The sequence below is a fragment of the Lates calcarifer genome, linkage group LG11 (genome assembly GCF_001640805.2).
Source record: "Lates calcarifer isolate ASB-BC8 linkage group LG11, TLL_Latcal_v3, whole genome shotgun sequence".
Classification (NCBI taxonomy): domain Eukaryota; kingdom Metazoa; phylum Chordata; class Actinopteri; family Centropomidae; genus Lates; species Lates calcarifer.
Genome location: NC_066843.1, coordinates 9,871,383 through 9,943,471, shown reverse-complemented (window position 1 = coordinate 9,943,471; position 72,089 = coordinate 9,871,383). Strand labels below are relative to the sequence as shown.

At 43.1% G+C, this 72,089-nt stretch overlaps 1 long non-coding RNA gene across 1 annotated transcript; it reads left to right on the top strand.

The window, feature by feature from the left end:
• The first annotated feature begins 16,063 nt into the window (after positions 1–16,063).
• On the top strand, positions 16,064–66,377 carry LOC108886134 (uncharacterized). Its single transcript, XR_001961381.2, has 4 exons — positions 16,064–17,277; positions 50,248–50,311; positions 63,380–63,444; positions 65,495–66,377. It is a non-coding gene; the product is annotated as an uncharacterized LOC108886134 (long non-coding RNA).
• The last annotated feature ends 5,712 nt before the right edge of the window (positions 66,378–72,089 follow it).

Sequence of the window (72,089 nt, the reverse complement as noted above, 5' to 3'; positions counted from 1 at the left end):
CTCCAACTGGATTCCCGCTGCGTCTCAGCCAAACCAATGGTCCCTTTGTGCCCGTTGATCAGAGTTCCACTCTCCCCTACACACTGCCCTCTCTGTGCCCTGTAACCCAGGACCAGCTATCGTCTCTCTTCCTTGCTATGAGACTTTGTGGACTGCATCATCCCAATGACCACTTCAGCCAAATCTCCACTTCACTGTCCACCTCTGTTTGCAGGGTGGTTAATCTCATGGGAAAATGTTGAGATGTAGTGGTTTTGCAGTTGCTGCTTGAGCTACTGTAACTGACACACAGTCAGAAACATCGGAACCTAAGCAGGAGTCCAGTGGTGTAGCAAGTTAAACCATTAAGATTGGTGGTTGGTTGGGAGACTCCAGGAAAAACACAAGTCAAAGGGTCAACCACCTCAAGTGAATGTGTATAGATACATACCCATGTATACACTGTATGCAGAATGTTGCAGCCTTTTGCCACAAAGTTTACTATAAATACTGTACCATGTTGCTTCCATACATGTGACTGCAACATGTGTTGCATCCAAATACACACAGCCAGTTTGAGAAGATCTGCACATATTGAATCAGGGCTTATACAGAAATTTCTCTCATGAAATAATCTACTAGAATGTTAAGTGTGCATATCAGCTTAAATTGTATGGTGTGGTGAAAAGTACTGGTTTAAGTTCTAAATGCAGACACACAAAGGCGTGGCCATTTAGAACTTCATTCTTAGATTCTTGTCAAGACCGTAGGTCTTGCATTCAAGGATAAAGGAATTAAATTACAGATCACTGATTAGTTCAAGAAGAGAGTGAAGAGATTAGTTCAAGAGAAAGGGTAGATGGATGGGAGAGGCTAACTCGGTAATAGTCTGCACTCTCCAGGGTTGGCAGGGGAGGGGATGTGGAGGCTACAAAGAAAGTGTTCTTCAGTCTGTTAGATCAGGCTTTGGTGGCTGTATATCAAACAGACTGTGACCTGGGTGGGTTGGGTTCTTGCTGATGTTGGTAGTCCTCTTGTGTGGGTGGCTTGTATCCACTGTGTTCAGGTTGGGGAGCACAGTTCCCACAGTCCTGCATGACTAATCTAACATACCTCTGTTGGGACTCCAATAACCAGTCCGTCCAGTCATAAGGAAAAATAAGCTGAATACCAGTCTTCAAATTGACTTTGGAAACTGAGCCTTTCTAACCCAGCAGGTCAGTGAACAATCAAGAGATTTTTTTTTCACTAAGAGCTATGCTATAATAACTTGAGCTTTAGAGGAAACTTAGGGTTTAACAAAGGCTGACCAGTTCAGCAGAAATTAAGTTAAACACTGGCCTAAGTAGTAGCGAATTAGAAACATGTTTTTAACATTTCATTTCTTCGATTGCCCTCTCCTGTTCTTAATAACTGAAAATAATATTGACTAAATTGACTTATTAATAACCTTAATCTCTGTGGAGGTATTCCAAAACCTGGTTATAGTCATAAAACATAAATTAACGCTCAATTAGTGAGAGATGGATAAGCTATGGATGCAACCAAGGCCCACTTATCAAACTGAAGTAATCTTTTGTATTGACCTAGAATTGTTGTCTAAACCAGAATTGTCTCCCAAAGTTTCCTGCTAACCTCTACCCCAACCAAACAATCATTTATTTTGTCTGCCTTGACCTTCCATTTCATTTTTTTTTTCACTCTTCCTGGTATGATTTCTCACACCATCTACAAAGGTTAAAGGAAAAGTACAAGAAAAGCTGACCAACTGTCTCCTTTATCACAAAACCTTTTGATAACCACATAGCTGGGATCCTCATGGCTGCATTTCAGAAACCAGATTTTTAAATAAATTTTGTAATAATCTTGGAACAAAACAAATGTGGACTTCTAAAGCAATCCGCCCACAAGGTCCATGAAGCGGCTGCTATTGGGCTTTCAGTCATGATCTTGTCCGTGTTGGCTCAACTGCTGTTTTCAGTGTCAAGATTGAACCTTGAACCCACATGGATGAGAAGTTTTCAAAGTTCTCAGGAAAAAAAATGACAGTTCACAATTCCATGACAACTGGGCTTATATGATATGATCAGAACTCCCAGAAAATTTCTGGACTTTGTAGTGGGAATGTTTTGACAATGACATTCAAGATGACAGCTTGTGTGAGTCTTAGTTACACTGCCTCCAAATGTTTTCAGTATCTCTCTTGAAAAAGGGCGAAGTAATTGTTTCAACACCATGTCGCCCTTTCAGTTGCTCAGTGTCTCTTTGTCTCTATTCCTGTTGACTTTTCTGTCTTTTCTTGTTACCACTGAACCTTTTTTTCCCTTTTGTACGGGTCACCATAGCAGCATTTTTCACTGAATGATCTCATCCAGTCTGCGCAGCTTTAAATATGGTGTTCAGTGCTGATTCAAGGCAGTTCTGTGAAAGAATAATATTTATTCTCTTTAATCCCCCTCTCCACCTCTACACATTCCCCAGCCTACAGAACTGCAGGAGTTTGCCAACAATAGCACCCCTCCCTTCTTCCCTCTCTCTGCCTGCCGCCCACTCTGCTCGTGGTCCTGGTCGTGTCGGCAGAATGGGTGGCAGGTGTTTGGGTAAAATGCCATGGTAAAGGCATAGGAGGTATGTATAGAACTTGGGTCAGAAGGATGTAAATAGTATTGATGCACCTGGCTAGAAACATCTTTTTAGGCAGCTGCACTGTTGTCTTTTATATACAACCTATAGTTAGAGATTTCCACATTTTCCATGCACATTGATTGCAAGATATCGCAGCTGTGTATGTATGTATAGTATAGTCTGCCAGATAAAATGGTGCTGAAAGGTACTGTTGGGTTTGACTGTTTTGCTTAGCTAAATTAATTTCCTCCAGGTGCAGCAATGGAAATACTGAGGGGATTTAATGAGTGATATAGCATAGATTTGCTTTTTTTCCTCAGTTTTGTGATACTGAACTCCTAATGTAATGGGGGCAGTACAGAACATTGTTCAGCAGTCCAGGCAGCAGTTTTACTATTTTTACTCACTCTCATGGCTTTCATTTGTTTTTGACCACAGCAGACAAAGCTCTAAAAACCTGCTGTACACTACCCGCTCAGCACAAAACAGTAGACAGGCACAGTTTGTGACTAGCTGCTGAACATAGTGGAGCATTTAGAGCCAGACAGTTCCCTGAGGAGTTGGGACAAAGCCAACAACAGAGCTAAAACACAGGTGGTACAGGTGGTGGTTGTGTCTGCTGGATGTGTAAGTTCACCATATAAAAGGTACGTTGTTTTCACAACTTTTTGTTGCTGCCCCTAAGTGGCCCAAAAAATCAGTTTTTGCAGGTTTGAGGTACAATTAGTTCTGTACTCCAGTGATTTAGTAATGCAAAAACTTATGTTACGTTAAGCCAATAATAATTGCTGGTCTGAGACAGGACATGACTTCAGGGTCAAAGTCGACCATATTATGTCTACCACCACCTCCAAAACTTTGCTTTCCAGTTCACTACTCCCTGCATTGCCACAGAACATTGGTATTAGAGATAAATTATGTACGGCAGAACTGTCCAATATGAACGTTATTCCCAGAAAGGGTGAGCTTAACACAGCCCTCAGTTTTGATATTTCAACAGACTGTCTTGTGAAGTCATTTTCTGTGCTCAGAGAGATGTTCTCCGGATGAAAATGGTTTAAGGAATAACTTTCCCCTCATTCTTGTGGTCAGAATTGCCTGGCACCATGAAATGGAGCATTTTACCATGCATTATGATGGAGGAATCCAGCATGTCTTCAGAATGAAGTAAACAGCTCTGAAAAACAGACACTCACGTCTTCCCTCTAAATTTGAGGAATCTTTGATCCCGTTAGGCAAACTTTACTGAGGATCATTTTTCATCCATGATACAAAGACTCAAGTTTGTTAGGGACTCCAAAGTGAGTGAGGTCATTAGCTGTGTGGTCAGGGGAATGAAAGAGGAGCTCAGGGGAGAGTGAGTTCACCGTGACCTGTGCTTGCCCTGGAGCCCAGGACTTTGGGGTTTGGGGTTTTGGGCATGGGTACAGGGAGAGAGGTCAGCCCTGGCGGCATTGCGCTCTCTTCTGCTCTTGGCTTATTCATTGGACACTAGTTGTGGTCCAGGTTATTTTAACAACAGTTGATGCCTTTTTTGTCTTTGCCTCATCTCTCAGTCTCTGTTTTCCAGCCGCCCTTCTTAGTGTACACAAGGAACTCTGAGTACAGTACATCACACACTAAAAGAAGGAAAACAATATGACAGATGAGGATTCACAGCACTGTCTGTTCAGATGTCATTATGGGACAGGGAACAGAGGTAATGTCTAGACTGTAACTAAACAAAACCTGTGCAATTAGCCACCTCTTAGCCTTTCCAGGATTTGGCAGAGCTGTTGAGCATATAGACTTTGAACACAGATGGAAGAGTAGAATGAGGTTTTGTGAGCTAAGTGGCTGTCAGAACTGTCATGTGGACATTAGCTGGATTAGTGTGATGAAATTTAAGAAAGAGTGCATCCAGTCATTGTATTCGCAATGTTTTTACAACTATTATGAATGTTTCTGAGGAGTGCATTAATCTGTGTTTGGACTGCGCTCTTTTTGATGCACACACAGAGAGAAAACACTTGCAGAGTCACACACCCTGTCTTCATACCTTCTCCTATCACTCCCACTTCAACACAGCGGTTCCTCACCTTTGTCGCCCCTCCTCATCCCATTCTCTCCATCTTCCCTCTCCCACTCTATCCCTCTCTTCTTGCTCTCTGCTGCTGTAAAGCCTTTCCGTGACTAGCTGTCATTAATCTTCCCTCTCTAGGGGCAGGATCTTGACTGCGTGCCAGCAAGTGCTCATACAAAGCCAAGACAGCTATCCAAAAAAACAGAGCCGCTTTTCTTGTTTCCAGAGCACCACGTAGCTCACACTCGCTGCTGCAGCCCCGAGGGCAACGCTGCTACACACAACAAAAGAAATGACTCTGGATGCGACCTCGCACATCACACCTAGGCTAATATCCATACATTGAGATATACACATAGGTTTCATACGGGCCAACATGCATATCTATCTCTTTTTTTGCTTTCTCTCACTGAATCCATCTTTCTTCTTATGATGCATGCTTTATTTCTTTTTCCAAATACCCTAATTTTGATTTTTCCTTGAGTCTATATTGTAGCAAACTTTCTCACCAATACAGTCATCAGTGACTAGTTTAATTTCACTCATCATTTGCTGAGGTCTGAACAGCACCTGCAGCAGCTTCTGGGAGTGGAAAAAAGAATATAGTTACTACAAGTACATGAGTACAAGTACATGAGTCAGTCAACCACCATTTGAGTGTGATATTATCAAACCATACACACCTATGTAGCATAATAATACTGTTTACAAGAAGGAACACCTTAAGCAAAAATACCTGGAATTCTTTCTTTCTCAGGGCATGTGTTTCCACATAAATGTCATAAGATAAGCTCAGGTTTTTAGCTTCTTTTTTCAGTAACCAAAAGGTTGTTTATTTAGTTTCATTTGGTCAGTGTTGTGTGATACATTTGACTTTTTTGTATGTTATTGTTTGCATTCATATTTAAGGTCAAAATTGGTGTATCCACTTGTTTTTCTGCATTTGTCAAGTCGCCTGGATGACTCTTTGACCCAGAGAAACCAGGGGTCATCTGACTGTCACTGACTGGTGTTCAGCAGGTGAACCAGTCCTCCGCGTCATCCTCAGTGTGTTGGCAGCAGACTCTGGACTTTGTCGCAGGCAGAAATCACATGGGTGAGGGGGGTGAGGGGGTGGGGTGGGGGTGATGAGTAGTAATTTCAACAGTTACCCCCAATAAAACATGCAGCTCCTTTGCCATCATAAAGAGCTACTGTGAGGTTAACAGCCCATTGTTGGTGCTATAAATGTCAGTCAATTGAGCGAGAAGAGAAGGAGAGTGGAAACTCGGCCGTGTAGCAACACCTTTTGTTTGCGCCTCGTCTTCATGTGTGCGTGCATGTGTGTCTCAGGAGCTTAGTATTTCTTATGAATAGCCTGGATCTTTCTTTGTTATCTTATCATAAACCTTTTTCACAACCCGGACCCCCCCCACCCCTCCACCCCTGGTTTCTCCTTTCCTGTGAGAAGAGATACTGTGATCTGCACAATAAAGAGAACGAAGGGGCCACTACCAGTGGGTGTATTGCAATATCTTCTCTTAACAACAAGTGCCCCATTCAGCCCCCATAAGCCACTCCAAAACACACACATACTTTGCCCCCTCAAAACACATCATCCAACCTCTACAAACCACCACCACATACTACTTAACTTATCCACTTCCCTTTGCCCTCAGATCCTTTATAGCTCATTCACTTCAACATAGCCGGACCACCATGTTTTTCCTCAAGAGTCCCCCACCTCTTCAGTGATCCAACAACAGGAACCATGCATGGTTTGCACTTATGACTAAATAAACATAACATGATTTTAGTGTTGATATGGTTTCCACTCTATGGGTTTGCTTTTGCTCAAACCCACATCGTCCTGCTATATGGGTGCACAGTAATGCGCTATGGGTGTATTGCAGATGGTGTGAAATTTGTTGCAAATTCACAGTCACTTGCTTACACGTTTTAAATGAAATCAAATGAAAAATGAAAAAATGAAATCCATAGATAGGTCAATTACTAGCTATGCTTAAGGCAGTATTTCTCTTAAGGTGCGTTGCTTAGCACTAACCAACACACACACTCACACATTGAGAGGCTATGTATATGTATGTACAGCTTCATGACTGTGCTGAGGTCGATTTAGACAGCTGCTATTTGCTTTAAAAGTCAGATGTGTCATGCACTGTTCTGGTATTGTTTTTCCACTCTATCATTATTTAACAATAGTCACTTGTAGCCTTCTTTAAAAATCTGAGTGTCTGCTCCCAGCTTGTCAGTTTTCAAGATAAAGTTGCAGCACAAAATCAGCATGAGCCATGATAAAAGTTGACATTAAAGAACTTATTATTGTGCCAGTTGAGGAGCTCAATACTCGTATCATGTAGAGTTAGTAGTGATATTAATGTTAGACAGTCAAAAGGGGTTTAAACAGAGCTCGGAGTACTCTCTATCCGCCCAGGGGCAGGATGGATTTACATTCGGTTGTGGTTTCAGATGGGATTGTGATGATCCTTTCCTAATGTGTTCACTGGTGTGGATACAGTAAGTGTGTTCTATCATTCTGATTGCTCTGACTTCTTAAATACAAAGAGGAGATAAGCCCCATGTAATTACTTTTTTTTTTTTAGAAAAAGGGACATACAAATGAATACTCTCCAAATGTTCAAAGAAGTCTTCCCTCTGCGCTTCATGTCCTTTGCCTTGAAGCAACAACCCATCAGTCGTATTTCATCATGTTTGTCTTGAGGGGGGAACACATTAACCTGCCTCGGCTGTCACGCTAGCTTGCAGTTGAGTGAGTCAGCATCTGCAATAGAAGTTGGACCTCAGCATACCGATCTCACACATCAAAGGCGGTTAAAGTGACTCCATACGGTGAGCCTCAGTGGCGTGGTATTCACATATTCAGTAAAGCTTCCTGAGAAGTTCTTTTGAGCTGGTCCTCTGTTTGAACAATGTTAGAAGTGTCACCTCACTTTGTTGCCAGGTACCCAGAGGGGCAAGCATCACAATATAAGAGTCAACGCTAATCATACTGGAAAAAAGAAAAAACACTACTGTTCCTTTGAAGTGGTTGTTGGATGTGCTACCTGTGGGTGTTCCTTCATAGCATGGAAACAGAGAAAGGCAACACAAAAGATAATCCTCTATTAAGATGTCGTGCAGCTGCACAGTAAAAACTGATTAGCTTAATCATAGCAGTTGATGCATGCAAAGTGTAGCACAACTGTAACAAACTAAATGCCGACACCTGGGACCTTGTGGGATGGTAGAATACCTTTGTGATTTCTGATAGAGGTAAACTAGCCTAAAGGTGAGCTAATTAAGTATCTGGCTGAACTTTGTGTCTACTTGCTTTGTGGGAAATGTTTGGCTCGGAGTGTTTCCTGTTAATGATAGTTGTGACATGCTTGTTCCTCCAGAAATGTCACTGCATTCCCAGATTTTATATATTGCGACTTAGCTGGAAGAGCTACTATAAACATATTGAATGAGCTATGCATATAGAAGAGTCTTAGTGTAATTGTATTGAATAATAAAAAAAAAGTTTTTTTTGTTGTTCTAATAAGTAAATTGATATACGCTGAGGCACACATTGCTTCACAGGCAGTGTCCTGACTGCTCTGAAGAGGTGCGTGTGTGTAGGTCTGTGTTTTTGCATAAATATGCAAATAGATTGAAATACGTCAAACAATTCAAATAAAGGAAAGAAAAACAGCTTGCTGCTGATGAACCTCTTGTATTCATTTCAAAGCTGCTTTGTCAGTGCTGTTCTTTTCTCTGCTAGAGCGTGCCAGGAAGCAGCCATTGTATTCTAGCTCAACCCTGTCATTAGCTGGCTGGGGTGTGGGGAGTACTGTTTACAAACAGCTGCCTGACATGACCAGAGAGAAAGTGACACACGCGATGTACTACAGCATACCCCAAACTGGTCTGTCTCTGCCTGTGTGACTGGAATATGTCTTTCTATTGATAAAACATGACGTTTAAAGTGTCAAAACAAAGCCATTGTGCAGGAGTATTGGAGCAAACCGGTGACATCTGTGTTCTAAATCTGTAATGGTCATAGTAATTTGTGTTGCTTTTCAGTAAAGTATGAAAAACATCAGGCAACATTACACAAGCCTTCCAATTTCCAAAAAGGTATCTGTGTTTCTTTTTTTTTCTTCTTATGGATACATACTGTAATATTTAATTACCCACAAAAAGGAACAATAGTTCCTTTAGCAGCCATGTGGTACAAATTTACAGAGAAAACGTGTTTCGTCGTTACGTTGCCACGTTGTTGGTCCGTCTCCAAGCACACCTTGTGGTGTGAGGAAGGACAATACAGCTCTTTCACAGCTCTGACCCAACTGTCACACCTTATATCCAGGACATCCTTTGGCTTTGTGGACAAAGGCAATTGTTCCCAATGAGAGCAGAGATGAACTGAGCATGAAACAATAGACGCAGACGGGACACAGCAAGATTGAGTTTAAAGCTTAGAATGAATGGAAAAATATGGAAAATATGGCAAAGTTGAAATTACAGAAACTGCATTTGTGGTGTGTTATAAGCATTGGGTAGAAAATGAGAATTTCTCTTATCTTTATTTGGATCACAGTGTTTGTGCCTGCGCCCAGGGGTCCGATGACAAACAGCCGAGACTGTAAGAAGTATCCCTTTATTCTCCCACACCAATTGCTTCATATTCCCAATCAAACAGCCCCTTTGTCTCAGTGTTTCGTCCGAGCGCGGGGGAAACAGTGCGCTGCATTGACGAGACGCAGACAGATTATCTTGTTTGAATGGCTTTTCCAGAGCAGCAGCAAGGCCAGCACAACAATAGGTAACTTGTTGTAGGCACAACAAATCTAATATTCATTTAACATAGCCTTGTTGCAGGGCTACCCATGGGGGCTGCTCATGCTGGTACAGTAACTGTTTGTATTTGCATAATACACTTCACCTCACCAGGGCTACTAATTGGGCTGGTTGGAGAGAGCCAAAAGCCCCTGATGAAAGAGAGCAGCAGCCACAATTATCATAGGAGACACAATGATGTGGGGATTGAAATAATTTCTTTTATGCCTGTATGGGTCTCTTTTCCTCTCTGACAGTCTGACTTTTCCAGATAAAAAGAACAGGAAGGCCTTCAAGCTTTGAAAGGAATCTTCAGCTGGGGGGGAGGGAGATCACTTGGTAAAGGAACAATGCAGTATGTTTGGTAACAATGCAATCTAACTTCGTCTGAAATCTCCATGCCCTAACTTAACCCTTATGTGTGGGTTTGTCAATAAGCAGCACGTGAGTATGTGCGCAGACATACAAGTGTGGGCGGGTGTGTTTGATATTACTAACAAGTTAAAAAGATTCTTCTCTGCCCATACGTTCATTAGGGATGATTGAAGTCATATGTGCTGTTGGTAACATTGGCAGAGAGGTCCGTGTTTTTCTCTGCTTGGACATGATGGTCGCCCATGATGTGTCAGAACCAGTCAGACCTTCCCTCGGTCTCTGAGTTTGCTGTTGAGTGCAGCTTGAGGGATGTGCGTGACTGAGATTGGCATTTGTAGCAGAGCTGGAGTCCACAGACCAGATTTGGACTTGTTTTATTACCTTCCCTCAGTGTTCAACATCTGTTGGATCGCAATCGTTCACACGCACCAATAAATATTTTAGATGTTATTCACACATATTGTCTTTGTATAAGCTGTACTTAAAACCCAGTGGTTCAACGACACATGGATTACCAGAGAGAAAGTGTGTCAGTTTGTTTTTAAGTGTTTTTATTGTTGTGTGATATGAAGTCCATAAAAAAGCTGAATAAAGCCAACATTTTTCGCTAAAGAAAAAAATGGCCTTGCTTAGATTTCTCTCTCTTTTTTTTTTTTTTTTTTTTTTTAGGACTAAGATATATTAGTTCGCTTGTTACGTCATTTTGGTTACACAAGGGCAGTCCACTTAAGTGTTCCTGAAGTGTGCTGCTGTCAGGAACAGCTGGTTCCATAACAGAGGTCATTTTAAGTGAATAGATGGGCGTTTTAATAGCGCTGCTGATGTCTCATATCTGCTGTGAATTTTGGGTTAAGCTGCATTTTGTTGGTTCTTTGCTATGACATGACAAATCACAGGATTTATATTGATACAGACAAGTGTCCAGCATCTTTAAAGACCCAACTGTTTTACAAACAGTGCCAGCACATTGGAAGCTATAACAAACATCTAGGACATTAATAAAATTTGTTAAGACAGGTAGAGCCCAAAGTGTATAAGTCCCTGATGGTGAGCAAGTGTTTTCAGTCAGAAATTCTGCCAGTCATTCAGCAACACAGAGAGAGAGAGAGAGACTTCATAACCTCCATAGGAAACAGGTGCTGAGTCAGTGAGAAGAGGAATGTCAGAAGAATGGGGAGGGGAGGGTAGTGTGTCTGTGTGTGCTTGTGCGAGAGAGAGAGGTGTGTGGTGTGTGTGTGAGAGAGAGTGTGAGTAACGCTGAGTGGAAGCCAGGGAGCTGAGAAGAGAACAAGGGGAGGAGACTCTCCGGGGATTGCGTGCGGACATCAAATGTTTACCTGTAACAAAAAGAAAGGGGAAGGTGTAGAAGGGAAAAAAAGGAGAGGGAAAAAAAAAAGGCAGTGGTTTACAGGGGTGGGCGGGGACCCAAAGCCTAAAGCATGAGCTTCGCACGCAACTTAACAATACTACCTTTATGAAGACTGTATTGCGTTAGTCAGTGAGCACACACACACACACACACTCATATTCATGTAAGATACCACTGGTGTTACACATGCACCCACACACACACACACACACGTCAAGGAATTTAACAGGAATAGATAACTAAATGATGGCACTTACGCTGCATCTACCCATATAAGAGCTCACAAAAGAGGTGAAGAAAGGCTTCGTGACTCCCAGATAATGGGATCAAAGAGGCTTGGCCACACATTATACACCAAACGGGACCAAATAACCGACCCCATCTGCAGAACAGCTGGAGTTTCTGTTTGACAGAAGGGGTACTTGTGTCCATCTGAGCTCAACCCAGAACCAAAACGTTTTAAAGCAGATGTTCAGCATTCCCTCTCGTCCCCCGACCCTCTCTGCGGTCGCCCTGTTCATTTTTCATCATAATTGGCCAACAAATCAAGACAAAATGAGAGTCAGCCTTTGTTGTGGAAACCACAGAGAGTCCCAGTGATTTACCGACAGGCGGCCCCTCTCATGCTTTCTCTCACTCTGGGTCTCTGTCTGTCTGTTTCCAGCTATCTCTACATCTACGGTATCTTGGCTCTCCATCTCAAGGTTGCTTTATCTGTGCTGAGAACAAAAAGCCTTGAAAAATTTTGGGCTGGTGTACAACTGATACTAGAATACTTGACAACAGTCACATCATGGGTTTATATTTAGAGTGTTGGACTTTTACAGTAAAACATCTGAATCATCTCTTTGTAGGTGTGTATAGCTGTAGGGTGATATTATTCATGCTGATAAAAGCAGAAACTGGGCTTATTTAGACCAATATTTCCTACTTTGACTTTATATGAAGAGTATGGGATACCATATGTTTTACATTTCACTTAATGATGTGCATACGAAATGTTCTCAAGACAATTACGCATTTAACCAAATACAACCTTTCGCCTTTTGCCAGTATCTTCTGTTTGATTGGAGGTAAAATCTGTCCGTCACGGCTCTGATTGGCAGCTTGCGTGTAAAAGGCAGAGTTATTGGGATTTAGCCCGGGGCGCCTGCGGTCAGCACAATATGTGTACTATAAATAATTTGACTGTGTATGTCGTGTGATTGTGTGAGCAGGGAGAGAGCGAGCGAGAGAGAGAGCGAGCTACAAACACGCTGGGCTCAGGGTTTCCTCTCCTGTGAGCGTCTGCAGTCAGAGCTGCAGGTACAATGGGGAGCATTGTTCAGCTGGCAGGCCCCTGCGTGCCGGCTCCCCCTCCGTACCTGAGCACAGAGACAGGTGTATTTCTCCTAGTCACGCATAGCCCTGCCACACTCCCAGCTGCCTACACACTGCTTGTCTCTGAGATCACACACACACACACACACACACACACACACACACACCACCTAGAAAAGCATCCACAGACAAAAGCTGTATAAATACGTGCTGATTGCAGGTCCTCTTTTTTGTTGGTCCCTTAGCCTGACTTTTCCCTTGTTCTAGTTAAAATTTTAACCTTAAACCAACATTAATACAAGCCCTTTAACATTTATTTCCCTCACAACAAATTAAAAGATTACACACATGTACATCAACTAAATTTGTATGCCTGTGTATACAGCTGCGCACTTGCGGCACAGTACTTTCCTGTAGGGAATTCAGGTGTTTTTTGTTGATAGTTAGCGCTTTCAGATTTAAAGTTTACAAGGTTTGCTCTTCAACACAGAAACCCAATAAGCCAAGGCACCTGGTGAAAAATTCTCATGGTCACACTGTGGTAAGGCTTCAGGAAGGGTGTGTTTGTCCAAAGAAATTTCCCCTTTGCCCAGTGTGTGTGTTATGGAGAGGAAGAAGGAATGAGTCATGCAGATGTCAGTTGCACTGTAGAACCAGTCGCGGCCAAAAGTTCATTTAATTTCTCCTCAAGTGGGAAAACATGTTTGAGTAAACATTAGAACCCCTGTTACAGTTTGACATCTTAATGCAGGGTGAGAGAGAAAAAGGCCTGGAGGGAGTGAAGGATAAGGGGAGATGGTGATATGCTCAGGTTAAAGGAAATAATTTTACCAAAAATCTTGACAGTTAGCACCAATCAAATGTAAAAAATAACGTTTTAGGAGGGGGTGGTGGTGGTCATTGATTACGTGGTTTCCTTTGAAAGAGCCTCCCTTCCACACAGCTGACTCCCTGAGGTGCTGGAAGGAGTCCAGCACTATCAGTCTCATAGCACAAGAGGATTAGCTCTTTATCCTGGCTCATTCTAAAGAAAGGAGGTACACGCCACATTATGTCTTATTATATAGAGCAGGCACAAGCCATTTTTTTTAACCAGTTTTCACATGAGTAATCTGCACCCACGTCACTCTGAAACCTTGCTGTGACCCCAGTTTAGCTTCACTTTGCCCATTCCCACGCCTAGGCCAAGGAAAAAAAAAAAAAAACCCCGATGGAAGACTGCGTCTTGGCCGTATATGAAATTACATGAGCTGCCAACACTGAATCCAACCTAAGGTTTCCTGGCTGATATTTACCGAATTAATTCCCAGGCGGATGCACGAATAATAACACCCATGAAGAGCGAGAGAGTGGGAAAATAAGGAGGGGAAACCAAGTGTGGCAGGCTAGCAAGCCTGCGGTGGGGGCCATGCCAGTGAAAGGGCAAGCTGTTGTTGGGAAATACTTGTCATTTTCTCATCTACTCCTTGGTTTCCATGACGTCATGCCCCCCCACCACCTGCCTAATAATGTAGCTCACATCATACTATAACATGGGCTGAGTAGTTAAATAGTCACAGTAAGACCTGCATTATTGTAACCTCCTCTGTCTTGCAGTCTCATAGGCTCTTGCTGTCTATCCTGTCACTGGAGTTTGGGCACTCAGAGCCACATAAGGAAACATTTGTTCCCAGTCTAGTTGAATAGAGCCTTGTGTTGGAGGTAGTCAAAGAGATACAAGGGGATAGGACATCCAAACAGTCCAACACAAGAGCTCTGCTCTGAAGCCCCTCTCTGTCTGAGCCGGGCCCAGTAATGAATGTCCTCTAGTCTTAATCACTCTCAGAGCACACACTGGAGATATGACTAACTCCATTGTCCTCCTCTCTATGTTTTGTATGTTGAAAGCAGAAGTCGTAGAGGTCATCGCTCCCAGTAAATATTAGATTTGTTTCAGCTCTACCAGGTGATCGCTGCGCCGCTTGTGTGGGCTCTTTGCGCAGAGTAGTGTATTGAAAACTTTACAGTTGTGTGGCAGCGCTCTAAATGATTTGTTTATGCTGCTTAAAAAATACATTTAAAAAAATCTGAAGCTTCTATTCACTCAGTCCGCCTTGTTACCCCTGGATTCCTCTTTTTCCTCCCATCTGTGTGAGCAGCGTTCAGAAAGGTTTTGTGCTCTCTGGATATGATTATCCTTGTCACACCAATCTGGAAAACATTTGTGTGCACATTAGCGCATACCTACATACGCACTCTTGGCATGAATGGAAGCGTGGTGGAGGAGGATGCACGTAAGGGGGCACTTACATACACACATTGGCATGTCTGCAGATGCACATGCATTATGCAAATACACACAATGATAATTTATTTCATTTGGCTCTGCTCTGAGGCTGACTGATTGCTTACCATAGAAGCAGGAGGTACTGCTGGTTCTATTGTTAACAGTCATCACATAGTTTTAGATAAGAGATAATTACCTCTTAATTACCTCTACAAGCTAATTACTTCTGCTAATACTTTAATTCAGCCTTGATTAATGAATAATGAGCTAAGGGAGAACTTTTGTGCAAGAAGAGGTCAATGCAGTGAACCAGATAAAAATGTGTAACCTTCCTTTTCTTTCTTTTTTTTTTTCTTAAAAGGAAAAAAAGCCTTCACACAGCAGCGGTGGCTTAGGAATGTGAGACAGGAATGCTGTTGAGTTACTATAAAGGGGGTTTGATCACTGAAAACAATGTCTTTGTGTTTTCATCCCCAGCTCTAGTCACGCAATGCTGTGTGCGCAAACCTCCAGCAACTTTTCAACCCCGGCACACAAGAAAGCCATCAAGTACCTGCAATTGACAGAATCGCGTGCAATTCAGGTAGTCCTCGGATCGCACTGGAGCACAGCCAAATGGGGAGTAAAGGAAAAGGTGGAGTGGAACTTCACCTGCTTAAAAGGTAGCACACGCTGTGACTTGTGTTCAGAGACCAGTGACAATGGTGTGGTGGAGGGTAAAGCCATTTTAATTCAGTTTATCCAACATTTTATGCTGACATGCAATCTGATGATCTAAAGTCCCACATAGATGTAACATATAAGCTGATAAAATATAGTTTAATGCATGTAATAGGTTTTCTGAAGATACTAGATTTTGTATTGTTTACATAGTGATGGTCTCTTGTTTAGGTCAGATATTATCACAGATATCACATATCCTCTCAGCTTTATGATCACACAGTGGTTTGATCATAATGACCCTAACAAATGATTTTTTTTCTCATTAGTACACTTTTTTCAAATTATTACTAAATGCAGATATTCTCTTAAAACATGACAAGTCCATAAAGTTTTTTCTTCTGATATACATTTAATGATCGAAAATCTAATTTAACTCCCTTCTGTTCCAAGCCCAGTCTTCGAGTCTGTGCTCCGTTCCTTGGAATCCAGTCCTTGTTTTGAGGTTTAAGGGAAGCTACCATCCAAAGGAATACAAGCAAGCCTGGAGGTGGTTAGGACATGAAAGTGAGGTAAGAAAGACAAGAGATTCATTCATGGGAAGGTGATTCAAGGCACCGACATCGCTGTATCTCTGTGCAGCGACAGATGATCATTATTACTCACTCACACTGCTCACGCAGGGCTCACACGCAACCTGGGATCAAACTGACAGATGATGAGTGATTGAAACAAGATTATAACAGCTCGTATTCACGACATAATAACTTACTTTACTGTTAATACTACTACTACTCCTACTACTACTACTAATAATAATAATACAAGTTAGTAATGTTAGTAGCATTTTTAATGTTAAATCTAAGTTAGCTAAATGAATTATGCAGTACTTTCAGTTGTGCTTTAATGCCGCTGTATTAGGTTATAATATAATTCCATATATTGCTTAGTGTCGTGTTTTTTCTCTTTTTGTCATTTAAAAAAGTTCAAAATCAGACATCATTGTCCTGTTCTAAAATATTTGGCTGCAACAATAACAAACTCCACATCCCGTCGTGCCTTGCGCGTCTACGTCGGCCGAGCGCAGCATGTGCTGCACCGCTCTGCTCAAACTATGGCTTAGTGCTGCTCAGGCTCTTCACGGGAGCGCATCGTGTCAGCGGCAGAGAAACCCCTTGGAGGGACCAGGGACCATCACTGCACTGGACCGCAAAAAGGAACCGGTTACTTTTATTCCTTATTGGAAATAATCACACTGATCGATCGGCTTGATTTGCCACACCACAAATCACTTTACGCAAGGATTCTTTGGACGCGTTAAATGGATTAAACGCTAACATTACAGCACTGACACGCGTGGAGTTATTATTAGAATTATTGTTATTGTCGAAACTTGATCACAATGGCAACAGCTGATGGATTCAACAATTCGGCTGCGGATCCTGCTGTAGGATATAAGGAAATACTGTCTCTTACATGGGATGAACGGTGTCTGTTACTCCCGCTGCCTAAAGTCCTGTTGCTGCTGCTGCTGCTGCTGCTGCTGCTGGACAAGCCGTCTTTCGGACAGGCGAGTCTCTTGGGATATTTCACGCGTGTTCAAGAGTGGCCGGCGTTATAAATGGCCAACAGGAAGATATGCTTCTGGAAATGTGTTGTGGTCGATTTTTGGCACGTGGAAAGGAATATCCTGGAAAATAGATATACATACATATCATATCATACATATCTGGAAGCGATGCTCAGGAGATGTCCAGCAATTTGGATAATGACAGCACGCATCAACTCATCCACCAGCAGGTATGTGAGAAAACTAAATTACCTCCTTTTGCCTCTTGGCAGTGAAAAGTTAAGGGGTAGACTCAGTTTCTCTTAGGAAGTTATGTTGTCATTTTCGTAATTTAGGGGGAGGGTTGCCAAAACGTGCAGCTTAGTCAGTGCAAGTCAGTTTTTTTAAATTGCCGCAATGAAGAATATCATAATTTCACTAGCTATTATTTAACAAATACAATAAAATGTTTACCAGTGGCTGTTTTGACCAAAGGTTCTGTCCTTATCTCCCTACACACCCATTTGGCCTACATCTTCACTACCAAATTACACGTAATAGTCAAACCTCCCCCATGGGATTCCTTAGGAAAACTCTTACCAAGTTAGGGTCTGTGGTCTATGTCTGTGTAATAATCTGTGTTTGTGGTACAGATGGGCGTGTTTGATATGAAAAAGCCCTGTCAAACCTGCCCTGCTCCACATGTTTAGGTTCACCTGTTCACTGCTCCGTTATTCTCTGGGTTCATAATAGGTGCGCACCCCCCCAAAACTGACTTAAACTGATCTAGCAGTGTTTCATACTCATGAATTGAGCTCTGCCACCACCTGACATCCGCAGTCTAATCCCCCCAGTTTTGAATTCATAATCTGTCCATACACCTGCGCAGTGCCAGGTGTCCGCAGCCCAACCACAGAGCCGTGACCCTGTCGTAAGTTGTGAAAGACCAGGTGCAGCTGAATAAGAGAACACTGTGGATACAGTGTCCATAGAAAGCGACGTGTAGCCTAGTCCACCCACCTCTCCTACAGTGACTCCATTCAGGTGAGAGTAAATCCGTTTGCGCTCCACAGGGGAGGCCTGTCATTAGTGAAAGCTGCCATTACCTGACACTGGCATGTGTAAGAGATCAAATCTACACTGGGCAGGAAGATTTGGATTTAGTTTTTGATGCTTCATTTGGTGTGCAACCAACAGGTGAGGGTCATGTGAGAGAAGTGTTTGTACCTGTTCTGCGAGTTTCCATCTGTTAACTGTGACATAATGGCATTGCGTTCATAGTAGGCGTGCGTTCATGCAGGTTGTCAGATGAAGCTTCCACCTTCTCAGAGCGCCTTCCTCTTCCTTCACTCAACCCCATCCACTTCCTTAGCCATGAAGAATTCCATCTTTTGTCAGCGCAAGGGGGACAGAGCCCCACTATATGTCTGTATACAGCACAGAGCACAGACCGAGCACCTCCCCACCCCCACCCCACCCACTCCAACTCAGCAAACCCCTACCCCCCTCCTCACACCCCCTCCATTAAAAATCTTCTCCAAACAAGACCCCCTTTCTCCACTGAAGAGGGACCCTCTGTCTAATGCCAAGTGACTCTCATGGCCAGCATTGACGGTGGGACACTTGCTTCACAAAAGGAGCTGAAGTGTCAAATAAACTCGGTCAGAGCCCCCGACACACAAGAATTCCTTTATCTGGCACCCTGGGAGGCAGACAAAGACAGACTTTGTGTCAGTGAGCAGGCCTTGACTAAACACTGGGGCTTTTTTTCCCTTTAAACTCTTCTCACAACTTCTGCCTCTTCTTCCTCCTCCTCCTTTTGTCATTCGAACGGTGGAGCGGGAGCGTGTCTGTTGACGTGACCCCAGCTCGCCCAGCATCTGTCCTGCACATGGCCAACATCGACGACCCCCCCCCACCTCCCCGTGCTGCGTAAGCACCACACAAACGCAGATGCTGCCCGTGCACGCCCACTTGCGTACACCCCATGACTGTCTGTTAGACATCAAAAGCGGCCGTGACATTTCAGTGGATGTAACTCCTTTTTGATACTCTTTGTTTATGTCTCGGCCCATAGCTGAGAATAGTAAAGCAGGAATTTGCTTTCTCACAGGCCTGGATGTGCTGGCTGTGCTGTCACATGATATGCTTGTGGTGAACCGCAGTAGAGGGCCATATACACACCGGGGTCAGACTCACTTAACAACCCTGCATTTACTCCACTCAACATTTCCGAGGAACTTTCCCCATCGCTCAGAATTTTTTGCGTTCAGATTCAGTTGAATTGTCTGTTTCATGCTTAAGGTAATTTCAGACTTTCAGTTTTGTCAGTTTTTTGTAAGTTGTAGATATTTCTTAGATAATTGAAGTCAGTTTGGATTGCCTTATTAGGTCACCAATACAGGTAACAGACTAAACAGACTCACACTTTCTCCACAGTAGCAGTTATATTCAGTGATTCTATAGAACTCTATAGTCTATGCTGGGCAGGAATATTTGGATTTAGTTTTCAGTGCTTCATTTGAAACCTTGAAGTTAAAAACCTAGTCTGCATGAAAGTGACCCCAGTGCTGAAAAATGACCTCATACACCTCTGAGACAACGTTGGAGCAGGACCACTGACAGTTTTGTGGCCCAGACCTGTAACTGACCGGCTTTAGCGCTAGACGTGTGCATCAGGGCTACCCCCACCCCACCTCAGGCATGCTAACACAGGCCTGCCCAGAGAGGAATAGCCCCCAGCACAGTGGTTAATGTAAACAGATCGAGTTGCTGTGGCTGAGTGTGTTAATGGTGTGTTTATGAGCTTAAGTTGAGTGGTGATTTATCATTTCTAAACTCAGGCCTCACCTCTGGTCCTTGGCCTTGATCAAGCTCTGTATCTTGTGTGTTTGTATGTGACGTTGCGCGCAGGTGACAGCACTGACTGAGCTGCGTGACCTCCCGGTGAACCATGTCTCGATGTCACGATCATTTCCAACCGCCCAAGGGGGGAAATGGAAAGCAATAGGAACATTTATTATGCATTAATTACACCCTGTTTTTGTAGCCCTCAGCATTACCTCACCAGGTCTGCGGGGCACAAAGCTCAAATCGCAGGAAAATATCCTTCCATCACTAGTGTCCGATAACCTTTTAACGAGCTCCATGAGAAATATCAGGCTGTGAAAAAAGCCATTGTGTTTCCTTTCATATAGAGCACCATTTACACTCAGTTTGAGCGTGTGTGTTTAGAATGGGCTCTAAAGTTTGTCTGAACAGGAGAACTGTCATTTATTAGTAGTGCAAGGAACAATGGGGAGCTTGTCTCCGGGGGTGGTGGGGGCCAGAGGGGGGCCAGAGGGGGCCGGTGGAGCCATGGGAGGGTGGCCTGAGATTGGGCAGCAGCCTCTGACCAAGAACAAGCCCCTGTCTGATGGAAAGAACTGCTGACCCTTCCTGAGTAAAATGGCACCTTTGTTTCGAGGTGTATGTGTTTGTGCCTATGTGTGTTTATGTGTGTGTGAGAGAGGGAGAAGGAGAGAGGTTTTGAAAAGCTGTGAGCACTGTGTAAAGTGTTTTTTTTCCTCAGCACTTTGGTGATTTTCCCTCCATTTGTGATTTTCTCTTAGCTTCAAGTTTTGTGATAGATTCTCACAGTATTCAGTTGTTAGGAAAATGTGTGAGAAATGCTGCTGGCAAATCTATTTAATAGGCTAATATATAATTTTAAGAGTGGTCATCTTACCTAGCATCTGCCCAAAACAGGCAATTTTACAGATGAAATGCACAATGTTTTGAAGGTCCATTTTCATGCAGTCATTTTTATATCATTTACTCACAAAACATCTTTTCCCAGAGATGTTCAGCTCCCACCAAAGCATAGGTGAAAGTGCTTTTATTCATAAACGCATTAGCATGTTTATGATACTACACAATGATGATGCCACGACGCCAGACCACCTCTCGAGACTAATTAGCTGTTTTGTTTTTTCCTCTGGCCTGTTGCCACAGTCTGTATGGTGCTTTCTTCCTATAGGCCTATAAACAACTGCCCTCTCTCTGATGATGCTCATGAGTGTGAGAAATTGAAGGTAGGAGAGAGGAGGAGTAAATGCTGGTGGGTAATAGCAGCAGATTGCTGATTTCCGACAGGGAAACCGCAGCTTAGAGGTTTGTGTGTGTGTGTGTGTGTGTGTATGTGTATGTTGTGGGGTGGTGGAGTGTTATTCTGCTTTGGGAGTTATCAGGAAGTGGGAGGTTGACAGAGACAGACAGTCAGTGCTTGAGTGAGAGTGTGGCAGGGTGCTTTAGAGGAAGTGGCGAACATGAGTGGAGGATTCTCCAGAGTGATGCCTCTGGGTCTGACACTGTCATCTCTGATAAACCTCCCTCTGCACCTGGTGTTTAGACCTTTTCAACTTACCTTACTGCCACCGGGCCCGACGCTTCCCGCTGGGTGATTAAATATGCCACGCTTCCTCTTTAGACTTCTTTAGATCCTGCTATCCCTTCTGTCCTTGACCTCCTTGTGTAAGCACGGCCACACCGAACTCTGTGGGAATATAGAAGAAAGAGCGTAGGAGAGATGGAAAGGTGGAAGAGGGATGGGTGGAGGACAGAAAGAGTAAACAGCAAAATGCACACAGTGCAGCACAGGGGCATCTCTGTCAGCCCTGGACACAGACAGACAGCAGTCCATTCAGAAAGGCTACATGCACCACCCACCTCACTACAAGGACACTATGGCTCTGCAGAACGGTGGTGAATAAGAGATGCTAAGAATAGTCAAAAACTCGGCTAGTTAGGCTGGAATACATGCAGGTGAGGAAGCTGCTGTAAGTGTTTGCAGTGTAGAAGCGTACTTTGTACCACAGGATTTACTTCACATGCGCAATACAGAAAGAAGTGCATGAGATTTGTGTCAGTTTTTTGCCATCCTTCTCCCTGTTTTAGAGTGTAGTGTGTGTTTACTTTGTGTGCATATCAAGCAGACAGGTGTCTATCCTAGGGTGGATCTTCAGATGTCTTCTTGACCTGCCTTGCACGCACAAAATCAAAATCATCTGCAGTGCTTTGAATACCAGACATTCCTCCTTCTGTTTTCTCTCAAACTGACCTCACTTGTTCTTTTCATGCTCTCGTTTTTGGAGGGAAAATTCCTCCTTTTGTGTGCCGCTTGCACAAATGTCACATTCCACTGAACCTGTGACCGCGCTGGGCCTTTACTTTGGTGGGTGTGGGTCACCATGGCAGCATCAACTGCATTTCAACGAGTCACACCTACACAAGTGAGCCATCCTCATTCAGGAGTTGGGTCTTTTTTTTTTTTTTTTCATGCAATCCACTCTTTCACTCCTCTTCCCTTTTCTTTCGTCCTCAGTGGGGAGGATAAAGGATACATTTTCAGTGTGAAGAGGAGCGTGAAATTTCCTGTGTGACCTCCCCGGGACACAGCAGACCACCAGGCTCCTCAGTCGACTGTGTGTGTGTGTGTGTGTCTGTCCAATCCTGTGCTTGTGTAGATGTGTGACGCTGACAGCTTTTAGTGCATGTCTGTTTTTATTTGGTTTGTGTAAAGAAGATTGAATAAGGCCGAGTTACACTCCTTTCCACATAAAAGGTCCAATTAAGGTGGATTGTTGAATTTCCTGACATTTAGTGCACACAAATTATCATGTCACATGAAGCTATAGGCTGGGTGATTGGGAGACAGATGCTCCTATGTTTGAGACTATCCTAGTAGGCCTGCCTGCTAGGCGGTCAAGCTAGTGAGTGTGTGAGCCCTAAGCTTCTGACAGACATGCTGTGGAAGTAAAAGAATTGGCTGTCAGTGTCCCTGACCAGAGGCTCAGATAAGCACAGAGTGCCAAAGTGCTGTAATGACCAGCTAAAATGACTGGAGGCTGTCCAGACGTCGGGCTGTCATCACAGGGCATCACTCATTCAACAGGCTGCGGAAAAGAGACACAGTCATGTGTCTCATTGGGGTGTTGCTGATTGGATTTTGTGTTATCTATGAGAGGATTAAAACATCATGTCTGACTGATTGTATATTTTGTCTATATAAAACCTTAATTTAGCAGAAAATGGCATTCAGAAACAGTGGCAATGTTGTGGTTGATTTTAGAAATGTGCATTTCTTTGACTCTGCTGCACCCTTGTGGACAACATATGCAACAACAGAATATTAGTTTACCGGGCTGTAGTTCCTCCTTTGGCCACTTGGTGTTAATTTAAAACTTCACAGTTAGGACATGGAGGATTTTTTCAGTGTGCTTTTTTTGTGGTTAAAAAAATTACTACCTGACTGTTAACAAACTCTGGTATGCTTATATGCCCAATCATCTGAATGTAATAAAGAAAATAGAAGCTCTGCTAAGATTTTCTATTCTATAACAAAATTTACATTATGATTTTCTAATAATATTGATTATTAAATTCATCATACAAACAGACAACTGTTACTCAGCTGCTATTCCGTGTGTCTGGTGCTATTTTTACTTTTCTGTACAGCCAAATGAATTAGACCATATTCAGATTCAGAACACATTCCACATTAAAATCAAAATTGCTTGTGCCTAGTGCTTGTGGAAAAAAAAGATCATTAATTATACTCAGTGGTGTGTCAGTAGCCATCTCCATATAAACCTTTACCAACTAATACCAACAAACTACAAATTCTATTGATCAGAAAACTACTGGACCTGTCCACAGTGCATTCAACCTTAAAATATGAACTACAGAGTTTGTTCTGACGAATGATACATTTGAGTTTGCTGTTTAAAAAACACAAATTTCAGCTCTGTTCGGGTTGCTGTTTGTGAGGCTTCTTCAGTACAACCAAGGGTGGTAAAGGATGAATCTGGCTGATAAATGTATTTAATGTATTTTTAATTATACCGAAAACAGAAAATAAGCTTGACTAAAATGTTAAAACAGGTTCAGAAATACAAATAATATTCATATCACAACAGTAGCTTGTTTTATTAGGTTTATGTATTGAGTTTTAATGTGGATTTTTAACTTAAAAAGAAAACAATAGGTCATTAGATTAGTTTATAGAATATCATGATTGTTGATAGATGGAGAGATAGATTAATAGATAAATGGGTGGATAGATTAATATATAGATAGATAAATGGATAGATTGTGCAAACCATTAAGTATGCCCCTTCATGTCACCACTAGAGGTCAGAGTTTGATCCATGTCCTCAGATGTGCTGGAATACTCCACTGCTTACTCACTTAATATAACGCACATAACAGTACAATACAATAAAGAGGTCTGCCACTCATATGTAATTTGTATGTTATTTCCTCAGTGGCATGAAAGATTGATTGTGTTAATTCACCTGTATTACAGTGGGCAAAGTGAGAGCTCTGCATTTTGTGGAAAATTTTCTTGGATCAGACCATTTAAATGTACATTTTGATTTTTGCTTGCTTGATTTTTTTTCTGTTCTTAGCTTGATACTGCATATTACAACAGAGTTTCAGTCTTTTCTTGGTGTGTACAATTGCTACGTGTGCTACAGTTGGCTATGTTAGCCACAAGGTGTCTCTCTTGCACAAGGCAGAGTGAATGGGTAAACAACATTCCTCCATTGTTTAAGGAGTTCTTACACTTTAGTTTTCTTGGATGTCTACATTGATTATATTTACAAATGCTTTAATAGCATTTGTTCATATCTTCATAAATGACAGAAATGCAGTGCAGAAGTAATTCAATATAAATCCCTGTTTTGGTAAAACTTGCTCCACAAATGTGTTTATAGATTTTTTAAATAGTGGATCAAGTCAAACTGCCCTTACACTTACTGTGCACTCAACACATTTATATTTGGTGGAGAGGAGGAGACTCTTTGGTGGAAACAATATTAGTCTTGAGGTGCACCACTAGATGGCAATGTGGTAACACGAGAAATGGATTCCCCGAGGAAAGTAAAAGCTACTTTGCATGTCAGTAACCCTGTGATCTATGGAGTAATGGATGTAGACTGGCATTATTATCTCCTTATTGCCCCTCATTCTAACTCATCCCCCTTTGAAGATCAAAGCTGCCGTGTGCCTGTGTGTGTACCGACAGTGATAAACCCAGAGTGAACTTCAATAAAGCCAACTGATCACTTTGTACATCTGTTGCTCCTAACCCTTCTCTGGCCTTCCAGGTTGAAATGCTGTTGAACCAAGAGAGTCAACTGTTGTGCAGTACTTTATGTGGATTGCTCAATGTAAGCCTTCATAAGAGCTTTCAGAATAATTTCAGCAAAGTTGGAACTATAATTTTAAATGTATGGTAGTGTAATTGAGCAAGAAGAAATCTACAGAAGAGCTAAATGGCAATGTGAAAACAACCATCAGCTACCAGTCTGGTTTTTAGTTCTTTGAAGCATGATACAGAAACTTGGCAAGTACTTTGGCTCTTTGTTGGCCTTGCTCCTCCTCTGTGAGCCTCAGACATCACAGAACCGCAGAATGAATGAGAGAAATATACAGGTGACATGGTTAAGGAACAGGTGGGGCAGCTTATGATTGGGTGACAGTAATAGTACAAGTATAGTGTCACTCACTGTTCAGTTCCCACAGGTGTCCTGAACATGTGGGTTTTAGTGCTATGTGTTCACATTATGTCCAGACCTAAGTGGTAGGTCACAATAACTGTTGTTTATTGTTTCATGCATGTGATTGAACTTACGTAAATTTAAGTTTCCTCTGTGTTCAGATCTGTATTTGACCACAGCCATTAGCCACTGTTGAAATATGACAGTTTCAGTTCATCTGCTCCTGATTCTGAATGAATTTCCTTTTGCATATTGAATATCACAGTTTCTCTGAAAAGCTGTGTTGCTCATTTTGGAAGGCCTGGTCTTCTGTTTCCTCTTGGTGTGTACCACTACATTGTTGAATGCTGACCAGTTTGCCTTCGACAAATCAGATTTCAGAGTATGTAGTTATGCAGGTTCCTGTCAGTTGGAGATTATGGGAGAGTGTCATGGGAAGAAGTTGTAATCAGAAGTGAATCACACGTTTATGTGTTGCAACCGCATGCACATGCAGTGTGTTTGATTGAAGTCGGTACATAAAGTTCATTCATCATATGTTTTTTTTTTTTTATGTGCGCACATGTGCAATAGGACGTCAGAAGGTATAGCCTAAGTGCATTTGCGTGTCAGCATAGTGTGTGTATGTGTGTATGTGTATGTGTATGTACACTTTACACACATAGCCACACCTCTTACACTGATATGTCAAGGTTTCCACAATCTACAGCTAATCAGATTTCTGCTTTTGGGTTTGTCACTAAAGGGACTTTAGTCATCTTGAGGAGCTATACCATGAAGTTGTGCACACGCAAACAGAAAGGCATGGACACACAGCCTTCTGCATAACCTTTGTAATATTTCAAACACTGTGTGCAGTTCCTCCGGATCCTTCTTATCTACTCCTTGCTTTCTTACCAAAACTGAAATCAAATTCCAACCTGTGGGCTTATCAGAGCTGTTGGCCACTATTTGCTTGTGTGCCTGTTCTTTTTTTTTTTCATTTCATTTCTATTTACTCTCAGAGAAAGTGCAAGCTTGCACTGCCAACAGGTTACTTTCAGGCCTTTGTGGAGAGCTTGTTGACATTAGCACCTGCGTCAAATCTCATTCATTTTCATACTGGCAATTGGTAACCCACAACAGAAGTGAATGGTTGCAACACTGCTTCCAGCTGCTTATCTTTGCCATCTCCTCTAAGCTTTCCAAACTTACTCATCTCTTCATAATAATCGATCATCTAAATCCTTCAGCAGCTTCTGATAACAGCTACCGCGGACTAGCTGAGCTGAGAACCTGACCAGACGTGTCCAAGGCAGGCAGGCAGGTACTGTAGGAGCCCTCTTGCCTTTAGGGAAGATATTCATTTTTTTTCCCCCTGTGCTGCTTAGTGCAGACAATATGTTGGGGCATGGCAGAGTGGGTAGAGTGAGCAAGCCAAGGTGGAGCTCTGTTAGAGATATGGAGGAGGAAGTCTGAGAGTATGTCTGTCTAGTCGATGGCTCAAGTAAACCTTCATCTACTGTTCAAGTTAATAATTGACTCTGGAATTTACTGTCCTGTTGTACTTTGCAGGAAGGCAAGGCTTCAGGAAAACCTTTGATCATTAGCTTTTTTTTCAAGCATTTTTCACATTTTAAACCTCATAATGCATTTTCTGGCTGTTGCATTACCCACATTTTGCAGCTCTGCAATAAAACACTACATGGTAAGCCTTTCTCTGTAACTGTTTCTTATTGCTGTGTGTCTTTGCTCCCTGTGGTTGATGTTAATGGGGTGTTGTTAGTGGCAGCAGCTCCTTTACAGGCCTTCTTAGTGTATGCTTCACCCCCACACTCAACACTTTTTTACCCTCTGTGGGTAACATCTGCAATACCCCAATTAGAAACCCAGGGAAACCCTTGCGCTATGAAAATGAATATCTCTGTCTTCCCCTTACACTGCTACCCCCCCCAGTCGGTGCCGCAGCTCTCAATCAGCAGCAGTCTAAATGGGGGTGCACGTGTGTCGGGGCGTGGACAGCTGTTAGTGTAGCTGGAGTTCACACAAACGCCAACTTATACACACGAGGAGGACATTAGCAGCGGTGCACGGCTGTTCTAAGCTTGGGTTTCGGTGTGGTGTGAGGAGGGAGAGTTTGTGTGAGGTGGGTACATATGTTTGTGTGTGTTCCTCTGTTCGTTTACAAAGCCTGCACTCCTCTACCGTAAACTCTGCCAACCTAGCCTCTTCCAGACATCTGTCTCTCTCTCTCTCTCTCTCACACACACACACACACACACACACCACACGCATGCCTATGCCACCTTCTCAGTTAATCCCCAAGCCCGTACAAGCTGCAAATTGAAATCCAAACCCTGTGTCCCAAAATCTGTGCATATGAAAATGGATAATCCACCTCCAAATATAATTACAACTGTGACATTTCTAAAAATCAGGATACACTGTATTAATTGTGCAATATGTGCTCTATGTGGCCTGTAAAGGCAGGGAGGCATGTAGAAGTATTAATGTCAAAGTAGCTGTTTACTGTTACTCAGAGGCTTAACAGAGAGCCTGGTGGCCTTTAGGACAGGGCAAAAGTCGCTCAGGTGAGGTTAGACATTTCCACTACTCCCAGAACCTGCCGGCGCCACACATCAGGCCAAACTGGCCTCTCCTCCGGATGGTCGAACCAGAGAGGAGGAGAGGCAAGGAGCAGATTGAGAGGAGGTTTTGGAAAATGTGAGTGAGGTGGTCAGGGACCTGGTGGTTAACTGATGGCAAGCTTTCCTCGTGCCAGCTGCCAGCTTATCGACTTTAACGATGTGAGCGAGCGATGGCCAGTCCCTCTGCCCCCTGGGTCTCCGTGTCCTTCATGCCCGCCAAGGCAGCGCGAATGGCAGCGGCACACCAATAAAGCCCCACATGGTACTGATTGAGAGGTATTAAAGTTCCGTTTCCCTCGCTTGCATTCACTCATTCAATGAATCATGAAGATCAAAGAAATTGGAACAGCCCAGCACGTTTGATAATCTCTAGGCCTTGAATGTCTTGCTTACTCAAATTGCCTCGGTGTAGATTTCTTTAATCATTTAAAGAACAGGTTTGCTAAAATAATATAAACACTATCCGAGGGCTAAACTGCTTTTCCGACCAAGAGTTTAATTCAACAATGAACTTTTCATCATGTCCTCTGCCTTGTTTTTGTTGGTAAAACCTTGGCTGTGGGGCACTGCAGGGCAAAATCATTTGCCAGTCCCCTTCCTACTGTAATTTTCATCCCACCTTCCCTATCACCTCCTTTCCTCCTCCTCTTTGACTGAGCTGTTTTGGAAGGAGCTCCAGGGGCAGCATTCATTTAAGAGTCACATATAAACAGGCATTAAAAGGCAGCGTGGTCTTAATTAGCTGAAGCTGCTCGTATGTTTGGTGTGATTGTGTAATGTTTATACTTCTCTGTGTGTGTGTGTGTGTGTGTGTATGTGTGTTGTGTCAGGCCACCGTGCTAATCACCTAGCCTGAGTTTTATTGCCCCATGCGATGTTGTAACGATGCCGTAGTGAGACAAGAAGAGGACGTTCACACTGAGGCAGAAGAACGAGCAGACGCACGTCACAGTGACATTAATGACTGATTACTGTCACCAAAAAAAGTGCAAAGCCAGCTACATGTGTACCTAATCATATTTTGTGAAACATTTTGCTTACCCTGCCATCACAAAAAATGTTAGAAGTGAGGAAAAAAATGACAGTGATTTGCCTCTCCTCACAAACAAAACAGCTTGCAGATTTGCAGAGTCCTCCCATAAGGGCCGTTTAAATGTGTAACTTGGTTTTCATATTGGATGCTTGTTTTGTTCTGTTTCTTTTTTCTTGTGAAAGGCAACAGAAAACACATGAGCTGGCAGGGTTTGCAAGGCAGTGCACTGAATTGTAGTTTAAGTCGTGGTTTTTGAGTGCAAACTGTTTGCGTATGTGTGTGCCAGCACCAACGGCCTGCTCATCAAGCTCTTCTCGTCCTGACCGCAGTTTCTCAGGTCTGTGTCAAAGGATCCTGCACTGATTATGAAAGCAAAATAACTGTCTCGTCCCTCATATGTCAAAACTGCCTTCCCCCATTTTTATTTTTTGCTGTACAGTAAAGCAATGACATTTGGCCCAGTCATAAAGGAGCTACAAGAGCCATAAAAACACCTTACGATGTCTGGGTTTCTGTAGCCAGGCTATTAAGCTGTAAAGCCCTATTGTAAAAATCTAGATCGAACCGATATAGTTGAGGAGAGTGCAGCAAAGATGAAAAGGGCCTTGCTCAGCCATACTTTCATAAACCTACAGTGGGCTTGGTTTTTACCGGTAAGCACACGGGAAAATTCTTTGAATTCCCCGGCCTCACACCCTCACTCTACTTTTGCCGCCCTGCAGCCAATATCCCTGGCTGGATGGGCTTGTTTGTGCCGCGTTTGACGTCACGGAGAGTTCAATTAGTTCCTCAAATGAGTGAGTTGTTGCTTCTCCCCTCCTCCAGTTTAAGAAGATATTTTACTTTATAGTTTGCACATTGGACTGAATGTGTAGATAAGAAAGACCAGTATGTGGGAATAGGCACACACTCACACAGAGGGACACACTAATATTCGGCTATTGCTGTGTAGGTGGGCCAGATCACACGACTGTCTGACCATACTGGAAGTCGTCCATGTGTAAGTTTGGACGCACCGGCTCTCCTACCTTTTTCCTTTGTCCCTCACCTCCTCTATCTATCTTTCTATAATTGTGTCCCAGACCCAGACATGTCCATAAATAAACGGGGTCTCCCTCTCCTCAACCAGACCCAAGCCATGTTTATGTTCAGGCCTGTGTTGGGGGGCCATCTGGACCACTGGGCCTGCCTTACCGCTCTCTGAGCTCAGGTGGAATCAAGATGTGCCACCAAACGCCAGCATCTGCTTAATGGACTAACATAGGCTTAAAACATAACCACTGGGTCACTGGAGATATATTTTGTTAAACTTTTATTGGAGATTAAACAATCCTTGACTTGAATCCCACACATTTTTGTTTTAACACTTTGCAGTCTTAGCATAGCACATAAAACAGATCCAGTTGTGCTTTTAGAGTTACTGTAGTTGTATAATCTTTTAGGCCATAGTGCATTAATTCATGTTGTTAAATGCTTTATTATTGTTAGATGTTCTTCCCCCTCTCTCCAAGATGAATACATGTAGACGGTGCCTAAACATATTTTCATTAGTAATTCTACCAGAATACAAACTGTGCTTTTCAGTCAGGACGGCATAATCTTCCAGTTCCTGCTTTACTTTTACGCAAGCTGTAAAGAAAGTGAGAGAAATTTGTCAAGACAGACATTGGAGGAGATTTTGGTTTATTTACATTAGCTGGATGTGGTCTCCTGGTCTTCATTTCATTTGGTCCAGGAGCCAGGCTATTAAAACTAATGAACACTTATTACCCCAAGTTGGATCCTGAGCTCCTTGCTAAACATCCCCTCTGTAGCTGTTTGTTTTACTTGTACCTGATTATTCAAACAGAGCAGTAAAACATGTGGCTGAGGCTCTGCCTCTGGTCTTTACAGGTTGCCTCATAAACAGCCTGATCTATGATACATGATTGGACATGAGAGCCACAGGTTTTTTTTTTTAATATGAGCAAACACGGGTGGTCTTCAGTTTTTCTTGACTAATCATCTTGGCCTAAATCCAGCATTATTGCACGGTGTGATATCCTGTGTGTTGAATCATCTGGATACTGTGTCATTATTAGAAATCAAAACTGTTTTCGTGTTGAGCACAATGCCGTTTTTATTGACTTAACTGCCTGTGTGCATTTTTATGTCCCCCGTCTTGTGGAGGGGAATGACAGATTTTCTTGGTACGCTCCAATCAAGACATCTGCTGTGCAAATGTGAGAGCGCATGGAGCCTAAGATTCCTCAGCTGAAACACAGTTAGACCTGCTGTGATGTTTAATACTGCTGACAAATATAAGAATTTCATTGCAGATGTAATAAAGGCATTTAAATGTGTGCTACATTTACTCACGCATGCCTCTTTTGCATACGCTACTATTTGTAAAATCTGCCAGCAGTTTCACCTCCTGCCCTTTCTTATTATGGTTTCAACACCATCAGGATTTGCTTGCTTGATGGCTTTATAATTGTTTGCTGATCGCCAGGTGTCAGACTGAAGATTATAGTGACAACTGACAGATGCAGTACAGTGTCCACATGAAGCGTGTATGTGCGTACGTCCATGTATTTGTCTACGTGACATTGTCAGTGTGTCACTGCCAATTGACAGTGGCAGTAGAGTGACACATGAAAGTGTGTGTTTCTCTCCCCCTCACCGCGACCTTTGTGTGCCGCATATATCAGTTTGGAACAGCTCGGGTATTGTTGAGGGAAGGAAAGAGCCCTTTCTTCTGACTCCTCTCCCAACACTTGTGGTTTTTTAATACGATATGTGCATACGGAAAGCATGGTCAAATAAACAGCGTGTAAAGTTTCCACATGTCTGTACTAATCCATCAAAAAAGAGATGGAGCTCGACTTTCACCCCCCACCCCTCACCCACACACCTCAATCCTGCCCCACTGTTGCTTTGCCCCCACCAAACCCCTCCCACTACCCCTGCAGCCCTTGTCATCCCCAGCTGGAATTTCCCTGGAGTCAGAGTTGCCCATTTTGACTTGTTTTTAATCTAATTAAATATTGTCAGAAGGCATGCCACTTAATGGGCACCTTTGTTTGTTGAATACAAGATAAAAGACATGAGCACCTTTGTGAAAGAGAGGGACAGAGGGGCATGGAAAGAGACAAGGAGAGGAGAGAGTGAGCTTGGACAGAATGGAGTGATAAGCCTGAAAATGAGAGGCAGATTGAGGGGGAAAAAAACTTTCCTGTCTACTTTTCTGCCAGTTATATTACCTCTGCACCCCTGAGGAGGAAGCATATCAGCCCTTTTTCGGCTGAAACCCTATATGGTGAAATTAAAAGGTAGGGCTTCATGGGCTGCTATGTCTAGGTCACAGCAGTGGCTCTAACACTCTTGTATTACATTTCACTTAACATGCTATCATTGTGAAAATCTGTAATTAGATATAGAACACAAGGCACCACACCTATAAATCTAGCACGATTATAAAGGCCTGTGTTGGCTTGATACTCGGACTCCACCTACGTCAGTGGCACAGCTGGCACTCTGTGACTCTGAGTGTGTGTGTGTGTGTACTCGCAGGTTATAGACTATATCAGTCCCTGTTGCACTTCGTCATTCTACAGCTTGCTCTAAAGAGTTTGGAGATCTCACAACAGCACGAAAACCTACTTTTATGACCCTACTTTCCTTGTTTGTACTGAAAATCATAGAATATACTGGCAACTCAGCAAACAATGGAAAGAACAGATTAGAACATTACAGCATGACGTGATGACAAAGTATTTAGTGCACGAATGGGCCCTGGGCAGCTGTGTAAAGCAACATAAAGAAACAGAGAGCAGGAGAGATTTGGGCCAAGCATTGTGAGAGAACATGGAAGACAGGCCTATGGAAAGAGTTTCAGGTCCTTGGAGTGTCTTAACTGTAGCTACTGGTGGAGGAAATACTGAATCCTCACTGCAGGGGCCTTCCTCTGTTCTCTCCTGGAGAGAGGGTGCCTCCAAAGTGCCTGATAGTGCACGTTTTTCTTGGATGCCTCACAAAGTCTTTCCTCCTTCTCCCCGCACATCTGAAGATGTATTTTTTTTAAAATCACAGAACAGATGACAGGGGTAATCCTTTGGTGTCCTGCCACCCCCCAGCTGACTATTTACTTCCTCTTTTTGTTTTGCTTTCTCTCTCTTTCTTTACCCCCTCTTATCAGCTAATCCCTCCCTGTATAGAACAGTCAATTAAGAAGCTTAGTTGATAGAAAATGAGACCATTTTGGATGCATGGAATGTGTGAAAATGCAGTGAAAAGGGGGGTTGTGACTGGCCCTCCAACCAAAGAAAAGAGGGAATGGAGCCTTTTGGTGGGATCCATTGACCAAACGAGAATGTGCGAGTGTGTGTGTCGCCTCTGAGAGGTTTTGATGCAGGACTGTTGAAAAGCAGCATCAAAATCGAGTCGAGAAATCTCACATCCACCGGCTGGTTTTGTTACACAAGTGGTTTAGATCAGGATTTATGGACGTCCTAATTAGACACTTTTGCAACTGTAGCACTGCTGACCTTAGCATTCCTGACCTTCGTCTTGCATGGGGGGAAAAGGGCACCGCAGCGATCTTGCACAGGAAACACACATGCAAAGTTTCTGATCAGCTTACTAAGATTACACACAAATGACCCAGCTTATGACGCTGCAAAACAGGTGTGATTAAGATCCATAGAATTATGGTTTTAAAGCTTTTAGCATCTACTTTTGTCTCATTCAGGAAAACATATTTCTCAAGAATAGTTTAACTTGTAGAAGCCCCAAGTTTTCATAAGGCAGTAGTTCTGTGTGTTTGCTTTTGAGCATAGAAAGCTTTATGTAACATTCATAAGCAATGTCTAGCAATGGTTTTGGTTGGATCTTTTCTTATCCTTTTCAAACTAAGGAATTCGTACTCAGCACACATTTTTTCTCAGCAGTACATGTACATCTAATCCACCTTAAGTCGAATGAGTGGCAGGCCATTTCTGCTGTGAAGTTTGAGATTCGGCTGGGGGTTAAAGAGACGCTTTCTGTGTACAAAACATAAACGAGATGTGCTTTGGAACAGATGCCGTGCTGTGCTGCTGGGAGAGTAGAGAAGAGGTGAGGGAGAGGGGTAATTGCCACATTAAGGGGAAGGAATTCAAAATAAATTTAATCTCCCAATCCCTTTCACCCCCCCACCCCCACCCTCAAGGAGGTTTTACAGTGAGCATGCTCCGTCTTGTTGTGAGACACAGGGAGAGTACAGAGGGAGTGAAATGGAGACGGGGAAAGAAAGAGGGTGAGGTTCTGATCGAGGTAACTGACTGGCTCCTAACCAGAATGAACTTGCGTGGGAAGGTTCACACAGAAGGGGCCATATCTGTATGCAAAAGCTGTGTAGCCACCTCTGAGTTGGTTGTGCTGTGTTTGTGTATGTGTTTAAGTACCACAGACATTTGCATTTATTCCTACTCTGCCCCTACCTTTCCCACAATGCCTCACTTTGTAGCTGAATAGTGTCATCCAGGCCCAGGAGCATGTTTTCAACCTGGCCAGACACACTCCACCAGCTAATTTCACTAACTGGCACATCTTCAAGAAAAAGAAGAAGTGGAGGCAGTGTGGACATCAATAAAATCAGCTGCTGATGTGTTTGGTTGGAACTCTGGGGTCACAGACAGAGGATGATTGAAAATCAGAGGTTTAGCTAACAGAAAGCTTTCTTAAGCACACTTGTGATGTCTTTCGCTCCCATTTTTCCATCAACTGTAGGCTTGCTGAATAAGCAAATCACTGTCTTGGAAGTCACTTCATCCTGTCCTTTTTCTGAAAATAACTTAAGGTAGAGCAGATCACCCAAAGCCGCGGTGAGGCTGCGTCAGCTCGTGAGGTGTAGAGGCAGGGTTAAAGGCCTGCTGGATTCTACTGTATGTCATCGTGTGGTTTGGGCTCTCACTAGGACATATGGTGCGGTGTATTTTTATAATGTAATCATTCCTCCTCCTGCAACAACACTGTTAAAACTTTTTGCATGCTGGGGCAAGAATTCAGTCAAGAGCCCTGCTGACCCAGACACAGCAGAGCATAAACAATGGAGCTAGGGCCTTGGCAACGTGCACGGCACACATGGACACATAACAGCACACACATTGCCCCACGCAACTTTTGTCATTACCCAAAAGGCTGTTTATTTCTTACGAGTTGGTGCAACATTTTCCCTTCATTTCTCAGAACAAATGGATGTTTTTTTTCGTGTCTCGGTTTTTTAAATTATTAGTTCAAACTTGGGTCAAAGGTGCGTACATGTGGGCCCTTTCGAGTGGTTTTATTAGTGTGGTGTGTTTACTTGGCCAAATGTCACCTGTGGTTTTTCTGAGGTGAGTCATCTTCCGCTGTCAAGGAGGGATGGTGAGGTCAACTGGAGTTCTTTCTTTCAGGAGCAGTTCAAGTGACATTGTTTTGCCGTTCAGGTAGTAGAGGTAATTAAGACGGTTGCTCAAGCCTATAATTACTGCCTTTCCCTATGTGCCACCCATGTATATCCTCTCTGTCTACACTTATCAGCTGTAAATATCTGTCTTCTGTACACAGTTGAAAACCAGGTCACTGAGATCCTCATGGGTTTTAAAATGCTGTCTGTTTGTGGTGTAGCTGCTGACAAAATTATGCCTCTTGTCAAAAGAGTGGAAGAAACACTTCCCATTTCTTGCTAATTCTACTTGGAGTGATCTTATTTAATTATTAGCTCTCAGTTTGAAAATTGCTTCCTGTAGAAATGTCACCCAACCTGTCTCTGTGGCTCAGGAGGATTGACAGCATTGTCTCTGCTGTATCCCCTCAGCTCGCTGGGGAAACACCAGCCCGGGTTTTCAGGGTGCTGACAGGCTTATTCGGTGCGATGGGGTGCCCTGCGCATGAACACGCTAACCCCCTTCGGCTGCCGGGGCGAACACTGCGCTCTGTGTTGATGGGGACGACGGGCACGCAGATCACATTTCCAGCAGAAGCAGGAAGTGAGAATTGGAGGGTTCCTGCTACCAGGCCCCTTCTTTCCTCCCGGTCCTACACGGAGCCAAACTCAAACCATGTGTGTTCTCACCCTGTGGACGTCCACACACAGCCGGCCTGGCTGCCTGGCTGGCTAGCTGGCAAGTGCTGCGGTCTTCTTGTGATCTCAGGAAACATTCAGCCCCTCCCTCTTGCCATTGTTATTTGAATCCCTTCTCTGTGTAACTCCTCTGGAGTCTCTTGGGGAAAGTGGTAAGTGATTCCTCTCTGTGTCCGGTCTCTAAAGACACACCCCTCCCTTCTTGAGCTTTCATTCAAGGTTAGGCACACGATGGATGTGATTGGGGAAGTACAGTAGTCTGTCCCCCAGGGCCAAAGGTCGTTTCCTGATACTCAAGCTGCCACGGGTTAACTAGGACCAGATTAGGAAAAATAGCTTAAAGTCACAGTGACAATGGAGAAACTAAGCCACTGATAGTGACGTAGTTACTCAGTAATCACTTGTGACTAGTATTAAGCCAGTGGGAAAATAATCATTACAAAGTTTTACCCATTTCATGATTTATTTTTTAATTTTTTTCACGAGTGAGGCTTTTTTAAAGCCTGTACATTTCTCTTTCGTGTTGGAAAAAGCACCTTTAGCTCTCTCATCTCCTGCCTCCCCTTAAAACCCTTAATATGCACTTATGTGGTTAACAATAGTGAAGAATACAGTATAAAACACCTTACAGACCTAGCCTCAGTCATCTCTTTCACCACAAACATACTGTATCTTTGCCAGTTGGTGACCGTTTGTGCATTGAAGCGCCTTCTGAGCATTACAGTATAAAGGGATATGTATACCTAAATGTGTACAGCGTCCTTAAAGTCAGAATATTTTAGTCACTGGTGGCATGTTCTGGCATGGGAATACCCCTAAGATGGGGTATTTATGTTGATGGAAAGCAAGGGTGTATGAGGCTGATTAGGTGAAATACCTGTCTCTGCTCTCAATCCTCCTACTTCAAAACGGCTGTTTACAGAAAACACAGACTCATGAAGGGATAATCTGTGAAAAATATATGTGCCACTTCTTTCTATCCCTCACTCTTTCTCCCTCTCCCTCTTACTGGCTTTTCTTGCTCTCACATTTTAAAGACAGAAGAAGCTGATTTAACCCCAGCATGGGACAACACATACATGCAAAGCAGATTTTTTTTCTCAAGCTCCTGTGTTGGCATTCTTGCTGCTGCTGTCAGGCCTTTTGTTAAGGCCTTGCTGCCTGCCTCGTTCCTCTCGTCTGTCTCATGCGAAAGTCATCCGCGAGCCACCTCCCGCCATCCATTTTTTTCTAATGAGACACATTGTACGGACACCTGTGGACTGCCATTTGCACTGTGAGGGTGTAAGGGGGTTTTGAGAGATGGGGGCGTGGCAGCATTGCCAGCTTTTAATCGAGACGCGTTGACTAATCGCCCAAGGATTAGGTTCTTAGACAAGGCCTCTTTCATTCTGACGCTCCGAATACCGCAAAGACTCTGCGTGGAGATGGAGAGGGTGGGGGAAAGTAAATTTTTTGAAGAGCTGGGGGGGGGGGAGTACAGATGGCATACTGTACCTGGACGTGCTTTGTTTGATCATGCCTGAGCCCTCTGCATGTACACACACAACACACACACACACACACACACACACACAGATATGTCCTGAGGCTGGATCTTTCCCCAGTTCTATCAATGGAGACAGCTCTGCATATTTCTCACAGTAATCACATTCTGAGCCTCTAACAGCAGATGAGTAAAGGGATACTGAAAAAATAAAAAAATAAAATGGGGGAGTGCTTAAATGGTTTTGAACAATATAACAATTGTACCATCCCAGTTTATGGCTCCCAGAAACCCTGCTCTCACCATACTGAATGAGGATGACATGTTTTTTGGGAACTTTGCCCTTCCTTCAGCCCACTCACAAACAAAGACGTGCACACACTCGTGCACAGACGCGCTCTGACTGAGATTGAGTTTAGCATGCCGTGAATGGTTTGTGTATGTGTGCTTGGGAGTGGGCTGTGGACCTGTATATTGTTGTATGTAAATGAAGCGGGGAGACACCGTCGGGCTCTGTGGTGCAGCTTGGACCTGATATTACCCAGACCCCCTCTGCTGTGCATTGTGGGGTCTGATGAGGTCATTCATAACACACAGTATATACACACACTCAACTGAAGTAAGGTAAGAGAAAAAGAAGGAAACCGTGCGGCAGAACCAGAGGTTGATGTCTGTTTTATTCCTCGCACTCCTCTTCCTTGTTCAAAAACCTGGTGCCCACATTAGCCAAAATGCAACTTGACCCGTGACAGTTCATAGAGTGATTTGGGTCTCAAGCAGAGATGAGGAGCAGGATCCAGAGGTCCAGTAAGCTCACTTCTGTCTAACTTCACCCCCCCTATTTATTTCATTCTTGAACTTGTAGTCATCAGCCTCATATGACATTATATATGTATTTATCAGACTTTGAAGTGTCAGAAGGCTTTATACAGCTTTTTTCAACATCTAAAGTACTATTCTTGAAACAGACTTTGATGTGTAGAATTGGTGAAGTTCCGTTTCAAAACATGAAAAAGTGTGAAACTATCGAAATGATGTCTGATATGCTCTCTTGGCTCTTCTTTTGGCAGATTACTGCTTCCAGCCACTCTATATTTTATATACATACATGTCATTAAACAACATGCTACAATTTGTAATTTTAATGCAAATTCTGTCATGTTCAAGAACATAGCAAGAGAATGTATTGATTTTATAGATAATCTAGTTTTGGTTTCTGGGAATTAAAGCTGACAAGGTGTGACATGCTGTTTTTCTGGATCCTCCATTTGCAGTTTGCTTCTAAAGCCTGCAAGTTTCAGGTTTCACTCACCTATCAGAGCAACCTGCTACACACTAAGCCCTCACTGAATAGAACACGGTGCAGAGCAAGCACTGGCCCAAGACAACCTTGTAACATGACAAAGGAGGGCAAACACCATGGTGATTCTTGTCTTTTTCAAAGGCTTCTGTTGGGATAACACGTTCCAAAGGTCTTCCATTGTTCCCTCAATTAACTCTGCCTCAAGTGTCTGTTTGCACTGAGTGGCCTTAAACCAGTAGGCTGGGATCTTCAGAAGTTTTTCTTGTGTCTGATTTGTCATGGTGACAGCTTTTGCAAAGGTCATGGATGTGTGCGGCAGACAGGCTGGCTGTGCTCAGGTGTGCAACATCAGCCCTGATGTTTGTTTAGTGGTCATATGTGTTTTCTCAACTGTGTACACTCTCAAGTAGCCGTGGCTCAAGCAAACACTGATGAAGAAACATACGTGAGGAGGCCACCATGGTTAAATATCAGGGCCAATAATACCAACCGGAAACTGGATTAGACAGTTCCTTTTCCACTGAACTGTTACCGTCAACTTCTCTGAAGCCATTTCTCTGTATTGTGTTTGCTCTCAAATACGTACTATGGTCTGTTGTTTGTGCAGTCACAGGAGCAGCCTGGAAGTGGCTGCCAACCTGGCTCTGCAGTTTGTATGCTGTTTCACACAGCTGGCATGGACAGTGATAACAAAGGAAATAAATTAAATGGCACTAAAGCATTTGCGGTTGAGAGAGATAGAAAAGTGAGACATACTTTACAGAGAATGGGAGGGGCGAGCTAGAAGCTGAGGCTGCAGGATATGAATAGGTGTGTGTGTGTGTTTATATATATGTGTGTGTTAAAAGGCTGTGTTTATGAAGCAGAGGGCTGGGAACTAAGTGTTTGGGCCTCCAGGTGTGTGTGCCGGTGGTTGTCGGGGCTTGTGAGGCCCGCTGCGGAGGTGGCTACGTGACAGCGGTAATGATAGGTTGTGGCGGGTGAAGACAAGAGTGCATGTGTGTGTGTTTGTGTGTGTGCGAGATGCTGCAGGCAAGTGTTAGCTTGGTTCCTGATGACATACACATTCACACACACAAAAGCCTGCACACACAGTCGACAGTGTTCCTTATACCAGACTTCACATCCCACGCAGCGCAAGCAATTAGACACATGACATCAGGACGAGTGAGCACTTGCCAAGTTCTACAAGTCTGGGGTCAGATAATCCCCAACCAACCAGCTCCTTCCGAAATGCAGCCGCTTAAATCAGGTGACAGAGGGGTCAAGTTCAGGTTGAGCTGTAATCTATCAGAGAGGGTCAAGTGCCTCTGCCTGTCTCATTACCTCTGACCTGTTGACTAAACAAGGTGAACTGTATTTTTAGCTCTTCAGGGTCCATTTAAACCAATTGTAGATGATTCAGTCAGTCTCTGAAGTATTTACCTGTTTGCTTTATTTGTGCAGATGAGAACAGTATCATCATGTTCATGCATGCACTAAGATGTAAAAGGTGTGCCTCTATCTTCCTCTAAACAATCTGTGGTGTGTTCAGTTGGGTTGACAAAACATTAAGTTATGGAGGACTGTTTTTAAGATGACAAAGACCCTAGATAAGTCCATAGTTAAAGTTTCTTAAGTACCAGAAAGGTTACAAAAATTCTGTCCGATAAACAAGTAACTTGTGTATTCATGAAACCTTTGGTTTCAAGCCCTGTTTCACTTGTAATTGGCAGTGTGAACCTAAACAAACAAAATAAAAATATGCAGCAAAATAAACATTTCATCTATGCCTTGGGCCAAAGAAAAGCCGTTTGATTGCACCTTATAAACAGTTTAGAATTTAAAATTTGTCTTCAGAGAATTCTATTTCACATCCCAAGGTGTTTGGAGAGATGTTCTGTACCTAATCAGATTTTGTAGATTTCATTTCTGCAGAGCTAAAACCTTTAAAATGACATTTTGTAGTAGCAGCTCTCTTATCAGCACTTACATGTGCTTAAACACTGAAGGCGCATGAGCTCATCTCAGCAGATGTTTGAATTAGTTTCTCCTTGTATGACAAGCACATACCTGGAGCTCATTAAATGGGGTCTTCAATGCACTACCATATCCTGTCATTTACAGTAATGTGTAAAGATAATTGTGCTGCTTGACAAAGATGCTCATTGTTGTGGCTTGAAGTGAGGCCTTGCGTCTCAGGCAAAACAGAACTGACTGCGGCTAGCCGCCCCACACAACAAAGCTCTCAGGAGGACCTTTGCAGAGCCGGGGTGTTCCACAATGGTCTCACCACTCTGGCCGCATCCGTTCTGCACTGTTCTGCGCTTCTCTGTTCTGTGATAACTGCAATATGCGGCAACTCACACACATAGACAAAAAGACGAGAGAGAGAGAGAGACAACAGGCAAGCTATTGTCTTGTCTTACATGGGATGGACTCTGAACTACTCATGTCTGCACGTCTGATGTATGAGCTGTGGTTTTGTGTAAGACGGTGCTAGTGCTTTAAGTCAAGATGACTCTTTAACATGGCAGCCACCATTTAACCTCTTAAAAGTAAGACATATAAGGATAATAACACAGGAGACAAATGACTTTTAGAGAGTACCTAGTCATCCTGAAAATGGTGACTTGCCACATACCATGCTCAGGAGCAAAGTAATAAAAATTTACTCCATGACAGATGAACAGCGGGCAAGCACTAGTCTGGTTTGGTAGCTTTTGTCCACAAAGATCAGACACTATTGTCAGGTGCATCTGCAGAAGTCCTTGTGAGATTATTTTTCTATTAGATTTCATATTCTGAATTGGAGTCTAATGGGGCAGAGTTCAAAGAAGTGAAGAGGATATTTCCTGCTGTCTCGGGGCTTAGTGCTGGTTCAAAGCTATCCAACTGTTGACAGCAGCTGGTCCTCTTAGGAGCTCTGACTTTGTCCTACTGTATAAAGAAGCTACTACTCAACTGCTTTAGTCAATCCCCAACAATACAACACTATACATCCCCCCATGCACTGTAGTAGAAAGCTTTATGATTTAGACAGTATTAAGCTGTCTGGAGAGATATCAAAGCTTCCCTCTTCCATCTCTGACTCTTGTTGTTTCTCTTCAGTTAATTTCTTTTCCAGTCCCAGAGACAGCAGTGCCCAGAGGCAGTGTCAGTGCTTATATTTGTGATTTTGTTGGCAGAGGAACAATAGTTTAGTTTAGTGCAGTACATTCCTGATTATTGACACACTGTGGTATGGAGAAGGATTAGTGAGTGCCTTGGCTTACTGATTCTTCAGCATTGGCTCGTGAGCAACACCTGGGTGTATCCATGACAACAGGCATCACAATGAACAGTGATTTCACCACCAACCGGTTCGACAGAGAGTCCTTGGTGGTGCTTGTGCAAGGAGGTTCACATAAGAGCAGAGAAGTGGGGAATTTTTGCTTAACATTGCTGAATGTGGCACGTAGCAAGTCCTTGCAAAGGTTTCCGGCTACCACTTTCCCTGCTCTTGAATGAAACGCATTAAAAGTGTGTCTATTCACAAGTTTCTGTTGTGTATGCTCAGTAGGAATTGTTTCATTGGGAGGAGATGGTGGTTTATGGTTTCTGCAAGAGGAGCTGGTCCTATTCTTACAGCCCTGATTACCTGTGTCCGGCTAGCCCACACGTGGTCTGTGGTGAGATGGCCCGATAGCTGGGACTGAAGCAGCATTGTTAACACAAGCAGTTTGCTGAGGGTCTCCTAATGACCTGCTCCTCAATCTTATCAGCAGGAGCCCACAGGACCTGTATCAAGAATCCTGGAAAAGACTTCCACTGACATCATGGCCTCTAGGGTCTACACAGGTTATATTTTGGTTTCACAAGGAATCATTAAGAATATGAAACCACAAATTATCATGCTTTAGTTATGATTTGAACACACTCCATGTAAATATGCTGTTTAACATTACTGGCTCTCTTAAATCTAACAACTGAAATGAAACCCAGGATGTAAGATTTAATTGGTATTGGAGGCCAACCAAGTATAAGAAATAAATGGAGTGTAAGGCTAGTAAAAGTTGGATGTCATTAGTAATTTTGGAATTAGAATCATTTTAGGATTATCTCAGTGTTAAAATGATAAGAGACCGGTTTTACTGTTTTTTGACGTGACATTAATAATGTTTGTTTTAATTTGAAAGATCAGACCATGTATAAGTTCAGGCTGGGCATTTTTCCAGGAATATTCTGCGAGGAACGCCCGCGTGCAGTTGGTTGCTGCAGACTGTCGAGTGTGGTTGCATTGCATAAACATAAGTTTTGATAAGGAGTTAACTGTGTTTTTATTATATAGTCTTTTACATGCTGTATTGTGTTGTATGTGGGGAAACATAACGCTCTAAAGCTCTTCAGGAGCAGCTGCAGCGGTGTCAAGTTCAGCATTTCAGTTCGGTCTTTAAGCTTCCTAAAATGCAGGTCTCAGCACTGGTCAATTACTTGCGCTGGAGTTGAGACGTTGATTCATTCGTGTAGCTTCTGTATCCTCTCCTTAGTGGTGCACTAACCTTGAGAATAAGCAGATATATATCACCGCCTGTTGAAGACAACAGTGTGTCCACATAAAGCTACTGTCTATACATCCCAGAGGTCACTGTAGTTTACAGCAGAAGCTTTATCGCAAACTTTTCAAACTGTGTTACTAACGAGCACTGATAAGTGAGGTATTTAGGGCATTTGACTGCCCTGTTGTATGCTGTTAGAGGTGATACTGGTTGGCAGGCCAGACAGCTGACAAATAGGCCAAGAGGGGGGAAAACCCATCAGTTTAGAGCCCATCTGAGTCACCAAGTGTGTCCAGCTGACTGTTAGCTCACCTGGTGTGTGTCATAAAATAATGATTTTCCAGTGATGTGTTTATACTAATTTGGCACCTTTTTCATCAAGACTGCCAAGCCATGATAGACTGTCCTTACCCAAAAATGTTTCTTGCAAGTCTCCCATCTATATGTATAATTTTGTACATCAGTAAAAAAAACTTTTTTGACAACTTTTGGAATGTTTTAAAGTATTAAAATGTCAGGGAATTACATGAGTCATGTCAGTAATCATCTCAACCAATAAAATCAGTTACACCTTTTATATACCTGCTTATCACTCCAACGGATTATGAGTTAAAAGCAGGGAAAAGTCATGAACTGGTCGTGTCAGTCTGTCACAGAACACCAGCAACCAAAGAGCAAAAAATTGTGAACTATATAAAGACAGACAAAGAATTAAAACAGCGCAAAGGTCATCTGAGAATAAGTGTGGGTGGCTGCTAAATATAGTACAGAATTTGTGAAAGACAAACAAACATGAAATGTTCTTCCTGATAGCTGAGATGTGCAGGTGACATATTGTAACTGGAAATGAGGGCTAAGCGCAGTGTCATGGAACTGGACCTCGCCTGTTCAGGAGCCTACAACGAGTGGTTTTGTTTGGCACTGTCCCTTTTGTTGACACTGTCAGGTTCTCATGACTATTAGGTTGCTGTCAGCGAACGGGCACTGTGATGACATGCCCCCACACAATGCCACCGGCTGGCACTGTGTCACTGTCAAATTGTCACCTGTTTGCTCGACTGGAATGGTTCTGCTCAAGCAGAAAAATACACTTTTTTTGCGTCATTGTCTTACCAGAATCAGTAGATGATGTAAATTATGTGTCTTGTCATTGCATCACTGAGACATTATTAACATACCTGTCACATTTTCTCTGCGAGTCCTGTAGAAACATTTATTTCCTGTGAGGATGTTTTTCTCAGTCTTTCTTTCATTCTGGGTGTGTAATTGATGTTTTAGCCTTGTCATGCTGATGAGGAAGTTCTATGTTTTTTTTGTTTTTTTTTTTCTGATTGCTCATCCCTGGGTGGCACTTGGGCACTGGCCCTTTTGGGAAAGAAAAATTCCCCTGCCAGGAATGAAGAGTGTTTTGGGTTTTTACCATGGTCTTCTGGTGTAAGGCAGCGTGGGAAGTTTTGTGAACTTCCTGACCCCACGCACCACCGCAGCACATTGACCTCCATCACGTGACAAAGGAATGTTCCGCATCTTTTGTTTTAACATCCATGGCACTCATGGAGTTGAGAGCAATTTTGCATACTATAGAATAATCACTGGCTTGGCATTTTGCCTCCCCATTCTCTCCCAGTGTTATTCTCAAACAGGATTTGCAGGCAGCTCTCTCCTGCATCTTTTAAATCACTTCAAGCGCTTCTGAAGCCTTTTTCACCCAAAGCGGGCACCAATCTTATGGCATCATTTGGGCTTGCACACACTGAGGGAATCAAACCCCCCCACACTTTTTTTTCTATGGTTAAGGTTTTGTGAAGAGGGGAAAACAAAAGGCCGGCCCAGTGAAGCGCATCTCGGCTCGCGGGCTGAATAGAGGGGCCCCTTTCATGGCTGTTTATGAGCACCCCTCTTCAAAAACACACATACAAATCACATCCAGTTCTCCCAATGGCTCCTCTGATACGAGGATGATGGCAGGGAGGGAAGGGGAGGAGAGAGCAGGGGAAAGGGGGAGGCTGCAGTCTTGTGGTGCCTCTCTCCCCTTTTTATGTGTTCCAGTTGATGGATTTCGACCCAGTGTCACCCCAACTTTACTGTCGGATCCATCGGTTTGTTTTCGTGGGTTTTAATCACTTGTTACATAAGAGCAAGTCCGGCATCACGGCTGAAAACATCATTAAAATGTTTCATATAACAGATGCTGGACAGAAGGCAGAAAAAAGGGCACGGTTATTAAACTGTCTGTTGCCCCCAGTGTTTCAGAATGTAAGATACAATTTATGGGGAAAATAATCTATCATGACACACTGAGGCATTGTGACTTTCATGACAGTGTCCATCAAAAGTATAAATCACTAGAGTTGCAATAAATAATTTGTCATTTAGTCTTTCAAATGCCAGAAAATTCTGATCTGTTTCCACAGTTTCCAAAGCTCAAGAAATTAAAATAAAGAAATAAAAATCCAAAAGTTATTCATTTATGGTGAGAAAAAAGTGAAAAAAAGTTTCAGACACTGGAATTAGCAAATATTTTGCATTTCTAAGAATGAATTCATTATCAAAATAGTTGCAGATTAATTTTTTGTCAATTAATGTACATCGGACAAAATAAAGAGTTGCAGTATGTTCCTGCTCACCACCTACTCTTAAGTGTCTCTGTATTAGTGTGCACAGTGTACCTGTTTACTGGAAAAAAGAGAGAGAATTTATGCTCCTCCAAACTTGTGGATGCATGCCTCTTTCTGTGGATCAGACATGAAGGTCAGAGAGCTGACAACATTTTAACAAATTGCAAGTCATCCCACCACAAAGTAGATCTTCTTAAAACTACCTTTTCCTGTCTGTGTCACATCTTGTTCAACAGGTAGGGTTTGATGGACAGGAGGAATGCAGGCTGAGGGATTTGTTTTGTAATGGCAGTCCATTCTTTGGGTGTTCTTAAGCAAACAGAGCAGCGCTATGTCCTGTTTTTACGGGTTTCGCACGTCACTGTTCAAACTCTCAAACAGGCTGGTCCCCAAGTGTACATGGAAGAGAGCAAACAGTGCTCTAATACTTCACCACTCTGACCTTCTGCTAACTTGATACACACATAGACAAACACACACACACCTTTTACTAATGCAGTCGAGCCATGCAAATGCAAAAAGATGTGTGACATGTTCGTTTTATCTTGGATTTTTGTGGTTTATTTGTTGTGCAACAGGATAAAATGAAGCAACAAAGACACAGATGATGTTGATGCAAACCAAATCTGAGTTTTGTTTCATATCAAAGTGCGTTTAGCATTTGAGGCTAAATAATATGCGTATGTGGATCCACCTGATGTTACCAACACAGTTGTGCTCAGTTTTGGTTTGCAGTTTTAATAGTTTCTCAAAAATATCAAGATAAGAATCATTTGATTGTAGTTAATGAATGAGTTTCCATTGTCTGTATGTCAGGAATTTTTTTTTAATGCAGCAAAGGTCTCATAAACATGGATGGTGGGTGCTATATGTCATGTTTAAGTAGCATATGAGCGCCCCATTTCAGGCTCTGTGTGCCGGCCTAATTGAGTGCTACTTTAATGTGTATGGGTCAAATTCATGGAAAAAACGGTGGGAATTCTGTGGGAAAGTTTGAAAGCTCATAAAATGATGGATTTTCAAGTGCTCCCCAAATTCCAACAAAACGTATTGAAACAGTACAATGTCTAGTTTTATTAATGGTATGGAAAAATATAGAGGAAACATGTAGTGCTCCCTGGTTGGTGCAGAGAGCTGTGTGTCTTGGGCTGATTTAGTTTATGTAAGCATGTGTGAAGTAGTTAGGTGCGTATGAGTCTGGACTTGTGCGTCGCTGAAGTGTGTCTTTACAGTACTGCTGAGCTCCCTGCCATGTTGTCCTTTTAAACAAATATAAAGGAACCAGACACCTATTGCTTATGTAGATCCCTCTGTGATTCCTCTCTTTGCTGTTCTTTTCTTTTCCGCTTGTTTCGAATCAGTCTCTGATATACAAGGCATTTCTTTGTGGTTGTGTAACATGATTTGACGTGAACAGAGAGCAAGAAAAAGACAGAAGGAGAGAGAGAAAGGGAGAGAGAGGGAGAGAGGTTTGTCTTGCTGGGTTTCACGTCCTACTGTGCACTCATATTTCTCAGCCCGCTTCACAGTTGTGGGTTGCTGGCTTATCGTTGGCCTCCTCAGCTCTTTCCGTCATGCGTGGCCTGGCTTAATCTCTCCTGTGTACTGTAAACCGCCCCTAATAACCCTGCACACGATTAAAGCAAACATCTTAATAACGGCCTGCCTCATTATCAACTCACACTGGGAAAATGAGAGGTTCAGTCTCACCTTTGTAATGTGGCTCACAAATAAGCCAGAGAACAAGACAACCTGCATATTTATGTCTTCAAAAAATATGACTAAACCTAAGTGCTTGTGTCGTTTTCTTATTTTGAAAATTGAAAAATTTAAGATTTTTGGCATTTTAACATGAAGTAATTGTTTCTGATGAATCTTCCTCATGAGTATAATTTTCTGCAGTTTATACATAGACAGTCGGCAACAGTGAGGGTGAGGTGCAGGATTGAATGTAGGGTGTTGCTCTAGAGGGTGCTGTTTACTGAGGAAATGTGCTTGCCTGCCTTTTTCCTCCCGGCTGCTTTCACTAAATCTTAATCTTTTTGCTGTCTAACAAACATAACGCTTTAAAAACATCCCATCAGTGTTAACGGAATCTAAATATTTCTGTGCAGCTCTTTGATTTATTGCTATTAGGATATGTATTTTTCTATCAGAGTCAACTTTCGAGGGAAAGTGAGACAGAAATGTGACAAAAAAGATGTCATTTTCTTGAAGGAAAGATTTTACAGTCTCCGAAAGAATGTGCGGTATTGTGCTGCAAGGCTTCTTCAATATGACATTAGGCCATTGTAATCCCTCTCTCTGCGTGTGTGTCCTCCTCACCTGTGGCTCCCACACACACGCACACAAACATACAAATGCCTGCAGATGTTTACACAAGTTTTCACACAGCCAACAAGGGCAGATGATGAGCTGTCAGTCAGACCTTCACAGGCAGAGCTGAGATGGGGAAGAATGCATCCATGGTCCGTGTCATAGTTACACCTGTGCTGTCTGTGGTTTCCTGCGGCGGTATTGCAGGGTGTAATCCCTAACATCGCCTGTGTTTATGCTTGTGTTTTAGTTACAGGCCTGATACCCGCATGCTTTAGAGCTTAGATGGGACTTCTGCTTCACTTACTTCTCAGCCAGGCCCAGGGGCATCCTCCCCAGCCTGCCACACACAGGCTCATCCCCTGGCAATGTATGGATACAGTAAACACGGTAGTTTCGTACATATGTCGTGCATCCTTTATTCACTCTGTCTATACATGCATAGGAACCTGAGTAAAAGGCTGTAGTTTCTTGTGTATTAGTTTGATTTGTTAATTTTAAACTGGGGGACTGTCCTCTGTTTAAGTTTGTTATGTAAAAGGTAATTTGTGCTCAAACTCTGTTCTAAATTTAGAATGTGAAAAACCATATTTTTCTGTTGATTTGGACTTGGATTGCCATAATAGGATCATTTACAGGGAACATTAAATTGTGGTTGTTTCCTTATGTACTGTGAGTATTTGAGGAGGTCTTTTTTTGTTGTTTTATATGGTTAGTATTTCGTCATGAGTGACGCCGGCTGCACCACTGAGGTCATGAATGGGGAGGAGAAAGTTCCAGTGCCAGTGACTGAACTCACTTTTTATTTTAGTAAATATGCTAAATTTAGAGCACAGCCGTGGCCAGGAGCTCGTCCCAAACTCCCCGAATGACACACCTTTCGAGAAGTGACTCTTAACATCTGGTATTTTTATCATAATCGTACTTTTTCCCCTTGTTTTTGTTCTTTCTCTCCTCTCTTTTTCTGACAGGCACACTTATAAATGATACAGTCCTGTTTTTCATTTGTAAGATTTGTTGGGTGGATTATTATAGAGAGTGTCCTAATTCCCACTAAAGGAAGAACATGCTTCAGCAGTGTTTATGAAAACACTGCTCTGACGTGAGTAGCAGTGGAGAACCAGTAACAGGTCCTCTCTGCTAACACACCCTCCTTACACCGCTGCCCAGTGAAAGGTCTGTTGTAATGGTGGCATTTCAGCCCTTCAAAGTAAAACGGCCAATTGGATAATGGGATTTGGTTTGCCATTCTGGGGAGCAGACCAAGCCGTGACAGTGCATAAAGTTACATATGACATCTTGTGCTGACTGAGACAAAACCTAACACTACGTAAAGTCTAGCCTAATATAAGTACAGTATTGAAGCCTTGTGGTTCTTCTTCTGTATGATGTGACATTGATGAGATCCACCCTGTCGGCCGTCTGTTATTTCTGTCTATGACCCATTATTGTCAAACGGCGCTCTGCTCAACTGCAAAGTGGTCAGTGTTTTGGATCCTGGTCCTGTGGGTTGAGGCTTTGAACCATTTTCCATTCGTACCTCATATTACATGCTCTAACACGGTTTCACCTAAATGAACCCAGCTGAACAAATGGAGAATGAAGAGTTAAGCAGATATAGCGATGGTATACTGTATAATCAGTGTGTGAAGTGATGTTTGTCATCTTTTGATTATTTTTTTTTCTCTTTTCAGAGTGATGGAGTCCAAATTCCTAGAATAAGATGTCAGCCTTTAATTGCTTCCCAGGGATCTTCTGGTGAGTATATGTTTCTAAAGACATTGCAGATATTCTCAGTTTGCCTGTGTTTCAGTCATAAGGTCATGTTATGTCCTCACCTCGATGTTTTTTTTGTTTTGTTTTGTTTTTTTTCAGTAGTGTTTTGCTTTGCAGCTCTTGTGGCTTACTCAGATGTGCTAAACGTTCTATCTCTCTAACAAAGTGGACATATGCCAGAGAGTTATAGTGTTACTGTGGTTTAGGCTTATAAAACTGATGCAACTCCCATTTTACTGTTGGCACAACTGGTAGCCAAATGTTGTTAACTATTTAGCTTAACACGAAGAATTTAAACAGAATCTACTGGGTGACGTTTGTTGTGGTGTACTTAAAAGATTGTTCTCATCCTCAAAATGGCATCTTAACACAAATCATTTAATTATGCTGCTTCACAAAGCCACAGCCATCGTTTCTGTTTTGTGACTGTGCCAGAGCCCGTGGTACTCAATGTACTGTACTGAGCCACTCTCCCACATCCAATAACCCCCCCCCCCAATCTCCACTAGTGCCCACTATCCCTTACTCCTGCTTTCAGCTGGTCTACCCTCTACCAACCAGTGTGTGCCTGTCAGCGCGTCACCCGAGGGTGATGCCCCTCTCTCAGCCCCTCAGGGCCCTTTTGACTCCACAGCACTCAGTGTTTGCCCAATCATTTGGGAGCCGGATACGGGGATGAATTGTTAACTACAGCAGGTCAGCCTGTGCCCCACAACCCCCGGCCCTCTCTGCCCCCCCCCCGACCTGCTGTTGACTCATCTCCATGGCAATGGGGCAGGAATTTGTTTTCGCTCATGTGTCCGCTGCCAGCCACTCACTCCGCCCCTTCTTCTCTTCATCTTCTCCGCCTCTGAGTGTCCAATCAAAAGGCAGCTGGAGGGAGTCACATGGTCAGGAAGTGCTGAGGGCATGTCCCACTGAGTGGAGCGGTGCTGTCACTGAGGCTTTGCTTTTCTCTGCTGGGAATGAAGGCCTTTGGGGAAAATGTGTGTGATTTGTTTGGTAGGAAAGTGAGCACAGTCATCAATGATTTCCTTACACACATAAGCACGCAGGCATTTTTAAACATTGTCACACGCAGTCAGAAATGCTTGTGCACACACATAGACACAAGTTTTGAGGAAGCCACATTGCGTTTGTGGGCCCAGACCTACATGTGGTTTATAATGTGCAACTTATTATAAAATATACTCTGTATAAGCTGCTTAAATCCTCCTCCTGCAGCCATTGTGATGGCCTTGGTTAAAATCATTCTATATCTGTTTATTTTTGCTGTGCAATGATTAAGAGAAACCCTAAACAGAGCAGGCCGATCATATACATGATAGTTGTACACCAGTCTATTTCCATGCTTCACATAGCACATAAATACAGCACAAAGAGACACAGGTCTGCTGCATTCTTCTGTGGTATGGCGATTTTTGTCATGAAAAATGCTTCATGTGTCTCTCTCAGATACTTTTTCTGAGCAAATCTGGTCCTATCTTCATGCTTACAAGGTGTTGCGCAATCTAATTCCCATCATTGTCTCAACATATCGACAAGCTCAAGTGTGTACATGTGTTTGTGTGTGTGTGTGTGTGTGTGTTTGCATGTTTGCCTCCCCATGTGTTATTAACTTAGGGCAGGTGAGTGTTTGCTCACCTATCTCCTTTTATGAGGTGAGTGTTTGCCCAAGGAATGCACTGCGTCCGATTTGTCATTGACTCTTATTGTTCAGCTCATCCAACCGGTGCCTTGAGGTTGAGTTGTGCTGTGCCCTGGCAAGTGAGAAATATGTGCTTTTTTCTTCCTTTTTTTTCCTCTTTTGCTCAGTGTATTTGCACATGTTCCTGGAATAAAATGTGACTTGGTGGAAAAGTATTAAGGATTCTGAGCGCAAAATGAGAGGAGTCCAGACCTGCGTTGAGAAAAGTGGAAAGTGAATTATTAAACATCTTGATCAAGTTGAATGTCACCCATTTGAGAGAATTTACAAAAACTCTTGATAGAAGCCAGAGTCTGGGCCTGGCTTATGCTCTGTAACTGACATGGAAGGCTCTTGTTTTGGACCCGGGTCACTTGAGATAGAAAATTACACAAGTCGTCAGTCTTCAATTATCCATTATGCAAACTTAAGTGAGAAAAAAAAAAGAAATAGTATGATGTGATTGAGTGGAATTACTTCTTAACCAGGCACATCCTGTAGATACATATGAACTCTGATGAGCAAAGCTGGCTCCCTCGCTTTGTGGTAATGAGGAAACCTCAGCGAACTAATCCCTCCGACTGCACTCGAGTGGTTAACAGAGCCATCACAAATTGAATGTGCAGCTTTTCATGCTTGGCTATTTCCAGAAAGTTTAATCTTTAATATTTAGCATCTTAAATAGCGAGGTTTTTGTTTGCCTTCGAGTTGTTGTTTGTTTAAGTATGTGGATGTCTGCGGACAGCTGTGTAAAAAGGTTCATATAAGCGCATGTGCGAATGTATATCTAAATTTGCGTGCCTGTTTGTGCGGCTGTCATCCTGTGCCACCATCTGGGTGGTCCTCACGGCTGGGTTGGTGGTAATCCCCCTGTCCCATAAATCAGGGTCCGGGCGTGGGCCGGGAGCTGATGCTGTGTGACCACTGGAGCGAGGGGGCTTGAGGCACTAAGCCGAGACCCCAGCCCGCTGCCCTGCCCTGCCCCGGCCTGGCCTGGCCTGGCCACACGTCAGCTCTCCACACCACCTTTAAAATAACTCGTCACACATGGCTGACTTTGGGAAACGGCCTCGGTTTCAAGCGCATATGAGCACACCAACGGTACAAGCCACAGTAGAAATGGAGAGCAGCCCCGTAAACTGTAGCACCAGAAGATATAGCTTCATGATTTATAACCTGAACAGTTTATACATGAGTCCAAAACCTTTCCCTCAGTTTCCAGGCTTTCAAAACTTTTTCATTATGGATCATTTTTGCAATTTTCAAATATCATATTGGTATATTTGCTATTAATACAATTTGTTTGTTCTGACTCGTGCCTAACAACCCAAAGTGACTTCTGATAGCCTTCCAGAGAGCTGCTCTCAGTTCAAATGTTCCTGTCTGCCTGAAAGTGCTAAGATTAAAGCCATATCTTAGTCTTTGTAGGGACTATACCTCTCTCTGAGAACGAGGAGGGAGGATGAAGGCCCGTCCGAGCCGTCTGGCTTGCATACAGCTCTCCGCTGAGCTTTTATCTAGGGAGATTGGTTGCAGCTCTGTCCAGACCTGGCTCCCGGGGAGTGCACAGTCCTGAGACCTGTGGCATTAATAAAGATAATGCTGTTTGGAATAATAACAGTCAATTCCGTCCAATAGAGGGGAGAGACAACAACACACACAAGTGTAGCGGAATACAAAAGAAGCCAAGATGAAAGGCTGAAAGGTAGGCCTGTGCACCTCTCTGGCTCTCTTGCGGGAACTGATGGAACCTATATCAACATGCTCCCACACACAAACAGTATATTGAGTGGGACTCTTTGCCAATTTTGACCCTCGGGTGCCATGACGCAGAAATGCAATTTGTTCTTTTGTCTGCCAAGATCACAGAGGGAGAGCAGTGACTTGTCTTTCTTTTTATTCTTACTCATTTTTTTTCTCTCTCGCTCCCCTTCTTTTCATTCTCTCTATTCTATTCCCCATTGCCTTCAGTGAGTGCAATTTAGTTTGATGAGCAGGTGGTCTTTTTTGAATCTCACAGTGCTTTTGGCTCCCACCTCTGGCGTGTGGGGCTTTCAGTTGGAGTCAGTCATGTAGGCCAGGATTAGAAGGGTGGAGGAGAAGGAGGAGGAGGAGGGTCCGGTAAGAGTCTTGGTATTGGCGACCTCAACGCCCTGCAGTCAGAACCATGCAGAGTGCAGATTGAAAGAGTTATTTTGTTGCTAAAGCTCTCAGCCCGCACCCCAGATGGCTTTTGTGCTGGCCAGGGACATGCTTGGGGACTGGGTTAAGGCAACAGAGTCCTTCAGGCTTGGTGAGTCTCTGGGGCTCAGCAGGTAAAGCAGTGTGGGCCAGACAGACTGAGAGGGCAAAACGTTGCCGTCTCGGCACTTTTCCACCTCGATTCTGAACAGTGAACCGAAACAGAATAGGTGGATTAGAGCAAAGGGAAGACTTTACTTTGCAGCATACTCACAAACACACACACCCATATACAGAGTGAGATTAAGGCCTTCAAACGTGCACCTCAGTTAAGACTTGGTGGAGCACTTCATCTGATGTCACATAGGACAAAAGAGCAGAGAAGGGTTTTATTTTTCGGGGGGGGGGGGGCATGCTGTGTCTGCATTTCCAGTGGAATCCCTTTCTCCTCTTGTGTGCTATTTCCTTATTGCAGAAAACTGCAACACCCAAATTACAGCCTGCTTTCACTGCCTTACCTTTGATCTCACTTTCGTCACACGGTGCTAATTAATCAACCCTGTTACTACTTAAGGGAATTTATGGCCCATTACTTTATCTGTCCGACTTTCCTCTGCAATAATCTCCATGGTACACCCAGACAAGCAATCAATATTTATTAATAATGCTAAACAGGTGTGCTGTTCTGCTGTCTTTCTCACTTGTGTGCCCTTTTGCCTTGAGCATAAAACACCTTAATCCTTAATTTGCCTCTTGCATCTCAAATTATTATCGAGTGTGACAAAATAAGTCTGGTGTTGGTCTGGTGAATGATCGTTTTTAAGGTTTGTAACATTAGTTGGTAATATAAGCAAGTTATGTTAAATTGGAACATGTACGTCTCAGCTTGCAGATAAATCTAGGGCTACAACTTGAAAATGATTTGAAAATGTCAGAAAGTAGTGAAAAATGTCTGTTAAAATTTCTCTCAGAATCAGAGTAAGGATCCTAAACCCCAAATATATTTAATTTAAAAGGATAAAAGATGAGAGTAAAGCAGCAAATGCTCAAATCTGAGAGACTGGGACAAGTGAGAGTTGTTGTCAAATAATTTTCTGTCAAACTAATTGATTTAATTGACTAAAAGTAGCAGCACTATATTAATCACTGTTTTATATCACTGCTTGTGATATATTAAACTGTGTGTTATCATATAATAAATAGGTATGTTCTCTGAAATCAAGACACCTCATTGTGTCATCCCACAAGAAACTGCAAACAAGAGGGTGGTATCAGAGTGAATAATGGAGTGGTAATAAAATGGCCATATTGGCCAGAATATTAGACTATGGTGTTTGAGGTCTGAACTGTAAATCAAAGTGGGAGGAGTGATTTGGTTGGACTGTTCGCCATTCTGGGTTTGTCCCCTGAGTGTTTGTCACAGAGATTTCACAAGTGGCCCCTTCTACTTGCACTGATGAACAGCAGGGATTGGATCCAGACCCTGCTGGGCTCTAGCTGGAGCCCGGGGGCCTATAACCACACAGACCGGGAATGTTAGTCATTTGTTTATTATTGGTGATATTTGCCCGCTCCTAATCCCTGGCCGGATTAGCCTTGATGTGTTCCTCATCCCACCTTTTCCACCGTTGCAGTCCCTGACATTTGCAACAAGAGTTTTGTGTATCTTGTTGATGTGTGCCTAGGCAATGTGCGCACACATGTGCGTGCAATGGCATGCTTCTGGGCTTGTGCGTCGATGCATAAATGTGTGTTCAAGTGTGCGAGCCGTTTCCCATGTGTCGCTGAAGGATGTTTGTAATCAAGGTAGTTTGACAGATACCCCCTCTAACTCTATCCCATGTAACACTGTGATCAGCTTCAACAGGAAAACTCTGTTACTGATATTTTATCCTATGCTAGAGCGTCTTGCGCTGTGGCCATGCTTGTGGTTAGAGGCGTGTTTGCATCTAACAATTCAGAGCTCCAGAAAGTGTTTTTTGTCTTCTTTTTTTCACACGGAAACTCTTAGCGCCTTGTAGGAACCAATTAATCAGTGACACTGAATGTCAGCGTAGCGTCATTGGAATCGGAAATTATTGATGTCATGATGAAGGAGAAAGTGGTCAGAGTGGTGCTTATGTGTCTGTCCCATGTGTCATGAAACTATTGGCCGAGAGTCACCTGGATCAGAGAGGGAACAGGGTTTACTGAGCAGAGCTAACTTGTTCAGTGTGACCTTTAAAGAGCTGATCCCAAACACTACATAAATCTGTTTCTAGTTTCAAAACACGAGCGCACACATGCTCATTAACATGCCGTACTCTCTCACCCACACAGAGTTCTTGTGGGTAAGAGAGTCCTGCAAATCTGCACAAACACTTAGGCCGTGCACACAGCCCCTGCTCCCTGAGTTCCTCCCACAGACATATACAGAAGCAGATACACTGACACTGTGAGACTGACAGACGTATTGCATATAATTATCTATGTTTATGTGTGTGGGCTTTGAGGCCAAAAGGTTAAGAATGACAGTTCATAATTTTTTTTCAAATACTTGACTTCAACTTGTCTGGGTGACACTCCCATCTCACTGGGTGGAGCAAAGTGTGATGGTTATCAGATAAAAACTTGAGACTTCACTGTTTTGGCTTTTGAGTATCAAGGCAAGTCCGGCCCAAGTCACAATGTTTGTGACATGATTTTGAGAATCGGCTTGACTTGTGCTCAGAAAACCCTCAAACAATAAGTCATTATCAGTCCCTAAAACTTGTCAGTAGAGACGGGTGACACTGACAGGCTGAATGTTCCACCCTGCTTCTCTGTCCGTTACCCAGCCTGCACAGAGAGAAGTTTTACTCACTGCACATGGAAGCTCTCCAGCTGAAGCAGTCACAGCTGAGCTTCATGGGGTGTTGGTTAATTGGCAGTTTTTGGTAAGTGCAGATATGCTCCACTATGCATATCTTCCTCAATGTCCCTTGCACTATTTGCTTTTTTAAAGTGTCCTTTAATTGGCTGCACAGTCACAGTCTCCTGCTTTAACTGTCCCCTGTGGTACCTAAATGTGGCCTATCTGACCCTGAAGCCCTGGGGTGAAATTTGGCAGCCGAAACCAGTGACCATTAACCTTTTTTTTCCTGCTTTCATTTTCAGTCTAACCCTGCCTTCATTTGTTTTTTTTTCTATGTATTTGTCTCTGTCTTTTAATACGAGTTTTGAAGGTGATCTCTTTTCATAGGGACAGTATTAGGCCTCTGAAAAGCAAAATCCGCTTGGTTTCAACACCTTTTCATAATCCCTGCCTACCCTGTGTTTGTGTCTGCCAGCCTCAGTCAGGCAGTTCTGTCAACATGGTAACATGCCTGCCTCCTCAGCCCTGCAGAAAGGCCTCAAATTCAGGCTCGAGAGGACCCTGACTGGCCCATCTGATAGATCTGGCCATGGCCTCTCCCTGCACACCAGCCACTTCCAACTGGGCTGCATCAGCAGTACTGAAAGACCTGAGAGTACTGTGATCCCACCATGGGGTGTATGGCTGTGGCTCCGGCTGCACTACACTTTAATCCCCTTCCCTTTTAACCACAATGGGAAACATGTGCTTACTCTGTGTAGGGTACAGGCCCACCATGGGAGAGGCTGTTTACCTTCACTCTAAAACTAACATTTCACAGCTCCTGTGACCACTCCTGGTCACTTATTCTACTGGGCTAAAAAGGTGATAGAAGATTACTTGGTGACATTTTTGTTTGAGACAAGATGATTCATCACTGCCACTGCTGCTGAATAGAACTGTCTTCTCACTTCTCACCTTGTAAAATTCAACACACAAATTAGTTTTTTTTCCACAGTATGCTCACCAGTGGAGGAGGGTTGAGCTGTCTAATTTGTCTTATTAAAGAGCCGCTTGATGTAACTTTATTATCCTCTTAAATATCCATTCCAAAAGTGAGTTTTGGGTCAGCATATGACATTGATGATTTCACCTCTCTGCTTCTTGGTGAGAGAATTAAGCAAAACTGGGAGCCGTGCCTTGTCAGAACTATATGCTAAACCAACATAATCCCCCATGTAGTGTTTTTCCAGATGTGTGGAGTATATCTCATTGCTTTAGATTTTCAACACCCACAACAGACGTCTAAGGTCACTGGTCCTGTCACAAAACTTCTGTCCGGGTTTCAACAATAAGTTGTTTCGGTGCAACCAGGGAACTACAACAGAGAGATGTAGTGGTGTAAAACAGGAACCAGCAGCCATATGCCAACCCGGTGGACAGGAAATGCACTCCAGATGAAGACACTACATTGTGGTTTATTTTACCATTGTGTGTGTGTGTGTGTGTGTGTGTGTGTGTGTGTGTGTGTGTGTGCTCTAAGACTGGCCATATGTCCTCTGAGTTACATCATAGATTTTCCATTTCCACTAACTTATTACACTTGCAGGTTTTTGATTGACGTGATAAGGAGTTTTGCTTACCTACAGTAAATGTCAAAATTATGACACATATTATCATGAGTTGCCAGGGTCCTCATTACTCATTTGTCAGTGATAATGATAAAAAAAAGACTATAAATGCTATGGACTTATAACCCATTTGAAACCCACTTATCGATTTCAAAGTTAGTGTTATATTGCTGCTGTCGCATGTTACTGCAGCTCTAAACAGTTGACATAGGAGCTTCCAGAATTACATTCATTTACTATGCTGTCATAAAATCTGACCCACAACATGCAAACATGGACATCCAACAAAACAATAATCTACATTTTTTTATTTGTTAAATTAAAATGTTGTTGTCCACTAATGACAGTTGTCATTAGATGTTTGATTCTTGAAGGCACCAAAAAAGACCACACAGCCATGTAACTTTGACAGAATGGTTCATGGATGGTTCTCTGTGCAAGGTTTGTTACCATACTGAAATTAATGGAAAACCAGTGGCTGCCTGGAAAGTTTCAAATCCAAAAACTCTTAATGCTTTGGAAAATAATTTACGCACGTATTTGTATTTCTTGGTCCAATACTTATAAGACAATCAAAATAATAATTTATTGTACGCAGTTGCTGTAGAAGTAACCTTACATCAGTTTACATTGAGTCCAGTCCGAGGCTCTGGTGACCTTCCCAGTGCCTGGCTGGTGGCACTGTGAATCAGATCCTGGCCCTCCACAGGTGTGGCAGGTGATCTAAGGGATGAGTGAGTTCTTCCTGGAGTAACAGTAGCCTCAGCCAGATTCCCCTGTTGCCCTGCCCAAATCTGCCCTTTCCTGTCATTTTATCAGAGCATCCAGTGGAATCTAACCCAGGGCATGGTCCCTCCACTCCTCCATTCCCCTCGGCTGCCGGTCTTTGTCGCTCTCAGATGTCTCTGTGAAGAGAGAATGAGCCGCTTGAGTTGAACTTGAGTTGGGACTGACTGACAGAGTCCTGACACCCCATTGTATCCACAACTATCTCAGCTTCCTGCCACCCACATCTTCCCACCCTCTGATTTCCATGGCATCAAGGTCAAAAGGAGCACAGACAATGAGCTACACAGCTGATCTATTCAGGATTTTGTTTATTATAATGAACCCTGAGACAGCAGTGATTGTTTTTCCAGACTCGATAGAGAAGTAATTCAAATTTCCTCAAAAAGTTGTAAAGACAAATGAGATTTGGTTGATGGTTGAGCCAGAGGGACATGCTGATGTAGTTGAGGGGCTTTCTGATTAGCAGAGTGGAGACTTAATGTAGATCCTGTAGGGACAGAGACTTGTAATTCCTCCAACTGTCTGGGTATGATTAAGCCGACCAGTCCACCAGCAGCCAGCCAACTAGCTGCTTTTGCATCATGACTTAGAATGAAAGACTTGGAGCAGAAAACTTGGATAGCTGCACATCTGATCACTGAATCAGAAAATGTGCAAAGATGTCAAAAGTGTTCAGCACCATAGAAGCAAACAATATTTACACACTCACCATGTTTTATGTTTATTTAAGCAGCCATATACTTTTTTCCTGCTAACTCATTCACTCGATGGAATAATTAAGCTCAAAAATAAACCATCAACCTGGGCAAATTTGATTCTAATTTAAGCAGAAGAAACAACTTTTCTAGATTCCCCTGCTGTAATACATCAGCACTTGGTAACCTGAATAGGACTTGAATCATTTTGCAAATCATCTATCATTTGCATTCCTGCCAAACACACTATAAACATGTTTCCACATGTGCTCATTCCATAGCAGAGCTGCCAAACAGCAGTCGAGCGCTGCTGAAAGGAGGCTTATCACAGCCCTCTATGATTTTCTTTGACAAAGAAATTGTTTTGTTTTGTTCTTATTCGAGGGAATCTGTAGCCTTAGCTGCACTCAGTTTAGTTTACTGTAGATACTCCATACATACTGTGCAGTATATTTACTCTGTCCTGCAAGTTTATATATGTACGTTGAAACAGTATTTCTGGGCCTGGCTGATACTAGCAGGTTGCGTACATTCACACAGACGAGAGGGTTTGTGGGGCAAAATCTGATTAAGCTGTGTGTGTGTGTTGTGCAGACCTGAGCCCTGAGCTTTAAATGTGTGTGTGGACTTGCAGTCCTCAGCTCGGAGATGTAATCTGATTTGCAGAAAGGAACGGGTCGTTTCACATGACTGGTTTAAAGGACCACTGGCGCAAGGTTGTGCCAGTGTCCTGAGTGAGTGAGTGAGTGGTGAGTGTGTGTGTGTGTGTGTGTGTGTGTGTGAGAGAGAGAGAGAGTTTGCGTGCTTGTGTGTATACACCTACAAGTATTTATTTGTTTTCACGAATTGCCCTGCAGTAATATGAGCATTTGTTAGGGTAGGCTCCTAAACAGTAGAAATAGGGAGGTGTTGAAGTTTGCTATGTGGTTGTGGAAACAAAAATGTGACATTTATTCTGTTGTTCTTGGTTTTAAATAAGATTTATTTGGGAAAGGTTACATGAAAGTAAGGCCACTGCTAATTAAGAGTCGATTACGCATCTGGAAAAAAGTACAGCTCAGCTTCAGACTCCGATGCAGGTTTTGTTTGCAGCTTTCTGTTTACACATCTCATATAATCAGAGCTTTATTTTGAACTAATGGACCATCAGAAATTATATCAAATAATTGAAATCATCCTATAGCCTCAGCCCTCTTTAGAGGACTGCTAGGATCAAATCCCCTGAAAGCTTCGCCTCTGAATCCTCTCTGTTTTTTTAACATTGTTTGTTGATGTTTTTTTCGGGGTGGAGATTCTCCGGCTTGTTTTCTCAGAGCTGGATGCGGTCCATCATGTGATTTTCATTGGAGAGTGGCCGGAGGAGACGACCACAGTAAAAGCAAGTCGGCGTGCGCATGAGCGTGTGTTTGTGTGTCATCTGGCCTTGTTAATAAATGCAGGTTGTTTTCCATCTGCGGGTCATCAGTTGTGGTCATGACATACACAAGTAGGGGGAGAGGAGGTGATGTTTGCAGCTGCACGTCTGTGTAAATGCTTCTTTACATGTGAGCATGGACAGAAGTTGTGAGATTTGCATATGATCTCTCACTGCTCTTATCTGTCTTTTCTGAGAGATACAAGTTTGTGTGTGTGTGTGTGTGTGTGTGTGTGTGTGTGTGTGTGTGTGTGGTGTTTGGCGCTTGGCTGCGTGTTTTCTCTCCTGTGTGTGGAGAGCTCATAAGCAGGACGATGTAGCGGGCAGGAAGCTCTGATCCCATCAGGCGTGTCAGCAGGGGCAGTTTTTCATAAGGTAGTAATCTCACCACACAAAGGGGTGTCCAATATTAGAGAGAGCCCCTACCCCTGAGCTAATCAAGACCTGACCAACCCTTCTCCTGGCTCGCCAACCCTGTAAACATTACCTCATCTGGAGGCTTAGCCTAGCCACATGCAGCTCCAGCCTGCTGGTGTACATGATAACTCACTTAGCTCAGTACGATAGCTAGAAAAAACAGAAATATAAGAAGGGATATAAAAGAAATGGGACCAGCACACAACTACCTGTGGTGCCTGGTGCCAGGGAAAGGTATTTTAAAAGGGAGAGGAAAGAAAGAATTATTTTACCATGTCCTCCAGAAACTCTGGGAAGCAATTTGCTGGTATTCAGTTTCTCTCCCCGCCGTCCTGTTATTGCTGTTTTCCCCTCGACTCTTGGAGCCTTCAACCTGAAAGGAGGTTCTTAAGTTCAGGCTTTGTGTCACTCGGAAACAGTGCATTTGTTTCCACGGTAACAGGTCTGGGACAGTGAAACTCAGAAGCAGAGAAGTACCTTTGTCCGCGAATGGATGAGGAGGGACCTGAGCTGTCAGTGGTCCAGAGAGCACAACTTCAGTCTTAAACATCTTTGTATGGAGAAACTTGCAAGTTTCTTGATCCAATATCTACCTTGAACCTGCTGACCTTATAAAATCAAACCAGCACACCGCGTAAATTTTAAATGCTACAATGGAAAAGCCACTATTACTGCTTCCATTCTCCTGAACTGCCAGGTACTGCAGAACTCCGTTGAAACCTTAGATTTACATAAAGCAGATTTAGGGGTGATCTATGTTGTTACTCCAGGGTTGACTTTTTAAATGATCTGTGAAGATACTGGAGAAGGTCTGAGGTCCTGTGGTCATTATAAAAGCAGCTTTGGTTGAGCAAGAGCCTTAAAAATAATGCAGCAGGAAGGTGGTCAGGGCAGCTGAGTGCTAACCTAAGCCTGTAACAGCAGGGGGACCTTTTCCTCGATTTTGATGGTGTCACTTTTGGCATTTGTGCAGTTATTGTACTCATGGATCATGATAAGTAACTTAGAAAGATGGCTCCTTAACTGAGTAGTTTCTTTTTCTTTCTTTTTTTTATTTACTTGTGCCTCTATATTATTTGGATAATGTTCAAAGGTGTGAAGATGAAAAAATATCCAGTTCTTTACAAGAAAAAAAAAGAAACCTCAATCTTTTTTCCTGTTTTAATCATGTTAATCGTTAAATAAGAAGGGTTTCACACCACTATGCCATAAACCCATCTTCCCTATGAAAGCAGAGAAACGAACTATTTTCTCTCTTATTGCACTGTAGAGAAATAAATATTAGTTGTAGTCTGCAAGTTTAGGCAGAGCTGGACTAAATTAAATATGATTCCTCTGTTTTTTTTTTTTGTCAACTTTTATGTTTTCATTTGAATGAGGCCCTCGCTGAATCATTTCTTTTCCCTGGCCTTTATCTCTTTCAGATGATCTCAGGTGAGCACCAAGAAGAGGCTGACTAATGGAAACATGATCTCAAGAGATTCAACAGGTAGGGATGACTCTGGCTTTTGTTTGATCTTCATTCAGTGGAATATATGATCACTCACAGCGCAGTCTTATTATGAACTGACAGTTGCTATAAACAACCAGAGTTTGGTACATTCACTGATCAAACAGAGGTAGCAGTTCACATGTATAAGAGACATGATCAGGGTGGTGGCACTGGCTTTATGCCCGTGTTCTTGTTTTTTTTTTTAATTGTGTAACTCAAGTCATGACAGCACAGGTAAAGAATGCAGTGGCACAGAGATATCACTTCAAACACGGCTTCTCTCAGGAGCCTCAGATCCTTTCAGTGGAACTGAATGAAGATATGCTTTGATGGCCCACCACAGAGTCGGTGGCCTTCAAAGAAACCTGTTGATGGGATTGTGTGGAGCAGCCAACAACCTGAGTGAGTGGCACTGTATACGTGCGCCTCTCAGGGTACCCGTGGGTGTTCTCAGGGGAGGTCAAACATGCTTGACCCCGACATGAGTAGTCTTTTTCTATAGATTTTAGGCTTGCGTTATCTTCTTCTTTTTTTTCTTCTTCTTCTACCTGGTTCCCTCAGTAAATTAAGCGGGACTGTGTGTGTGTGGATGGCATGGAGCCAGCAGACAGGTACAGTAGATGTGCTGATGAGGGAGGTAGATAGGGGACGGCCTCAGCCGCAGCCCCAGGCACAGACAGGCGTACACAGGCAGGCTGAGTCTCAGAGGCAGGTTAGGACCTGGCTCTGTATATGCTGATGCAGCTCTACTGGCTCTGCTCCAAGGTGAGGCATTGGAGAGAAACGTGGGAAGGGAAAAACCAGAATGGAGGGCAAAGGAGAGATAGAGGACAATCAGGAAAGGCAGACACTTGAGGGGTGAAGTTTAAAAAGCATAGAACCATGAGGGTAGAAGATGACTGTGTTAACTAAAAGCAAAAGCGTGGCTGTAGCTTAGGCCAGGGGAAGCAAGCTGGGAATAGATGGTGCTGTGTTAGGCCCAGGGGATGGAGGAAGAAGTGCAGGAGCAGTGAAATTAAGAAAGAGTGCAAAAGAATGATGCCATATCCTGTACGGTGGTGGAACGTGACTCCTCTCAGGTAAACCAGCTCAGAGGTGCAGACAGGCAGAAAGCAGATGAGGAACATTGATGGATGACTACCAATCCTCTGACATGTTGTTCCTTCCCCGGGCAAAGAACAGGCAAGACGGGCCGGTCCTGCCACTTTGCTGCTATGACAACCGCAGGACTGGGGTGGATGGTGTGCGGGGGCAGACAACGTTATGTCATCATGTGGGAGGAGCACAGGTTAAAGCAGAGCAGGGTTAGTCAAGAGGCCACCTACCGTATCAGCATTACCTCACCTTTGGATGTTCTTACGTTGTTGTGGAAAAGCAGATGTTGTGCACTGATCAACACTGCTCTCAGAAACATATTCATCCAGCTGTTGTTCTGGATATGAATCAGTTTTCCCATCTTCTTCCTGATCTGTTCACACGCTCATGTTCTAGATAAAAGTGATATTTCATTTCTTTAATCATTGAAATGGGACATATCTTTGTAATCAGGAATTCCTTTTTTTTTTTTCTTTTTGGCCTAAACGTTACCAGGGTGAGATCTTAATTCTGGTATTGGACTGGAAAATAGCCGGTTCCAGCTGCACAATGAGCAGGCTTGGTGATTTGTATCCACACCGCTGGAAGCAAAACACACAGCCTGGATTTTGCCACCACTTATAATGTGATAATTTCAGCTGTGGATGAGGCTCTGGGTGGTTCATCTGCAACTTCTTTATATGCCAATTTGAATCTCAAGCCCTTTTTTGTGTGGAAAGACTGCAAAAACAGCCAAATCTGTTCTGGAATTAGCCGAGCGAAAGTTTTGTGTTGATCAGTTTTGGGTGTTTTACACATCTCTGGTTACTTGAAGTAACAGTTATGTTTAATATTGGAGAAAAAATATTGCCAGAAAAGACTTTAAAATGGGTATGAGAAACATGTGTCAATGTTCAAGCTTCAAGTGGTTTTTGGCCTCAGTCAATCATTAGTTTCTGTATTATGTTTCTAGGATCATACTAAATCCTGGTTTGGACTGCGGACCAGCATCCCCCTGCAGCAGATGTTTGCTCCTGGCATGGCTGCTGACAGCATGAGCTCCATCACTGACAATCTTGCGCTCGAGATCCAGCGCCAGCAACTTTGACTTGGAGACGCTGTGACATAAACTCAGCGGGACAGCAGAGTGTATTCTGCTGCTCAGACATTATGGAACAGATCAGTCAACCCTATCTGGGGAGGTGCTCGATAGGAAAGTCAAGCCGATGAATGCGCATTTACTGTACTCACCACAGCGGGATCTACATATTGTTTGACTTTTTCTAAATTGAACCTGGATTAATATTTTCCCGTATATACATCTGCTTTTGATATCCAGTGTTTATTCACACTGTTGCCCATACACTGTACTGTAGTTGTGACATTTACTGTTTTATTCTGGGACTGGTATCAACAAGAATTGGAACTGGAAATGGAAAATAATCAGATGTTATTTTCATTTTTAAGACCATTTTAACAAATGGAAGGTAGTGCTTACACCAGCGCACTCACATATAAAGTTTATCTAGTGAGGAGCACAGTGCACTCTCCTGTGGTGTAAAACAAATTTAGACACATGTGATCAAGATTCCTCTGAACCATTACTCATTCACTGGTAATATGCCATCTGACATCTTCTAATGGTGATTACAAAGAATCCATTATCATAAAGGTGCTGATGAATGCAATCCAAAAATTCTCCTATTGACAGTGCATTTTACTGTGACACAATGACAGCCTGTGTTAATATTGATTAATTATCTTGTCAAACTGCATATTCTCATTATGATTTATAGCTTCATAACTTCTGTTGTGTCTATGGAACCCTATTAACAGAAATAAAAAAATCAAATGTATCCAAGCTGCCGTGTGTTTGTTTTGCTATGGCAGCTGTAGATCTATGAGATTAATAACTGATGAGATGATTTCATGATGTTCGTTATCTGTCTGCTGATGTGCTGGTGTGTGTCTACTTTTGTTGTTAGTCATGCTGGTTTCATTACTAGTTTGGCCAGTATTTGCCAACCTGTGCCTGTCTGGGGACTGTCAGGGGATGTAACACTTTATTTTTTTCCTTTTCTGTTCAGGCAATGAAAAGGTGAATTCTAAAGTAGAAATGGATAAATATGACTTTTACATGTTGATGAACTGAATTGTTAAAGTTTCACTTCACAGTGAAGTGATAAAGCTAAAAAAAAAAAAAACATTGTTTACCTTTATCCCAATTCTGTTTTTCTGAAAAAGATGACATCATTGAAAGTGTGTTTGCCTGCTGAGTTTACTGTCTGTAAACCTTGTATGTATGATGTTGACAGAGAAGTGTTAAATGTCACGGTCTACATTAACATGAGTCAAACTGCAGGGAGTTTTTACCATCTTATGGATGAAAATCCCCTCAGCTCCCAGCCTTCTGCAGAAAGACATTCCAGCGTACACTACAAATGCTTTTATTGTTTTCAATTAGTTTGAGTGAGCTCAACAATTCAGCAGTGACTTCCCATTGAACTGTCTTTCACTGTCAATTTCAGCTGTGATTCAATAAGGTTTGGCCGGGAGGAGTGGGACATTGGAGTGAGAGTGCGGGTAGCAGAGTTGCTTAGGGGTAATTATTCCTCAAGGGGTTGCTTATTGTTGCCTTTCTCTCTGCGATAAAACAAAGCCGACCGGTCTGGTCTTTTATTCTGACGCTTGACAATGTCCTCACAAGTTGTCCAAAGCATCATAGGGATCATATTAAGAATCAAATTTGTGGGGGACGAGGTCAGCGCCATCTGAAAAGAAAAAGGGTTGGGGTGGGGTGTGATGTGCTGATGTTTTGGAAGTTGAGCTTCATGACATCCTCATGGCCTTGCTTACGGTCAACAACATTAGCATGTCAACAATGCACTTTCCTGCTTGCCTGCCTCCCCCGCTTTTTTTTTTTCTCCCCCCCTCGCTTTTTCACACGCATACACACATACACAACTTGGGGGAAAAATGACCTCTCTGCAGCTCTCAATTCACTGCACTTCTATAGCTCTGAATAGACCGGCTCAACAAAAGGTGACATAATTTTCTCAGGGTTTGATTGGCCCCCTCCATGCTACAGGATGACATCATGCAGCCCCCCCCAAAACACACATCACAACCAGCACCAGCACACAACCAACCTAAACACCCCCCTCTCTCCCCAATACACACACCACACACCCCACCTCCGCTCCATGTTCTTGGATGCTGGGTTGCCAAGACAACAGAGTTAGGCCCAGGCCGTGGGGCAGGACTTGGCAGTATATTGTGGCTTGGCTGTCCGTAATGAGCTCAGGCAGCGTTGCTCTTGTGTTTGTGGTAAACAGTCTTGGGAAATGATAGGAGGAGATGGGGGGGAAGAGGGGGAAGGGATGAGATACACTGTCTTGGGATATAATGGCGGGTTCCCTCTTCGTTTCCACCTCTCTTCTATAAGGGGTGTTGATGTAACTCCCAAATGCAATTGGAAAAATATTTCAGCAAGCAGTGTCAAGCCACAAACTTTTAATGTCAAGCTTTGTGTCGGACGCTTAGCTCTCACTTGACGCTCTGCCAAGTTTTGGTGCAAGTTTCATTGTGTCTCGCGCTTTCTCTTGCCATGAGTTTCAAGGAGGGAGTGTGTGTGTGTGTGTGTGTGTGTGTGTGTGCGCTCATGAGATGGAAAATGTGGGGGCATTTGGGGAGGCATGAAGGCACAGCCCTGCAAGCCATGATTAATTTTCTGTAATTGATGAAGGCATTGTGGCAGTGCAGAGGATTCACGCCGTTTTTATCTGCCCATGGTAAAGTTTGATTTTCACCTTTATTTGCATGATTCCTTTTTTGGTATATTAGTATATCCTCTCAGATTTTTTAAAATCAAAGTTTTATTTTAACTCTCCAAGTTTGAAAATGAAAGCCAAAGAGGTACATGACATGTTTTCACAGATAAGCTCTTTCTCCCCCTTTTTTATGTCCCCACAGTTTGAAAAAGGGCAGTAATTGGGGTGTTCCTCCATTCATCGGACTATGACGTCAAGTAACAAATCTGTGGGTTCTCCCACAGTATCAGAGCCAGGAGAGCTGCTATTGGCTGCCTGGCTCAGTTCGGTTCAACCTGTGACCCTGACTAATAAATGCCACTTTTCATGCTGGTGTGCATCCAGGACTATTACAGGCCCTGTTCACCAGAGTATCACACACATACAAATGGCCGTTTCCCCTTGGAATTGTCGTTAATGAGGATAATTTGAAGTGAGGTTGACATGCAGCCCGGAGCCAAACCTTGTTGGTTCCAAACACTCCTGCAGCATAGACGCCTTTAAGCGCACTCCAAACCATTTCCTCAAATTGGGGCTGCATCCGAAGAAAAAATGACACAATTACCACTTGGTCTTGGAAAAGGTCCACGTTTTCAGGACGTTACTTAAAGAGTAACATGTGATGCATGGTGGTACTTGTTCTGGTACATACTGGTTTTAATGGACAAAATAAAATAACTCTCCTTTTTGCTCTTCCCATACAGCCTTCTGTCTTTATCTTGTGCATCATGCCAATTCTCTTACCCACTTTAAAGTGCCCCTCTCTGCAGTCTTCATGCTTTCCCTGTGGTGTGATGTGATTAACTGTGGTGTGCCGGGTTGGCCCCTCCTTGGACTTCCTTGGAAGAAAGCATAGCTTTAGTGGGTTTTCGAGCTTGGATGAGCGCTGACGGGGTATCGGTTACCTCTGGCATGCTGAGGGTGCGTGGGCTCCCAGTGACCATGACGTCGATCCACTCAGCTCTGCTTGCACTGGAGAAATGGTGGGAATCCACTACTTTCCCCTTTCTCTATATTTTCCACAATTGTTCTTTATAGAGGTAACCCATTTTCCAACAGGTTTTCACTTTCTAATGTGTCATGGGATTTACCTTGAGTTTATTATGACCATATTTTCCCAAGTAAGAACTTTATCAATACATCAACAGCAAATTGATAGTGACATTAAGGTTATGGGCTTCCCAAAAATCATAAAACACGCAGCAGTGTTTCTGGTTTATCCAGGGTGACAGCCTTGATTGGCAAGGTGACATAGATGAGGCAGTTGCATGGCAAACCATCCCTCAGTCTGGGCAAGCACCCTCTTTCACCCTCTCCATCCCTCGCCTCTCTCCCTCTCTCTTAATCCCCCATTGAGAAGGAGAAGGGGAGACTCGGGAAGCAGGAGAGGATGAGGAGGTGGAGGAGGGAGGGGAGCGGCAGAACAGGCCAAAGGCTCCGCTGACATCCATGGGAATCTGCAGATCCATTCAGTGGTAATTATCAGCATCAATGCAGAGAGGCAGTGGCAAGGCGAGGGGCGGGGGCAAGGGGGTGTGGGAGAGTTTTGGGGGGTGGGGTTGGGCAGGATGGAAGAGGAGGGGGGGGGGGTGTCAAGCCAAGATGGAAATCATGGCGTTACCAGAAGAGCCAAGAGGTTGTAATGAGAGCGAGAGTGAGAGAGGCAGCGAGGTGGAGAGCAGCGTGGGTTTACTTTCAATTATGATAAAGATAATGTGAGCTTGACCTTATGAGCCAGAACAGTTTGATTCAGAGCTGTATTTCCCTTTCCTTTGTGTCTGGTCTCTGGAGAAGTGATTACAAGAAGAGACATATTTATAGAGAGAGGAACTATATGATACATCATTGCAAGTAAGGCCAGTAATCATGAACATTTTATCCCTGATTAAGTCATGGGTCATGTGGATTTTATGTTTTCGGTCGCACTGTGATGGGATTTTTTTTTTTTTTTTTTAGATAAGTGAATTACAGCCAGTGCAGAGTAGCAGCAAGTTCACACCCTCATCCTTTCATCTTAATTTACAGCATTGCTTTAAGTATATCTTATTTTTTCCTATGGACGTGTGAGACAGTAAAAGAATTCACATGCATGCGTGTTTCCTGCCTGTCTGCGTGAAATGAAGGGGCACGGTAGACGTTCTCAAGTCCAGGATGCCAGCCCTCTGTCCCTTCTGCATCATACATCACTCTGACAGGCCATTTCACTCCTTGATTCAGAATTCCAGCTGAGAGACCACCTCAAACGCTCTGGGTTGTCCCCCCGCCTCGGTGAGAATGTCACTCCCGGCTCCGCTGAACACCACGTTTGAACTTTTGCCGACTGGCCCTGTCGAGCCAAATCTGTCTAACGGGGGAGAAATTATGACAAATGATTAAAAAAAAATGTTTCCCCTCTTTTCACCAGAAATCTGATGATTTTCCAGCAGCACAGCAGCTTTAGTGGCTTGACCTTTACTGATTGGCAAAGAGGAAGGATCACTTTTAAATGGAAGACACTAAAATTTCTAGAGGTGCATTTTCCCCAGCAGTGTTGCTCATTTCTTCTCTCTGTGAAAGAAATGTCAAGCCAAAGGTCAGGTTAGTACTAGTCCTCTTCGCTAGAAAGCCTAGTGATATTCTGGAGTTTACCTTGGGAAACACAGTCAGATAGAGATGTCTCATTATGCCACTGGTGAATTTAGACAGAGGGTGTCAGCCTGTCAATTGTTCGAATAAATTATGTCTTCATGTGAAGCTGTCACAAAGAAATGTCACAATAAGTTGTCCACATTATTTGTGCACTATAGACGCAGCATTACAAGCTCTGCAAATAAAAATATAAACACATTTCTACTAATTACTAAAACTTCAAATTACCGTTATTTTGTTTAAAAGATAAAATATCTCAGGCAATATTTCCAAGCAGATAATCTAAACAATTCCCCCACAAAGCAGAAGTGAAAATCATATGCTGACATGTGAAGTGTGCAAAAAGAAGATATGCAAATTTATGACAAAAACACTGCCTGTTTCACATGTGATAAATTGACGCCTTTTCCTCAAAACCATTTCTCACATCCTGCATAGTTTCATAGATTTTACTGACTTGACTGTGCTTTTTCACAACCCAAATATCTGTATCTCTTTAAACAGTTGATTGCTGCTGTTGAATAAGTAGGTAAAGCAGATTTTGAAGCCTCTGTAGTACTGACTAATTTCTGATGATTTTGCACCAGTCGAGTGATTTTGCACCAGTGTTTGCCTTTTGCAGTTATAAGGTGTTACTACATTGTATAAAGCATCAGAATCTCATCATTTAGTCCTAACAGATCTGACAGTTTACTGCATCCCACACTGCAGGAATCCTCTGGTCAGGGAAAGGGGTGACCCCTTGACCCACACACACACAAAGTTCCTTTTTACATGCAGCACTTGAATTTCGTTTCTTGATGTGTAGAGCTTGCAGAAGGGTGAGGAACAACTAGAACTCACACGACCATCTATCACAATGATAGGACAGACAAGATGGTGGCGGTGTGTCACTTATGCAGCAGCACTGTGTGCAGTGCAGGCGACTCTCCCACGTCTCCCTGCACAAAATCTGAACCCATTCTTCCGGAGATTTTAACAGAGAGTAACTAAAACATCCTGTAGTTATTGTTTACCCAGAGACACACACACACACATACACAGACATGTATCTCACATAGACAACCCCAACTTCAGATGAGACCTTGTCATTCCTGAGTCTGGGCTGGTCGATAGCTATCAGCTGCCAGT